General features: G+C 39.7%; 1 protein-coding gene across 1 annotated transcript; it reads right to left on the reverse strand.

Moving 5' to 3' along the window:
- Window positions 1-10,318: 10,318 nt before the first annotated feature.
- LOC114252599 (motor neuron and pancreas homeobox extra-extra) lies at window positions 10,319-54,120 on the reverse strand. Its single transcript, XM_089732945.1, has 5 exons — window positions 53,919-54,120; window positions 41,779-42,233; window positions 40,037-40,258; window positions 13,851-14,008; window positions 10,319-11,443 (listed from the first exon to the last, which is right to left on the reverse strand). Exons 2-5 carry the CDS (start codon window positions 42,221-42,223, stop codon window positions 11,117-11,119), a joined length of 1,152 nt encoding a protein of 383 aa, XP_089589071.1. The 5' UTR covers window positions 42,224-42,233; window positions 53,919-54,120; the 3' UTR covers window positions 10,319-11,116.
- Between the last annotated feature and the right edge of the window lie 5,505 nt (window positions 54,121-59,625).

Below are 59,625 nucleotides of genomic sequence, written 5' to 3' on the forward strand. Positions count from 1 at the left end.
GCGCCGCCATCAGGCTGCCGATTCGCGCCCTTTTCTGACGTTTTATTGACAGTTCTGTTATAGTATCTATTTTTTTTTATTTTTTTTACTAGAGGTCCCGCAGTAGTCGAAATTCGACTATAATTAATTGGAATTGTAAGTTTGTACACTATTATGTTTGTATTTTATACTTCTATAATCACAAATTTCGCCAAGACTACAATTTAGACAAATATTAAAAAAGATAAACAATATTTAATCTATTCTCAATTTGACAACAGACGTCAAGAACAAAAGTTTGACAATAAATAGTATGCATGCGTGTGTGCGTCAAATACGTGTGGTATGTAGTGTGTGTAATGTTTTTTTTATTGATTTAATGTATCTGTTATGCATTATTTTAAAAAAATATTAGCATTGTGCACTTCTTCTCTATATTCTCTATAAGTGTGGGATATTTCATACTCCTCTGTCCTCGCTATTTTCGTAAAAAGGGATACAAAGTTTTTGCTTCACGTATGAATATATGATTTCGTACAAAGGAATTTATATTCATTTTAACACGGTTATGTTCGAAGTGAAAGTTATTTTTCGGGAAGACTTTTTGAATATTAATGCATTCAAAGGTCTTTTGTATGTGTGTATGTAGTAGGCAAATGCGGTAGACCTTGATAGCTCTGATTGAAATCTGTATCATACTGAGTTTTTCGCCAGATATTCTTTGTTCTGCGACAAAAGCTGGAATAGCCTCTTAGGCTACCAACGAATAGGGTAGGGAAAAAACTAATTGAAATCTGATAGAATTAAATCTTGAAGCAGAATAGAGCTAGAAAGAAGATAAGCCATTCATTAATGCAGTAGTAAAAGTGCTGGTATGAAGATGAAAGCTTTTATGGATCGATACTACTGTTCGGCCTAGATCTCTGGTAAAGCGGTAATTCGCTCCGGTTTTATTGGTAACATTATCATCTAATTAAATTTTTTTATTGCCTAGATGGGTGGACGAGCCACAGGCCACCTGGTGTTAAGTGGTTACCGGAGCCCATAGACATCTACAACGTAAATGCCTGCACCTTGAGATATGAGGTCTAAGGTCTCAGTATAGTTACAACGGCTGCCCTGCCTTTCAAACCGAAACGCATTACTGCTTCACGGCAGAAATAGGCAGGGCGGTGGTACCTACCCGTGCGGACTCACAAGAGGTCCTACCACCAGTACAGAAAACTGTACTACAGATATATTTACAGAACAATAAGAGACATAGAATATCAATGGTTAACGTTTAAAAACATATTTTATAATGGGGTTAATACGTTATACAATGAGATGGGGGTGGAGGGTGGTTATCTCGGCGTCTCCGTATCGACACAAACAGCGGTTTGTTTAAACAAAAGACATCAATCACCGCCGGGACACGCCCCGGGGCCGCATCCGTAGTCAAGATTTCGGTAAAATCATTATTTAATATAAAATGTGTTATTAAAAAATGTTAACATAAATTGTCAATACCTATGTATTATAAAGAGGAAAGATTTGTTTGTTTGTTTGTATTGAATAAGCTCCGAAAATACTGAACCGATTTGAAAAATTCTTTCACTGTTTGGAAACTACACTATTCCCGAGTGACATAGGCTATAATATTTTTTGAAAAAAAATAAGGATCCTTACTAAAACTCCAATAATGTAACCCAAGGTGTAAAAAAAAATACCTAAAATATTCTTTACATCGCGTGCCCTGCGAAAACTATTGATGATAGAATAAAATAATATACTACTTTGTAGAACACATTATTATTTACAAAAAGTTTCAGCATATGTCTAACTATGTAGTTATGCCGCAATAAGTGTTCTTTTATTTAAACAAATAAAACAACAGCGTTGAAATTTTTGTTAAAGACCCGAACGGAGCCGGAGCGGGCCGCTAGTTCTTAACAAAATTGTAAATAGACATGCTTTAACAAAAACCGACTTCAAATAGAAAAAAAAAGATATTCCAAAACAAATATAATAATATACACTAAAAACAATAATCATCGAAACCGGTTGGCGTGATATTGAGTTATTGAGTTATTCATCTATTTTTCGCGCACGTACTTAATGCAAATTTAAGACTTATATGGTTTTCTCGTGGATACCATTATCAGAATTGGATTAAATTGAAATGGGACCACACGGGAAGCGTCAGCTTTCTAATAATAAAAGAATCATCAAAATTAATTTATCATCATTTACGAAAATTGCGCCGACGGATGAGTATGAAATTACCCTCACTTTAGTGAATTTAGAGAAGGAGTGCATGTAAATATTTAAAAAAAAGTATGCCTAAAAGATACATTAAATCAATAAAGAAAACATTACACACCCACATGTATTTGACACACACACACACACACACACATATACTCTTTGTTTATTGTCAAACTTTTGTTATAGCTTAAGTCTGTGGTCAAATTGAGCATAGTTATTTGTCTATAGTATAGTCTTGGCGAAATCTGTGACTATAGAAGTATAATGTCTTTGTCATGTCAATTCTTTGACAATAGAATCATAATAGTGTACAAACTTATAATTTCAATTAATTATAGTCGAATTTCGACTACCGGAGGATCACTAGTCGATATAAAATCGTGACTAGTAATACGGCACCGACGAAGAAAAACAGAAGCTACAGAGCGAGAGCACGGCCTGACTCCGTCCCGCTCTGACGTATGAGGTCGGAATGTGGAATGAGTTTTTCCACAGTAATTTATACCGACGGTCGGGCACTTCAGAAAATTTAGTACTGTGACCATGATTTGAACGGATAGTGAGATTTTTTATTGAAAAAAAATAACAAAGGCTATGTTGGTTTGTTTTGACAGGTCTACGAAGCTTATGATCTGCCTAGACCAGAGGTCAGCAAAGTGCGGCTCTTTGAATTCTTGAGTGCGGCATATGTAGGTGGACGAGCTTCAGCCCTCCTGGTGTTAAGTGGTTACTGGAGCCTATAGACATCTACAACGTAAATGCGCCACCCGCCTTGAGATATCAGTTCTAAAGTCTCAAGTATAGTTACAACGGCTGCCCCACCCTTCAAACCAAAACGCATTACTGCTTCACGGCAGAAATAGGTAGGGTGGTGGTACCTACCCGTGCGGACTCACAAGAGGTCCTACGACAAGTAATTACAAGTAATTTTTATTACACGACGTTATTCCTTCACCGTGAAGTCAATCGTGAACAATTGCTGAGTACGTATTTCATTAGAAAAATTGGTATCCGCCTGCGGGATTCGAACACCGGTGCATCGCTCAACACGTACGCACCGGACGTCTTATCCTTTAGGCCGCGACGACTTCAAATTACCCTAAAAAGCATATTCCGTTCCACAGAGATTCAAATCAAAGTTTTTCCCACAAAAAATCCCTCCAAAAATCATGGTCGCCGTACTGGAATTGGCGTTTACCCCCACTCTCGGCGTAATTCACTATTGTTAACGATCAGTTGTCGAGGAATTTCGGCACGTTCTCTTGGCTAGCCCGGGTCTGTTGCTTCCGTTCTTAGAGACTGTTTTATTACAAGTAACGTTCACCCGATGAGCGAAATTCGACCGTAGCTACTGACGATTCAAGATTTACATTCGTTTTGCGTATTACGTGGTTTTTTATATATATATATACTAGCGGCCCGCCCCGGCTTCGCTTGGGAAGTAGCGCACGCGATGTAAAGAATTTTAGGTAATTTTTATACACATTGGGTTACATTATTGGAGTTTTAATAAGGATCCCTAATTTTTTTGAAAATATAACAAATATAGCCTATGTCACCCGGGGATAGCGTAGCTTTCCAACTGTAAAAGAATTTTTTCATTCATTTCATTAGTTTCGGAGCCTATTCAATACAAACAAACAAACAAATCTTTCCTCTTTATAATATTAGTATAGAATAAGTATAGACTAGCGGCCCACTCCGGCTCCGCTCGGGTCTTTAACAAAAATTTCAACGATATTTGATGCTGTTTTATTTTTTTAAATAAAAAAAACACTTATTGCGGCATAATTATAATAGTTAGACATATGCTGTCGCGACACTTTTTGTAAATAATAATGTGTTCTACAAAGTCGTGGTACATTATTTTATTCTATCATCAATAGTTTTCGCAGGGCACGCGATGTAAAGAATATTTTAGGTAATGTTTTTACACCTTGGGCTACATTATTGGAGTTTTAATAAGGGTCCCTAATTTTTGTCAAAAAATATTGTAGCCTATGTCACCTGGGAATAATGTAGCTTCCAAACAGTGAAAGAATTTTTCAAATCGGTTCAGTAGTTTCGGAGCCTATTCAATACAAACAAACAAATCTTTCCTCTTTATAATATTCTTCTTCTTCTTCTTCTTTGTCGTTTCCTCATTACTGAGGGTCATGACCACTTTGGTCCAGTTTTTGCACCAGCTTCCTCCAATATAATATAATATAATATTAGTATAGATATAAAAATATCCATAGTTTTTTGTTACACTAAAGCCCGCTAATGTCTATATTATACAAATTTTACGACTACATAGGTGAAGTCAAATCGAAGGATGAATTTTTAATTTTTTTCCGTACCTAGTCGCTGGTAGCTTCATAGGGCCTATTCCTGCTTAACCGGTTTGGTAGAAGGCTCAATCTGGGAGAACTTGTCAGCACTGGCCCTAGCAAGAGCAGTGTTTCGCAGAATCTACCACCGGATCGGAAACGCGACCCACTGAGAAGATCCGGCGAGAAACTCAGTGGGCTGTGTCTGTGGGTTAAATTGCACGTCGAAATTTTCGTTGCGTTCTACAGTTTATTTTTATTTTTATTGCCTGGATTTGTGGACGAGCTCACAGCCCACCTGGTGTTAAGTGGTTACTGGAGCCCATAGACATCTACGACGTAAATGCGCCATACACCTTGAGATATAAGTTCTAAGGTCTCAAGTATAGTTACAACGGCTGCCCCACCCTTCGAACCGAAACGCATTACTGCTTCACGGCAGAAATAGGCGGGGCGGTGGTACCTACCCGTGCAGACTCACAAGAGGTCCTACCACCAGTAGGTGGTAGCCTACCACCAAGAGGTCCTACCAACGGTCAGTCACACGAAAGGTGACCTGTGCTTGGAGTGCCTAAAAGCTCAAAGTGGATCGAGAGGATCCAATAGGATATACTAAGGCACGGTAGCTTTTCGTGTTAGCATATAAGCCGTCATGATAAGAGAGTTATCGTGTCGCTTTCCCAAAGAAGCATTCTGATGCTGTATTCAGATAGGTATTTATTCTAATGTGAAGCAGTCGCGAAGATCTACATTCCTCACATACCACGGTGATTCGACGGCTATCGTCGTGGCCTAACGGATAAGACGTCCGGTGCATTCGTGTTGAAGCGATGCACCGGTGTTCGAATCCCGCAGGCGGGTACCAATTTTTCTAATGAAATACGTACTCAACAAATGTTCACGATTGACTTCCACGGTGAAGGAATAACATCGTGTAATAAAAATGAAACCCGCAAAATTATAATTTGCGTAATTACTGGTGGTAGGACCTCTTGTGAGTCCGCACGGGTAGGTACCACCGCCCCGCCTATTTCTGCCGTGAAGCAGTAATTGCGTTTCGGTTTGAAGGGTGGGGCAGCCGTTGTGACTATACTGAGACCTTAGAACTATATCTCAAGGTGTGTGGCGCATTTACGTTGTAGATGTCTATGGGCTCCAGTAACCACTTAACATCAGGTGGGCTGTGAGCTCGTCCACACAGCTAAGCAATAAAAAAAAAAAAAACCTGAAGAAACGGGATTGGATGATCTTTTTTTTATTTTTGGTCATGAGGAAATCGCCGGACTTACGCCCTCCACTGGGGACGGCGGGTGTTTAGTGCGGAGCACATCTCTTCCATCACTCTCCCCCTCGGGATGCCAGACTGGCGGTCGTTGGCGCCACGACCACCAGCCCGCTCGGTCGGCGATTGGATGATCTGGAGGGATTAAATGCGGATGCGGGCCGCGTGAGATTACACTACACTTATATAACTTATTAATGTTTAGGTAACCACTTATATCACTAATTGACCACTAAGTGTTGTCGGTACAGCTAATTTTTCTCTCTCATTCTCTTCTATCAGCCGTCATCTCAACACTCACTCCTCTCTCTCTCTCATATCGTCATTAACACACTCCATCCATGTCTTCTTCGGTCGACCTCTTCCCCCTCTACCTTGCACTACCATTTCCATACATCTCCTAGTCACATGCATCTTCTCTCTACGCACCACATGTCCATACCACGATAACCATCAAGTCCAATAAAAGATGAAAATCGATGTTGTGACGCATTATGTTCCCGCGCGGGTAGGTTACACCCGCCTATTTCTGCTAAGAAGCACTCATGTGTTTTGTTTGATGTATGGAACCGGCGTCTCACAATGAGGTTAAGGACCTCATATCTCAACGACTAGGGTACAGATAAAAAAATAAATAAAATGACTTTTTTTTTCTTCTTAAAATATATTTACTAATAAATTTATATAAACAAACACTAGTTTTTAATTTTTAATACATTGTTTTATTTTCTTACAGCTAAACATACTTAGATACTTTTTTATAACGAATTGTTTGGCATAAAGTATTATATACAGGGTGTAAATTTATTGTGTCAAAAGCTAAACATGACTATACGATTTAGTCACAAACGCTAAGCTAGGCGAGGAGTGGCTATTTGGCGTTTGGTTGAAGTCGTCGTGGCCTAAAGGATAAGACGTCCGGTGCATTCGTGTTGAGCGATGCACCGGTGTTCGAATCCCGCAGGCGGGTACCAATTTTTCTAATAAAATACGTACTCAACAAATGTTCACGATTGACTTCCACGGTGAAGGAATAACATCGTGTAATAAAAATCAAACCAAGCAAAATTATAATTTGCGTAATTACTGGTGATAGGACCTCTTGTGAATCCGCGCGGGTAGGTACCACCACTCTGCCTATTTCTGCCGTGAAGCAGCGATGCGTTTCGGTTTGAAGGTTGGGGCAGCCGTTGTAACTATATTTGAGACCTTATATCTCAAGGTCGGTGGCGCGTTTACGTTGTAAATGTCTTTGGGCTCTAGTAACCACTTAACACCAAGTGGGCTGTGGTACCGCAGGCTAATAGGTAGGAAACCAAAAAAACATTAAAGACTTCCGTTACATACACCAGATCGTGCATGCCGAGCTAATATTGTTTGAAATCGGCATATGAAAAGTCACACCCTGTATATGCTATATACAAACAGTTTCTTAAGATTATAAGGACTTTTTGGCGGGAACGCGAGGAGTGAAGTTGTGTGATTTGTTTTATTTTGTCTATTTAGTGTTTCTTCGGGTTTAAATGTGTAATAATGGTGGTTTATTAACTGTTTAGTATCTGTGAAAGTGCACAAATGTGGGAAAATGAAACCAAGGCCGCTGGACGTAACTTCTCGGGATCCTCCAAAAAGTCCACTGAAAAAATCTCAGTAAATGACCACCATTTTACTGAGATTATATTTCATCCCATATCTTCTTATCTCATTTAATTTCATCCCAGTTGATTAATGTCTCAAATTAATCATCTTCATTTAATTTCACTCCATATTATCATTTTTCATAAAAATAAGAATATAAATTAAAATAAGATATGACTTAAAGGTTTTAGTTACCAGGCCATGAAACCGCTAAAAAAATAATTAACATTATAATACTGTAACGTAAGATGTCTTAACACTGAGCGCGAACCGTCGATAGATCGACTCTATGTTAATACGCATAAAGTGTAAACTACTAAAAAGAATTATCGCTTTATTTTTCCTTGTAGGCAGACGAGTATACGGCCCACCTGATGGTGAGTGGTTACTGTCGCCCATGGACTTTAGCAATGCCAGGGGCAGAGCCAAGCCGCTGCCTAACGCTTATGACCAATTCCTATACACACTCGTATAGCCTTACAGACCTGACGAAATTGTCTCTAATAACATCTTTTGTCTCTCTCGGACGCGCATCAAGGTGGATATGAGCGACAAGGACATCATAGTCCGGTATGACTATTTCATATTAGCTATCACCAAAATTATAATTCAGACCTCCATTTTGAGAGACCATTTGTATTCGCTCTTGATTTCCTTATAAAATATATTGTGTATATTAAAAAAAAATACTAATGGCACTCGGGGGCTGCTGCGGTAAAGCTATTGCATAACATTTTTTATCAATGCAATTATAATTAGACAATAATAATTATATATTAAACCAATAATAAAATAAGACGACGCTATATTTATAAACATTAACAGAAGTAAAACATTAACTGTCCCCTTCACACTCATTAGCTAGACCACGCGAGAGAGAGACGGGCAGACTTTTCATGATGCGCATGCAGTGCGACGTCACGCCGCGCGCTTATTCACAAACACTACACACGCGCAACGTGGGTTTTTTTATGCACGTCATCACGGATCCTCCTGATCCATTAACGGTGCTTTTAGGCAATACAAGCACCGGTCACCGTCCTCGTTGAACCCCTCGCTTGCGACGAAGGGCCCAACGAGCGAATTAACCCACAGACACAGCCCACTGAGTTTCTCGCCGGATCTTCTCAGTGGGTCGCGCTTCCGACCCGGTGGTAGATTCTGCGAAGCACTGCTCTTGCTAGGGCGGTGTTAGCAATTCTCCGGTTTGAGCCCCGTGAGCTCACCTACACAAGGTAGGGTAAGACTGAAACCCTCTTAAATGGAATGGAGGAGTGCGGCCTGGAGCAGCCGCTGAACCTTTGGTTCAGCGACTATTTCAGGGTACGCTCTTACCGTGTGAAAGTCGGTGATGCGTTCAGCGAGGAGAAACAAGTAAACTGCGGAGTTCCCCAGGGCTCCGGATGTGGGCCCGTGTGTTACCTGATGCACGTAAATAGCCTCTGTGGAGTATTACGTCACTGCTCCGCCCACATGTTTGCCGATGACCTTTGTACTCTGAGCGCTAGTACCGACCTCGCGGAAATGTGTCGCCGGGTTCAAGAGGATGCGGATGCGGTAGTTAAATGGTCACATGATAACGGCATTTTATTAAACGCTGACAAAACAGAGATGATAATTATTCACTCCCCGTATTTACGTTCTATTGATAATCCGCCTCCTCTGATTGCCCACAGCTTTGATTGCTTCCACAATAAGAAAATTAACTGCACGTGTAATCCTATCGAAAAAGTTAATTGTGTAAAATACCTAGGAGTAAAAATAGATACCTCTTTTTCCTGGGATTCCCACATAGAATACGTATGTGGAAAATTAAGAATATTACTAGAAAAGTTTTATTATTTAACTATTAAAGTTCCATTGTCAATACTAAAATGTTTATATTTTGCACTAGTGGATTCCATAATAAGTTACGCTCTTGATTGCTATGGATTAACATTTAAAACATACATAGATAAAATAGAATCATTGCAAACAAGATTTTTAAAATTACTCGTAAATAAAAAGACAAAGAATCAATGTAAAGGAGATTACTCTAAACTATATAAAATATGTAAAATTTTACCGGCTAGCCTGAAACATAAATATCTTCTACTTGTAAACAATCATAGTAAACAGGATCGTTTAACTAACTTGGTGCAACATAAAACTGGCACAAGGTCAATGTCCAAAGGAAAATTTTAAATACCCATGGTACAAAATTACTATGGAGATAGAACGTTAAAAAAACGTGTTCCATACTTACTCAATAGTTTACCCGAGGACATAAGACGTGAGCCTATACTTGCTAAATTTAAAAGCTTATTAAAAAAACATTTGTTAAATACGTTGTAACCATTTACGTAAATTAATTGTGTTATTATAGTATAAGCTAGTTGAATGGTTTATACGCTATGTTTGTATAAAGCGAGTTACCTGCAGTCAAACTGCGTAAGCAGTTTTGCAGGGCATGTATTGAATGTAAGTGTAACTTTTTATGAATAAATATATTACATACATACAAAAAGCTGAAATAGCCTCTCAAGGCTATCAGCATAGGTAGGAAAAAAAAAAGTGGGTTTTTGTGTTGAATGCGAGCTACATGGTAGGCGGAGTGGGGGGTGTTAGGTTTTTTTTCGTTACGGAATTTTTTGACTCGGTCACCGCGCTCAAAGCCCGCGATAAAAGCTATGCAATAGCTTAAAACGCAATACTGTTTGTGTTTGTTTTTTTAAATATAATCTACTTATAATTTATATAGGTACTTTCATTTTCATTGTTATAAACAAATGTACTTCTTATACTAATCTATACACTATTCACACTCTATACAATAATTATAAAAGACTAGACTAAATCTGTATATATAGTATATATTTTATTAGAAGACCACAAATTTTTTTGATAACCAAAACAATGTTTGTCTTTGTTTCATTGAAATTGTTTACTAATCGATTATTTGATCGCAAAACCACTGGTGGTAGGACCTCTTGTGAGTTCGCGCGGGTAGGTACCACCCGGCCTACTTCAGCCGTGAAGTAGTAATGCGTTTCGGTTTGAAGGGTGGGGCAGCCGTTGTAACTATACTGAGACTTTAGACTTTTTTTACAGGTGGGCTGTGAGCTCGTCCACCCATCTAAGCAATAAAAAAAGAATAGGTAACAAAAGAAGATAAGAAAGAAAAACTAAATTTATCCGTACACAGTGTAGATACAGCAGACATTCAATGGCAAGTATTGGCAGATCACGAAAATAAACAAAAGCCTTTTCTTTTGATTATCAAAAAAAAACAGCCGGTCATTTTTTACGACTAGTATATTTTCTGGCGGACGGACTAATAATATGACATTATTGATTACCGTGAGATTGGGAAACTTTCAGTGGCTAAAAAGTTTTAATAGTGAATGATTGTTTGCTTTTTTTTAACATACAAGCGCAAAAACATAAATATTCGCCGAAAAATATCACTTTCAAATTAAAGTAATTTGAGGTTTTAATTTTTTGTCAAATACCGTATTTTATATAAAATTTAACGGTTAGTCGAACGTCCGCCATTTTTAACACCATTACTCATAAACACGTAACAATTATGTTAAATTACGTCTCTAATTACTTAAAAAAATACTATACACAGGGAGAAACACTGTTAAACATTAACAAAAAGAAAAATCGTTTATTTTCATACCACGTACGGCCTAAACATGTCAATGCCGGGTCGGCTGCCATCTTGAGACATCACGACCAATCCGCGTCGATTCTCCAGATTCGAATTAAAATTAGCGGCCGCCATCGCCCTTTCTCGTTCCAGCGCGATAATTCTGTCCCTGTCGAGCATCGGCGGCGGTTTGACAGCTGTCAGATCAGCTGTCAATGTCTTCTCCGCGTCCGTCTGCTCTTTCGGTTTGTTTTTCTCGTCTGAATGCTGAGGGTCCTTGTTCTTAGAGTCCTGTTGGGCCTTTTTCGATCTTTTCCATTTCATCCTGCGGTTCTGAAACCAGATCTTTACCTGTGGACAAGAGTTTTATTCATTAGCTAACTATATGCTCACGTGCGTGTATATACACATATTTACTGTTGCGACAGTCGTCAACAAAAGTTATGTATTATTAATTTTGAAAAACTTAAATAAATTTAATAAACTTAAATAGATTGAAAAAAAAAAATAACCCTTTTTTAAAGAAATTTCTAAACTACGCGATTCTTCTTTTGATACTAAACAATTTCCATGTCGGGTCATGATGAATCCAATTCAAATGGGATTTCAATAGATCGCATCCTCACTCTATCAATTAGGCTTTCAACTCTAATGACTAATACTGCATGACCTAAAAAAAACCATTCTAACAAATTTGTTAAAGTTTAAAACTTTCAAGAGATAGCTGGGAGGGTAATGGGAGATTCCCCCCTTTGCCTTTTCATGAGTTCTGGTCTCATGCGAGGTTCGGTCGTGGGTTGTTGAGCGACAGGAGGTTTTACTCATTCTGACTCCGAGATGCCCCGCCCTCGATCCCCAGTAGAGGGCGGAAGGCCGGCGAATTCCTCCTAACCAAAAAAAAAGCTTAAGCGGATATTCAATCTTCAATACTTCAGGAACTCGGCATCAAGCAGCGTCTATTTGCTATAGTACAGTCTCGAATGGTGGATTTCTTCGGACACGTTTCGCGACGAGATGGCCGGCCCATAGAACGCCTCGTTGTACAGGGAAGCATTGATGGTACAAGACCGCGCGGGAGGCCACCAATGCGGTGGACCGACCAAATTAAAACTGCAGTGGGAGGTCCTCTATATGAGTGCAGTAGAATGGCCTCGAGCAGGGAGAGATGGCGGGACATCGTGAGACGCATCAAGTCTGCCCCTTCCAACACTACATGACGATCACGACCACTCTGTCAAGAGTGACACGATTGAGAAGAAGAAAGAGCATTCAAGCACGACAGTGTATGGTCAGTAGCATGTTTAGGACCACAGAGTATGGTAAGTCAGCAATAAAACCTCACGCAACGCCCTTCCTTGGACATTGGCGAACTGTTCCTAAATATAGAGTCCCGGGAATAAAGCATATCGAAGGGCGGGAGGCTAATTGGTTAGCGATATTTTTACAGCTTTTCAGGAGAACCATTTAAAGCTTGAAAGTTGAAAACAATATCATAAAGAAAAACTTCTGCAGCTATTTACATAAAGTTAATTGAATTTCAATTTAAGATATCGAATTGTTGATGTTAATCTTCTATCTTCTATAAATATAAAAATGAATTGCTGTTCGTTAGTCTCGCTAAAACTCGAGAACGGCTAGACCGATTTGCCTAATTTTGGTCTTGAATTATTTGTGGAAGTCCAAAGAAGGTTTAAAAGGTAGATAAATATGAAAATTGTCTTTCCTTTGATGTGTCCCCCGTCGGACGGATTCCTTTTGTTTGTTTTAAGTTTATTTTATACAAAAGCTTAGGTCTTTTATTTATCGATTGAGGCACTACGAAGTCTGCTGGGTCAGCTAGTTAATAAATAAAGCCGAATCTCGACTACTGGGGAACCACTAGTCTCTATAGTTTCTCGAGTAAAAATATTGACATTTTCCTTATTTGACAACACAAAATCCGGCGTGAACATAAAACCCGCAAAACACCTTAGACATCCCCATGCGACCCTCGACTTAGCTCTTAATCTGTCAACCCGAGTAAAACCCGCCCCGAGTGATAACATAACCTCCCCCGTAATCTGGCTACACATTTGTACGACGCAAATCCTGACATCTGTCAAAGTGACAGGTGACGTCAGAAGCAATTGTCAAAGGCTTGAGGTGAGTCGAATGTAAGTGGCGATTGTTGTATGTTCGTTTTATGGCTCATTTACGAGGCACTTTTTTTAATAAATTTTTTTTAGAGTTTTTTTTGTTGCTTAAATGGTCGGACCATCCGGGATTAAGTGGTTATCGGAGCCCATTGACATCTTTTTTATTATTTTTTTATTGCTTAGATGGTTGGACGAACTCACAGCCCACCTGGTGTTAAGTGGTTACTGGAGCCCATAGACATCCACAACGTAAATGCGCCACACACCTTGAGATATAAATTCTAAGGTCTCAGTATAGTTACAACGGCTGCCCCACCCTTCAAACCGAAACGCATCACTGCTTCACGGAGGAAACAGGCAGGGGGGTGGTACCTACCCGTGCGGACTCACAAGAGGTCCTACCACCAGTAATGTTATATTATAGATATATGTTATTTTATATAGTATTGTTATATTATAATATTATGTTGACTTGGCTGTTTGTTCTCCTTGTAATAAATAAATAAAGTGTTTTAAAGGTTACGACTATCTTAACTCATGTTCTGTAATTGGGATGAGCGCCACAGCAATCCCAACGCATTGCCATCACAGTCCCTGTCAACAATAAATCCCCTTTATCCTACCTGAGTCTCAGTGAGCATCAGACTGGTGGCCACCTCGAACCGCTTCGGCCTGGACAGGTACTTGTTCATCCGGAACTGCTTCTCCAGCTCCAGAAGCTGCTGGGACGTGAAGGCGGTGCGGGGACGCCGAGTCTTGCCGAGGAGTGCGTGAGGGGCACCTGGAGACAAAAGATCTAGACTTAGACTTTATTAATTGTTGGTAGTATTAAACATGTAAGGGTCTGTTCACATGTCTTTACAAAACTCACGAGAGCGCAGTTAAAGTGAACAGGCTCGGCTTAGGGACAGGGGGGACGGGGGGATGGGGGAACAGGGGGACAGGGGGAATGGGGGGTGCGTTTGCTCGAATCAAGGTACACGGCTGTAACAGTACTACCGTTCAAATATTGTAATAATTACCAATATTACAAAGCAAGCACGTGACTAATTTTTTCTTGACTATGCTGAGAGCCTTGAGATGCTATTTTAGCGTTACCCTAGCAGGGCCTAGCATATAGGTGAGCTCGTGGGGCTCAAACCTGACGATGTTGCTAACATTGGCCCTAGCAAGAGCAGTGATTCGCGGAATCTACCACCGAAACGCGACCCACTGAGAAAGTCCGGCAAGAAACTCAGTGGGTTGTGTCTGTGGGTAAATTTACGAACCGAGCCCTTCATCGCAAGCGACGGGTTCGGTAAGGACGGTGACCGGTGCTTGAGGTACCTAAAAGCACCGTTCATGGATCTGGAGGATCGGAAATGACGTGCTTAGGGCGACGTCTTACAATTCGCTGCACAGGATCCGGTAAGACTAATATCGATTCACGACTTTCACTATGAAGGAATAACAGCGTGTCAGAAATAATGAAAGCTCTGCATTGCTATTAGTGCCGCGCAATAGGTTCCGCTTTGAAGGGTAGGGAGTAGGTAGTGTGTTGTAAAAAGCTACTGAGTTTCCGATCGCATCTCTAAGCTTGGGTAGTATTTACGCCGACTCGTCTCTGAGTACTGGCGGAGGTAGGACCTCTTGTGGGTCCGCGCGGATAGGTACCACCACCCTGACTATTTCTGCCGTGAAGCAGTAATGCGTTTCGGTTTGAAGGGTGGGGCAGCCGTTGTAACTATATTTGAGACCTTAGAATTTATATCTCAAGGTGGGTGGCGCATTTACGTCGTAGATGTCTATGGGCTCCAGTAACCACTTAACATCAGGCGCACCGTGAGCACGTTCGCGTGTCTGCTACACTATCCGTTCTGTTCACGTATCAACTAAACGTATTCCAAAGTAAATCTAAAGTTTTACTTGGTAAGTGATTTGTATTCGGGTAGTGTTATTTTATTGGATACGCTCCGGATGCTGCTCTACTAAGAATATAGGATTCCGACAGGAAAAACTGGATTACTGATTACAATGCCAAACTAAAGTCAATTAATATTACTAGAGGTCTCGCAGTAGTCGAAATTCGACTATAATTAATTGGAATTGTAAGTTTGTACACTATTATGATTGTATTTTATACTTCCATAATCACAAATTTCGCCAAGGCTACACTATAAAAAATATTAAGAAAGACAAACCATATTCTATTCTCTATTTGACAACAGACGTCAAGAATAAAAGTTTGACAATAAATAGTATGCATGCGTGTGTGCGTCAAATACACGGTATGTAGTGTGTGTAATGTTTTCTTTATTGATTTAATGTATCTTTTATGCATTATTTTTAAAAAAAATTGCTTTTTGTACTTCTTCTCTATATTCTCTATAAGTGTGGAAAATTTCATACTCCTCCGTCCGCGCAATTTTCGCAAAAATGGGTAAAAAAATTTTGCTTCACGTATTAATATATAGATTACTGATTACAATGCCAATCTAAAGCCAATTAATATTAATTCTGTAGTCACGTGGTTCAGTATTCTTGAACAACAACGTGGGAAACGGAATGCTTAGAGTGAAAGAGATGAATTATGGGTAAGAAAGAGATGGACGATAAAAGTTCAAGATGGCGATCGGGCTTTATATGGGGCTGAAATAAATACATTTCTTTTATTTTTCCGTAAACTGTGTTGTTTTTTTAATTTGAGCTACTCCCACAGCAATATTGTTAGTATTTTTTTTATTGACCTCTTAGTAGATGAGCATCCGGCGTAGAGTGGTCACCGTCTGGTGCTCATGGACATCAGCAATGCCGTAAACCTCGTCCAATACATATGGTAGCGCTCGTGCGATACCGTAGAGAGGAACTCATTCCAAAGTTAGACAACACGTGGCAGAAAATACCTCCGGAAACGCACTGTGGATGATCACAGTGATTCTAGGTGCCCTTGACACGTCCTTACGGATCCATCAAATCCAATAACCTTTATATAAGACGCCTTCAGCTCTAACACTAGGAGCAGGCTTAGGGACCCCGGTAGCCGTACTCATCGAACTCGGCAAAGAGTTCAACGTGCAACCTAACCCATACATCAGCTCCCTGAGTTTCTCGCCGGATCTTCTCAGCGGGTCGCGATTCCGATCCGGTAGTAGATTCATACGCGAAGCAACTGCTCTTGAGTTGTTAGGTCTCCTTCGGAGGCGCTCGGACAGCTGTTAGCAAATTCCACCCCTTCTGGCTGAGCCTTTGCTCGCCCACCTGTCCTGGTCAATCTGGAAAAGCCTCAGGGCCACCAGTAATAATTCAAACATAAAAAAGTGGTTTATTATTTAAGGAATGATTTGTTAGATTTAATTTTTTTAACGCTTCTGTTCTGTTTGGGCATAGGTATGCGAAAGGATCGTTGTCTTATTTTAAAAAAAAAAACAGATCAGCATCAGAAATTATCGTTGAGAAAATTTTCTTATCCATAGACGGTCAATTAATTTCAGCTAAAGTTCAGTTAGGTAACCTAGGTTCCCAGATATCACAGTATGAATACCTCCACACTTATAATGACAGGCCTGCAGGTTCGCCAGACAATTCTCCTCCACGATACAGCGAAACTCACGCCTATGTGCTCACCAGACAGTTCCTAACGAGAGATCGGAAGGAAACGCCCGATAAAAACAAAAGTAGAGCATATTCTCCATCGATTCGCAAAACCGGAGACTTGATTTATCGGTATTACCAGAATAAATAACTCTTGACGTCTCCCTATAGATTTAGGAGCTTAAAGGAAACTGAGAAGGATTTGTTTTGAGACCAAGGATGGCGATTAATATTTATAAAGAATGTGCTGAGCCCTGCAGGGTATCGCAAACCCATCTTTTCTATCTTAACATATCCATTAAGCAATACTTGTAAACAAACTATACATATTTAGATTATAATATATTGTTACTAGCTGACCCGGCAAACGTTGTTTTGGCATATATAAGATTTCTAGGGAATTTCTAGTGTAGAAGAAAAAACTAAGTTATTGTAAGTGTGTAAGGATGTGGTAAATGAGTGAAAGAGGTATGTAGCGCTGTGAACGATCAGGGAATATAAAAATAACAAAACCTCATTCAACCACAATGGCACATTATAACAAAAAAAATTGTCCAACAAATAAATAAATAAATGTTAGGGGTGGACAACCCTTGTCACTTAGGGGTATGAAAAATAGATAGTAGCCGATTCTCAGACCTACTGAACATGCATATAAAATCGGTCAAACCGTTTCAGAGGAGTGCCTACCGTAACTAACATTGTGACACGAGAATTTTATATATAAGATTAGGCTTACATATTTGGTTATATTAGAGGAAGTCTGAAAGTGGCACCTGTGACAGAGAAGTTGAGAAGTGCGCGTTTGGGATGGTATGGACATGGGATGAGACGAAATGACAATGAGGTTGGTACGAGAGTGATAACTATGAATGTGGAAGGGTATAGAGGAAGAGGTAGACCTAAGAAGAAATGGATGGATTGCGTGAAAGACGATATGTGTAAGAGGGGAGCGAGCGAAGAAATAGTATATGATAGAGGAGTATGGAAGGAGAAAACATGTTGCGCCGACCCCAGGTGACTGGGAGAAGGACAGGAAAATGAGGATGATTTGATTGTATGTTCGTTTACCTGCGCGATTTTTTTTATGATAATAATTAAATGTGACTAATCTTGACTTGGCTATGAAATGCGTATGGAGGTTAGAAGTAAAGAACACCATCTCCTCCTCCTCCTCCTCCTTGCGTCGGTTTCCTCATTACTGAGGGTCGTGATCATAGCCTTGAAAAAGTTTGTTTTTTATAATGCACCGCTTTCTGTTCCTATCTGCAGCTGAGCAACACCATCTAAGCGTATTGAAAAGTGTCCGCTGAAAATAAGCCAATGAAGCTGGCGCCACTGTAGCAAGTGAAAAGATTTAAAAAATACCGCCGTAAATTATTAGAGCAGCATACAAAATTAAGATGTAAAGAAATACTTCCTAAGTGAATAGTAGTAAAAATGAATAGATGAGATTTTAAGGCAGAAATAGGCAGGGTGGTGGTACCTACCCGCGTCGTCTCACAAGAGATTCTACCACCAGTAAATCAGCGAAACAGTCACAGATGAGCGAAGATCGCCACCCGACCGACCCAATAAATCTAGCCAGTTAAAATAACTATTACTTCTATTTGCAAAGTGCAACATGTTAATCTCTTGTAACTTTTATTATTTATGGGCACCAGACTCCATGTTGGGACGACATTTGTTACTTACGCACCCCGTAATGCGTCCGCGGATTAATCCCATTACAAATTGCGAGGGTACACCATGAAATTAGATCGAAAAAAATATACATAATTTTATTTCCGATAGTAATTAATTAATAATCGTAAGTGATTTTCATTAGGAGGAGTTTTGATTGCCAAGTTGAAGAAGAATTTTTGTTGAAGAAGATATTTGTGATGATTCAAGGGAATGTTAATAGGTCTCGCCAGCCAACGCCAAATGAGCCGTCAGCTAGTTCGCTTATATCCGTAATAAATACATAAAAGTTTTATTAAATCCTAAGCAATAATTTTTTTTTAATAAAAAATCGTAAAAATAGTCTGACTCTATAATCATGAATATTTACAGTTAAATAAGGTATGCTTTAACAAAAACCGACTTCAAATAGAAAAAAAAAGATATTCCAAAACAAATTAACTAATATACGCTAAAAGCAATAATCATCGAAATCGGTTGGCGTGATATTGAGTTATTCATTTATTTGTCGCGCACGTACTTAATGCAAATTTAAGACTTATATGGTTTTCTCGTGGATACCATTATCAGAATTGGACTAAATTGTAATGGGACCACACGGAAGCGTTAGCTTTCTAATAAAAAAAGAATCATCAAGATCGATTCACCCAATCAAAAGTAATTAGGTAACAAACATAAAAAAAAACTTACGATCGAATCGAGAACCTCCTCCTTTTTTGAAGTCTGTTAATTAAAGATAGATGACTTATTTTCATGAGCTTAGCGATTCATGGTGATCATTAAATTAACTGCCTTCATCATTCATATTTCCACTGCTGAACTATAGAGTTTTCTTTTAGAACTACAGATATATTTAAGTTCATAGGAACATCACAAAGTAATTTCACAAATTATTACATAACATCCTCAATAATTTAAATAGGTACTTATGAAAACAGATACCTTTGCTTCAAAAAAAAAACGCTTAATTTCATTCACCAATCTGTCAGCAATAAAACTATGGCTAATAGATTCTCATAATGAATAGGTAATGTCATCCCCTAAAAGTTTCGTCGCCACCCCACGATTTCTGCCAAATTGCTCACATCCAAATCGTATGTCGTCACTTAAAGAGCAGTTCGAAAACGTTATAGTTTATAACGTGCTTTATCTTTATGATCTTTCGGACTATATTCGTTTGAAAACGTATTAAGAGCGACACAAGTTCGCGTTATCGCCAATTTATTTTTATTGTTCGTTAATTTGTTTGTTTTCGTGTTCGTGAAAGCGTAAGTTTTAATTTATTTTAATCTTTATTTACCGGGGAACGGTTATTAGGTACTTTGATCTTGTTCGTATCGATTTTCTATGATATCTATAGATCAAGTGCGAGTGCAAGTGGATAGTTGTAGTAGTAGTAGTAGTAGTTGGTAGGAATGACTGGAATGTTACTAGAAAACATTATTCACGGTTAATGCGTAATCTGGGGCAAGTTTTCAACTATTTATCACTGGTGGTAGGACATCTTGTGAGTCAGAACGGGTCAAAGCAGTAATGCGTTTCGGTTTGAAGGGTGGGGCAGCCGTTGTAACTATACTTGAGACCTTAGAACTTATATCTCAAGGTGGGTGGCGCATTTACGTTGTAGATGTCTATGGGCTCCAGTAACCACTTAACACCTTTTTTTTCAGACTCGTTTCTGAACTATGATGAGAATGATAGACGAGGATTTCCCACAGACACAGCCCACTGAGTTTCTCTGAGAGACGACCCCTCCAGGAACTGGAAAGACCTCAAGGCCACCAGTAAACGTTCCTGCCTTCACAAAAAAAACCGAGCTAATAATAGCGTCTTAAAAACAGCCAACATACAATAAATACAAAGGAGATATCGACCTCACGTATCACGGCTGGCGGCTGCGTCCAAGCAATTCCATTCCTAACCTAAACACCGCGAGCTCGTACCGATAAAACAAAAACACATCCCCAAAACGAAGCCGATCTTGATAACATTAGCCCGAAATAAGCCGTTTAGTAACGAACAGCATCAACGCGACTTATCAAAGGACCCGCCGGCTTCGCTTATCAAATAAAAATGATAATTAACAATTAGTTTAACAACGTTTCGCTGCGACATTTGGCGTTTGTTTGCACAACCGATAATGGCGGCGCGCACATCTGTCAATCTACGCGCGAAATGTCATTTTGACGTTTATATTTGTTAATGCTTTCTGTGTAGGTGCTAAGTAAGGGGCCGAGTTATTTTGTTTTGTTTTTCATTACAACACTTTCGCTTTTGTCACTGGTATTAGTCAATTGTTTTTTTTTTCTTCCTTTGCTTAGAGCTTTGTGAGGCTATTTCGGCTTCTCTTTGACGTGTAGGTGAGATCAAAGGGCTCTAACCTGATAATGTTGCTAACACTAGCCCTAACAAGAGCAGTGCTTCGCAGAATCTACCAACGGATCGAAAACGTGACCCACTGAGAAGATCCGGCGAGAAACTCAGTGGGCTACCGTCAATTGTAATGATGCGAAGAATTCTCCTTACATTGACTGTCCATTCCTAGAAAAAAGTAGATAAAAATCGCTAGATCTGCTGTCGTTTCTTGACCTAAATTAATTTCTTTGTTTCTTTTGATATATATCTCGTATCGAATTCATTACCGAAATGGTCATGTGATTTGTGGATCCCATGAAAATTACTACGGGAATGCTATCTATCTTTAGTCATAAGATCTATGTTTCACTTGTCAATTATTATCCTACCTTCAATGTCTTTTTTGTGTAGATCCTCGTTTTGTCCCTACCTATTTGCTGGTAGCCTAAGAGGCTATTTTAGCTACGCCCGGACGGATAGGTGAGCTCATGGGCTCAACCTGAGAGAATTTGCTAACACTAGCCTTATCAAGAGCAGTGCTTCGCAGAATCTACCAACGGATCGGAAACGCGACCCACTGAAAAGATCTGGCGAGAATAATATTTTTTAGTATTTGCATGCGTGGACAAGCTCACAGCTCACCTGGGCTCTGTCATAGACATCTACAAAGTAAATGCGCTACCCACCTTGAGACATAAGTTCTAAGGTCTCAGTATAGTTACATACTGGCCCCACCCTTCAAACCGTATTACTGCTTCACGGCAGAAATAGGCAAGGTGGTGGTACCTACCCGTGTTGACTCACAAGAGGTCCTACCACCAGTAAAGTAACTCAGTGGGCTCAGCAGAGTCGTGTCGCTCGATACCATTACTAGTCAGGCCACGCTTCGTTGTTCAGTGTGCTTAGTGCTAGTTTTTTGACGTACTCGATAGCGTAAAAGTTAGCTCATATTTGTATGGAATGGGATCGTTTGCCTACGTTTGCCGCTAGGGGCGCTGTTCCAACTTCATAAAAACCATTTCGAGAAGGCGGCACGACATGAGAATTCTCTTGTCGTGGCCGCTGGAAACTACATACCCGATCCTATAGACCGAATGGTAAACAGTCGACGTCGCCCAAAGCACGTCATTACGGATCCTCCTGATCTATTAACGGTGCTTTTAGGCACCACAAGCACCGGTCACCGTCCTCGTCGAACCCGTTGCTTGCGACGAAGGGCTCGACGAGCGAATTAACCCCTAGATACAGCCCACTGAGTTTCTCGCCGGATCTTCTCAGTGGGTCGCGTTTCCGATCCGGTGGTGGATTCTGCGAAGCACTGCTCTTGCTAGGGTCAGTGTTAGCAACTCTCCGGCTTGAACCCCGTGAGCTCACCTACACACGTTAGGGTGAAGCTGAAATAGCCTCTCAAGGCTATCAGCATAGGTAGGTAAAAAAAAAAAATGCATACAAAATTGAGTTAACTTTTACGCTATCGAGAACGTTAAAGAACTCGCACTCAGCACACTGGACACATTCGCCGTACCATTCACACGATCGCTAAGTACCGCTATTATAAATAAATAAATATAATTTAGGAACGTTCGACATGTATTAATTAGACTGTAAATATCCTGTCCGCGAAGTGAGGCCCTGGTCACGTAAACCAAACACCGCGCTCGCCGGCCCAGCGGGCACCGGACCCTTGAGCACGATTTGTTTGTTCAGAACTCGTGTTGACTTTTTCATAATTTTAAAACGTTTAAATAAAAAAAATATAAAAAATAAAATAAAAAAATAATATCTTGTTTTGTAGACGGTAGTTGACTGCATTTATGTATGTGTACGTAGTAAAAACCAAAACAATTCGTTCGCTTGTAATGTTAGGCGTAGATGGCCCATTGACGAAAATAATCTCGTTTTAGCTTTTTACCGAAGCATTTTATGAACGAATAATCTAATTTTAGTTAGTTAATTTAGTTAATTTAGAAAATCTATATATTAATACGTGAAGCAAAAACTTTGTATCCCTTTTTACGAAAATTGCGCGGACGGAGGAGTATGAAATTTTCTACACTTATACAGAATATAGAGAAGAAGTGCACAATGCTAATATTTTTTTAAAATAATGCATAAAAGATACATTGAATCAATAAAGAAAACTTTAAACACACTACATACCGTGTATTTGACGCACACACGCATGCATACTATTTATTGTCAAACTTTTGTTCTTGACGTCTGTTGTCAAATTGAGAATAGATTAAATATTGTTTGTCTTTCTTAATATTTTTTATAGTGTAGTCTTGGCGAAATTTGTGATTATTGAAGTATAAAATACAATCATAATAGTGTACAAACTTACAATTCCAATTAATTATAGGCGAATAGCGACTACTGCGGGACCTCTAGTTTAATATACATAATTAGTATTTAATGACAAGAGTAGTTAATGACAGTGTAATAAAAAGTATATAATATTATTATCCGCAACACGCTTCGTCAGATTATAGAGACAGAGGCTTCGTCAAAAAGTGCAATACTTACTTTCAGCTATACGCGTCGTCATATGTGGTCGTACGTCAATGTTCTATTAAAAGGATTGCTTTTCGACATAATTTAAATATAAGGCAGAACCACACCACGCTGATTCACAATACGCACTGAAAGTAGCTTTTTTTTGGCTACCTACTTCTAGTAACCTCGACGGGTTAATGCCAGCTTCCATTCCCGATCCTGCGGACAGAATGGAAAGCAGTCGACGTCGCCCAAAACACGTCATTTCGGATCCTCCCGATCCACTAACGGTGCTTTTAGGTACCTCAAGCACCGGTCATCGTTCTCGTCGAACCCGTCGCTTGCGAGGGCTCGACGAGTAAATTAACCCATAGGCACAGCCCACTGAGTTTCTCGCCTGATCCTCTCAGTATGTCGCGTTTCCGATCCGCTGGTAAAATCTGCGAAGCACGGCTCTTGCTAGGATTCGTGTTAGCAAGGTCGTCAGGTTTGAGCCCCGTGAGCTCACCTAGTAGTTAAGGTATAACCTCTCAAGGCTATCAGATTAGGTAGAAAAAAAAGCTAGCTTCACCGGACGTGTAGGCGAGCCCACGGGGCTCAGCCTAGTGAATTAGCCTTAAGTAAAAGCAGTGCTTCGTGGAATCTACCAAAGGATCGGAATCGCGACCCACTGAGAAGATCCTTCGAGAAACTCAGTCGCTCTGGCAGTCGTTTAGAACTATTTTTATAGATTTCATGTTTTTTTTTCTCATTTCAGTTGGGTAATCGGCTATTTGCGACGCCGTTGTTGCCAGCGTCAAATTTTTTAATATTAACTGAAAATGTTGCGTTAATTAATTATTGTAACAGCAACAATTGGAATGAATACTATGTTAAAATAAAAAAACACGTGTGGCACTAGGGGACTGTCGCGGTAAAGCTATTGCATAGCATTTTTTATCAACTTATGCATTATAAACATGCTTATAAACATTAACAAAAATAAAACATTAACTGTCCCCTTCACACTCACAAGCTAGACCGCGCGAGAGAGAGACGGGCAAACTTTTCATGATACGCATGCAGTGCGATGTCACGCCGCGCGCTTATTCACAAACACTTCACAAGCGCAACGTGTGAATGTGTTGAACGCGAGCTACATGGTAGGCGGAGTGGGGGGTGTTAGGTTTTATTTTCGTCACGGAATTTCTTGATTCGGTCGCCGCGCTCAAAGCCTGCGATAAAAGCTATGCAATAGCTTAAAAACTGAATTTTACACGTTTGTGATTGTTCATATTATAATATCGCATCTTTAGAATTGAACGTTTTTTTTTTTTTATTCCCCTTGTAGGCAGACGAGCATACGGCCCACCTGATGGTGAGTGGTTACCGTCGCCCATAGACTTCAGCAATGCCAGGAGCAGAGCCGAGGCGCTGCCTACCGCTTAATACTCTCCACAAGCCTCGTTTGAAGAAGGACATATCATAGCGCTCGGGAAACACCGTGGAGGGGAGCTCATTCCATAGCCGGATGGTACGTGGCAAAAAAGATCTCTGGAAATGCACTGTGGATGACCGCAGTGGCTCCAGGTAGTATGGATGAGCTCTACTCCGGTGGCGGGCGGTGCGATGGTAAAAACGAGATGCCTGTATCATCTTGAACAATTCCTCAGAGCACTCCCCATGGAACATGCGGTACAAAATACAGAGGGAACCGAAGTCCCTCCGCAGACCCAGAGATTCCAAACGATCCGTGAGAATGGGATTATCGACAATCCGAACGGCCCTCCTCTGTATGGAGTCAAATGGAAGAAGCTGGTATTTGGGAGCCCCGGCCCAGAGATGGCTGCAGTACTCCACGCGAGGCCGGACTTGTGCTTTATAAAGCAAAAGCCTTTGTCCAGGCGTGAAGTACCGCTTCGCTCTGTTGAGGATTCCCAGCATTTTGGACGCCAACTTGGCTTTGCCTTCCAAATGACTCCGAAACTGGACATCGCTCGAAATGTCGACCCCAAGTATCCCAATGCTCTCGGAAGGTTGCAGGGATACTCCTTGGAATTGCGGCGCCATGACAAAGGGGTCCTTCTTCGCAGTGAACGCGCAAACTTGTGTCTTTAACGGGTTGAATTGAACCAAGTTCAATTCACCCCATTCGGAGACTCGCCCCAGAGAGTTCTCCACTTCAGACACAAGTTTTGATCGTCTCTCTTGTACCACGCTCCGAGAGAGACTCTGATGGCCGATATATCGCGCATCCCCCGTGCTGTCATCCGCATAGCAATGCATGCCATCAATAGACAGCATGTCATTGATATACAGGATGAAAAGCCTTGCCGAGCCTTGTGGAACGCCAGCGTTAATGGTCATGGTATCAGAACAGTCACCGTCTACAACGACCGTGATGCTCCGCCCATCCAAAAAGCTAGCGATCCACTTGCAGAGACCCTCGGATTAGTTGTTCGCGTTCCCGCCAAAAAAGGAAGATAAAAAAGTTTTAGATTTTTAAAATGTTGCCAGCACAATCAGAGTTGGTAAGTGCCAGGTTTCGGGAAAGTGTTCTTTTTTGTACGTAATTTTACGTAAAATTACCTCAGCCGTTTTTACTTATAGCTGTTGTCAGTTCAAACATGAACACATTTTATATCATTCAGTACTCGAGAGTTTATCTCGTATACCTGTTTCTAGTACCTTTAATTTATAATAAATTATTTAATCGAATAGAAAAACGACAATTAAGAAAGTGTGACTAAAAATGGTAGGTATGCAAAAGACTGTGAAGGTTATGTACAAAATGCACAGCTTTTGTAGGACATGTCATAACGCTTGGGCAATACCATAGAGGGGAGCTCATTCCAAAGCCGGATGGTAAATTTTGAGTTAGACCTAAAGTTTTTTTTTTTGTTGTTGCTTAGACGCTTGGATGAGCTCACAGCCCACCTGGTGTTAAGTGGTTACTGAAGCCCATAGACATCTACAACGTAAATGCGCCACACACCTTGAGATATAAGTTCTAAGGTCTCAGTATAGTCACAACGGCTGCCCCCCTTTCAAACCGAAACGCATTACTGCTTCACGGCAGAAATAGGCAGGGTGGTGGTACCTACACGTGCGGACTCACAGTCCTACCACCAGTAAACGGTATAACGGTAGGTTTGCAAAAAACTGTGAAGGTTATGTACAAAATGACACAGCTTTTGTACCTGTGTCATAGCGACGCGGCCTCAGGCAAGAGAGGGGATAGGGGCGAGGCGGGGCGGTAATCTAATTACGCTGATTGCCTCTGTCTTGGCGCCGGCGAACCGTGAAGTCGCTTTTGTGTCGGCTCTGCGGATATCATCACGGCCTGTCACTGTGAGGGGGGCGCGCAGGGAGATCCGTAAATGAATTGACCCGGTCGAAACGTCAGTAGGTACTGTTTACATTATCTATCTATATATACTAGTGGTCCCACAGTAGTCGAAATTCGACTATAATTAATTGAAATTATAAGTTTGTATACCGTCATGATTCTATCGTCAAAGACTATTATACTTCTATAATCACAGATGTCGCCAAGACTACACTTTATACAAATATTAATAAAGACAAACAATATTTAATCTATTCTCAATTTGACGACAGACTATAAGCAATAAGAAAAGTTTGACAATGGTCAAATAGTATGCATGCGTGTGTGTGTTTGTCAAAGACAGGGTAGTGTGTGTAATGTATTTTTATTTAATGTATTTTTTATGCATAATTTAAAAAATATTAACATTTTGCGCTCCTTCTCTATATTCTCTATAAGTGTGGGAAATTTCATACTCCTCCGTCCGCGCAATTTTCGTAAAAAGGGATACAAAGTTTTTGCTTCACGTATTAATATATAGATTAATGTAACCTCTATACGATTTATGGCGTAAATCTTAAAAGAGGTTAACATGTTATAAAGATGACATAAATGGAATTTTGAATATTGAAACATTAGAAGAAGGAACATTAAAAATATTTTAAACATTTTTGAATATTAAAAATATAAAAAACATAAAAAAGTGGTGAAGCAATAGCTTTAAATGTTGTTTCTCTTTAAACAGCAACTCAGTTTGTGCCTCTATGTCTCAATGTTTGCCTATGTTAGCTATAGTTTTACTGGACTAAACTTTATTTTGATGTACCTAAATAAAATAATACATTGTAAAACTTATAGGATATATACTTCCCACACTTATAGAGAATATAGAGAAGGAGTGCAGAAACTGATATTTTTTTATTTATTAAAAAAAATACATTAGATCATTAATAGATAAAAGTTACACACACTACCGTTTAATTTACACACACGCGCATATATTGTACTCTTTTGTTTATTACTTAAAGTCTGTGATCAAATTGAGAATAGATTAATATTGTTTGTCTTTAATATTATTTGTCTATAGTGTAGTCTTGGCGAAATCTGTGATTATAGAACAATGATGATTATAGAAATGTGACAATAAAACCATAATAATTTACAACCTTATCATTTCAATTAATTATGGTCGTATTTCGACTACTTGGCGAGCACTAGTAATTTAGTTAAACCTCTATATTGATCGATATTTTTTTTTTAAATATTTGCGTAGATAAGGAGAAGTCCCATTGGTATGAGAGAGACAGAGTATTCTTTATTGTACACAAAAAAAAAACAATACGAAACATTAAACACAAGTAAAGAAGTACAATTGGCGGTCTTATCGCTAAAAGCGATCACTTCCAGACAACCATCAGGTGGACAAGACTCATTTGGAAACGGATTACACGCGGTCAAGGTACCAATCAATTGATTTATATACACACACAAACACATTGGTATTTCGTGTTTTATTCCGGCCCCAACTGTTGTACTTTATGCCTGTTATTAAAAGGGTCATGGGAAGAATGAAAATTGCGCGTTCATCTAAATTTTAAACTTTAAATTGCTCTCCTAAAAGTTGCAAAAATGTCGCCTTTCACCTCGCGATATCAATTTTCGTTTATTATTTAATAAATTGCGTAAACATTTAGTCATTTTTTTTTTGTTTTGGCGCAATAAATTATTTTCTCTCTCTCACTTGCCAATTGTAGTCGCCACATTAGACACACTCATGGATACATTAGACGCACTTGGGCTAAGTGTTCGCGGATCAATGTTACCAACAAACAAACAAAAATCGCTGCTCTCTTTTTTTTAAATGTCCGAGCATTAAAATCGCCACCAATAAATCAATGTACACCACGGAATGACCTTGGGAGACGACTGATATGCAGCATCATCCAATTCAGGTTATTTACACCAACATAGGCGGCCGAAGGCGAGCTTGGAGTTTGCATTTTATGTTCCTTTACCGTTGTCACAAAAGTTCTCGGGTTGCTCCATCCCGAAAATTCGCGAGAATGCGAAATGCGAATCCCGAAAACAACATCACCTAACGCCAAATCTAATGTTAAGGTATTAGGTATTACGTACGTATGCAGTTTCAAACCGCGCATGCGTTACCAAGACTCCGCCCCTAGATTACAGCCTAAACGCACTGCTTTCTAGCTTACAACGAAGGAGATAAGGAATGACGTCTTGTGAGTCCGCACGGGTAGGTACCACCACCCTGCATTTTTTTTTCTTTTTGTTTTCAACCTATGCTGATAGCCTTGAGAGGCTATTTCAGCTTCGCCCTAACTTGCAGGTGAGCTCACGGGGCTCAAACCGGGTATGTTGCTAACACTGGCCCTAGCAAGAGCAGTGCTTCGCAGAACCTACCACCGGATCGGAAACGCGACGCACTGGGAAGATCGGGCGAGAAACTCAGTGACGGTTCGACGAGAACGATGACCGGTGCTTGAGGTACCTAAAACCGTTAGTGAATCGAGAGGATCCGAATTGACGTGGGACGGCGACGTCGACTGTTTTCCATTCTGTCCGCAGGATCGGGAATGTAGTTACCGGCGGCCAGAATGAGAGGGTTCTCGTGTCGTGCCGCTTTATCGAAATAGCGCATTGATGCCAACTGTAGATACATACTTACTAATGGACTCTAGGTCCAGGTTATTTCTGCCGTGAAGCAGTAATGCGTTTTGGTTTGAAGGGCGGGGCAGCCGTTGTAACTATACTGAGACTTTAGAACTTATATCTCAAGGTGGGTGGCGCATTTACGTTGTAGATGTCTATGGGCTCCAGTTACCACATAACACCAGGTACGCTGTCAGCTCGATCAACCATCTAACCAATAAAAAAAAAGTACATATATAGATAATAAACACCCAGGCGAAGAGCAAACGGATTTGTTAATTACATGAATGTTTTTCCGATGCGAGAATCGAACCCAAGACCCTCGACGCAATATTCATGGCCTCTGCATAAATGATTTATTATTATTACTAGCTTTTGCCCGCGACTTCGTTGCGTGGAATAGTTTAGCGGTAGGCAGCGGCTTGGCTCTGCTCCTGGCATTGCTGAGGTCCATGGGCGACGGTAACCACTCACCATCAGGTGGGCCGTATGCACGTCTGCCTACAAAGGCAATAAAAAAAAAAAATCACAAATAAGGCTTTATTTTAGAACAAATTTGGTTAGCATTAAAAACGTTATAGTGAGCCAACCTTAACAGATATACATGCTGTTGCGGACTTTTTTAGATCTTTTAAAGGGGGAACAATTCTGTCATACATTATTTTAGCGAAATTTTAACCGTTTCTGCAGCGCACGCAGCGGAAGATCTCAAAACGAAAAAAAACCCCGATTTTGAAACATTCTTTATTGGTGCTCCGCCTGTATTGGTCTTAGCGTGATGTTATATAGCCTATAGCCTTCCTCGATAAATGGGCTATCTAAAACTGAAAGAATTATCAAATCAAGAAATTTCAAATCGGACCAGTAGTTCCTGAGATTAGCGCGTTCAAACAAACAAACTCTTCAGCTTTATAATATTAGTATAGATTTATTTATTTATTACAATTCATGTACCTACAATTTACATTAGCGGACTTAATGCCCAAGGCATTCTCTACCAGTCAACCAAACATAGTGGAAAGTAAATAGTAAAATTATTAGTATTAACTATTCTCATTTTATACTATATATATACATTTATTTTAAATAAACAAACAGTTGATTTATTTAATTAAAGACAATGTTTTGAATGAACTTATCGAATTAACAGATAGATACTTAAATTTTTACTGGTGGCAGGACCTCTTGTGAGTCCGCGCGGGTAAGTACCACAACCCTGCCTCTTTCTGCAGCAGTAATGCGTTTCGGTTTGAAGGGCGGGGCAGCCGTTGTAACTATGCTGAGACCTTAGAACTTATATCTCAAGGTGGGTGGCGCATTTACGTTGTAGATGTCCATGGGCTCCAGTAACCACTTTACGCCAGGTGGGCTGTGAGCTCGTCCACCCATATAAGCAATAAAAAAATAATATTATTAATTAATAGAAGGTAGTTTTTTTTTTTAATTTTCAGGGCAGTTAATTTTTTTCCGGGGGGCGACTACGAGTAAAGCCGCGCAAAAGAACATGCCGTTTCCGCAATGTCGATAAATCTGTTGTAGGTCGTTTAGCAAGACCAATATAAATAGATTCTTTGCTGAAAATCAACTGCAGTGTCCGCCGGTCGCCGCCGGAGTAGGGACGCGAATGCTATCGATAACTGCTTTATCGATAATCTCAAATAGGAATAATAGATAAAAAAAATTAGAGAAAATAAGTTCTTTTCTAACGAGATAAAAAGATAGCATGGTCAATGTAGGGATAATTCTAAAATTACAGGACTAAATCTTAATACTATTTAAATAGGAACATACGAGTCTTTCTTGTCGACTCTCCTCGTCCATTACTTGCATTTAAATTTATATTTAACTAGTCGTACTCGCCCGCTTCGCTGGGCATTTAAAATGAACATTATTATTTATTGTCATTATTATTAGGGAGTCCAACACTCATATAAATATCAGCCTATGCATTAATTACATGGATACCAAATTTCAAGTCAATTGGATTCATGGTTCAGTAGTTATAACGGAATATCCGTAAAAACCAATGTAGATTTATATATTAGTATAGATTGGAGTTATATAATTGAAATATTTTAATTACGCCGTACAAAGAGAGAAGAGTGTCGACATGCTAGCTGGCCTGTAAACACAGCCCACTGAGTTTCTCGCCGGATCTTTTCAGTAGGTCGCGATTCCGATCCGGTGGTAGATTCTACGAAGCACTGCTCTTGCTAGGGCTACTGTTAGTAAACTCTCTCAGGTTGAGCCCGTGAGCTCACCTACCCGTGTTTCACGTAGCTGGAATAGCCTCTTAGGCTACCAGGGAAGTGAATAGGTAGGGAAAAAAAGAATAAGATGCTAAACACATTCACATGAATACGAATATGTAGTACACAGTTTTTCAAATCAGTTTGTGGAAGGACTGTCGAATCTTATACCTTTAAACGAACAATTCTTGTATATTAATATACCTATACATACCTATATAATCTGAATCTCGGAAACGGCTCCAACGATTTTCATAAAATTTAGTATACAGGGGATTTCGGGGGCGATAAATCGATCTAGCTACGATTTATTTTCAGAAAATGTTGTTTTGTTCGTGTCTTCAATAATCAACTCTTCCCGACATCTATTGGCGAATAATAATACTATCAAAACTAACCGCCTTAAAGACACAACAAATGGTGTTATCAAAAATAATCATCATCAGTCATCTAGTAAAAAAATATGCAAAAAGAATACAGATATTTCGCTTCTAATGCCGATTCGAAGTCATCGTGGCCTAAAAGATAAGACGTCCGGTGCATTCGTGTTGAGCGATACACCGTAGCTCGAATCCCAGGCGGGTACCATATTTTCTAATGAAATACGTACTTAACAAATGTTCACGATTGACTTTCACGGTGAAGGAATAACATCGTGTAATAAAAATCAAACCCACACTATTATAATTTGTGTAATTACTGGTGGTAGGACGTCTTGTGAGTCCGCGCGGGTAGGTAACACCGCCCTGCCTGTTTCTGCCAAACCAAACAAAAATGTTTGCAAAGAGTATACAGATGTTTTGTTTTAAATGCCGGAAATTAATTAGACATTATATTTATTTTGGAAATTCTCATAGTTTTTAAACTAGATACAGTTTTTTTATCTTCGGAGCTCTACCTACAAGAAAAAAATATATTAGGAACTCTTATAACGCGACATAAATCCGGAAAAGTCTTAAGCGAAGGCTTGCCGTCTTAACATCGAAGAGTTTAAATGTTTATTCATATGCAGCTAGCGTTTGTTCTATAACGTGTTCTATGTCAACGCCCGAACGACGGGAATCGTTTGGCAATCGAACATTTTAATCACTTTTCAATGGACTAGAGGTCCCGCAGTAGTCGAAATTCGACTATAATTAATTGGAATTGTAAGTTTGTACACTATTATGATTGTATTTTATACTTCTATAATCACAAATTTCGCCAAAACTACACTATAAAAAAATATTAATAAAGACAAACAGTATTTAATCTATTCTCAATTTGACAACAGACGTCAAGAACAAAATTTTGACAATAAATAGTATGCATGCGTGTGTGCGTCAAATACATGGTATGTAGTGTGTGTAATGTTTTATTTATTGATTTAATGTATCTTTTATGCATTATTTAAAAAAAATATTAGGATTGTGCACTTCTTCTCTATATTCTCTATAAGTGTGGAAAATTTCATACACCTCCGTCCGCGCAATTTTCGTAAAAAGGGATACAAAGTTTTTGCTTCACGTATTAATATATAGATGTCTCGAAAATTATTTGTCAAAATATTTGTTTGGTTTTTGCTGACAAGAGGCGACTGAATGTTTTTTTTTAGAATTAATGTACAACGCTGCTATATACATGGTCTACATACACATGGTTTGTTTTACCCGTTGAGTTTCTCTGGAAAGGTAAAGGTGTCATACCACACAGCCTAATCTTTTATATTTATATATCTTTAACATATATAATATTTATATGAAAAATGATAATATGAAGTGAAACGGAATGAAATGAGATGAGATGAGATGAAATGATATGGGATGAAATAACCGGTAACCACTTAACACCAGGTGGGCCGTGAGCTCGTCCAAAAATATATAATCTCAGTAAAATTGTAGTCATTTACTGAAACTTTTTCAGTGGACTTTTTGGAGAATCCCGAGAAGCTACGTCCAGCGACTTTGTTTTATTTTCCGACATTTGTGCACTTTCACAGATACTGAACAGTTAATAAGCCACCGTTATTACACATTTAGATCTGAAGAAACACTAAATAGACAAAATAAAACAAATCACACAACTTCACTCCTCGCGTTCCCGCCAAAAAATCTCACAGATGATTGTTCTAAATATCTATATCGTTTTGTTTTTTTTGGTTCGTTTTATTATTTTATATCGATACAAATAGAATGGTTCTCAACCCTATTCGGCCGCACGTGGATCTAATTTGTTAAGGGCCCGGCAGTCCCTTTGTTTGTGCGTACAAATTGCTCCCTGATAATTGGCTTAAAGCTCCCGAGGGATGTGGCGCCTCTATCGGCGGGGAGTGGCACTAATCTTGATGAACGTTTTTTTTGTTTGAAACTCTCTTATTTAGCTTAAGAATTTTATTATTTAAAAAAAGATAAGTTCTATAGTTAAATGGTCATCAAAGCGCTTTGAAATTATCACAAGAATGCCGTTTTCCAGATCGAGACCCGAGGTAATAGATTGTTCCATCACGTCCTTACGGATCCATCAGATCTAATAACCATTGTATTAGACGCCTTCCCCTCCAACAGTAGGAGTAGAGGCCCCGGTAAGCGTACTCGTCGAACTCGACAAAGAGTTCTACGTGCAACCTAACCTAAACATCAGCTCGCTGAGTTTCTCGCCGGATCTTCTCAGCGGGTCACGATTCTGATCCGGTACTAGATTCATTCGCGAAGCAGCTACTCTTGAGCTGTTAGGTCTCGCTTGTTGTAGCTGTTAGCAAAGCACACCCCTCCTGGCTGAGCCTTTGCTCGCCCACCTGCCCTTGTGAAACTGGAAAGGCTTCTGGGCCCTCAATTATAAAAAAAAGATTGTTCCTTATAATAACTACCCTCGTCTTTCGAACTATAACCGACCACTGCTTTACCCCAGAATTATATAGCGTGGTGGTAGACTGGCACAACACCTCAACACCAGGGCGCTAAATTAGAAAGGTTTCCAGGCTTGATTTTTAAATTCATTGTATTAGACACCGGCATTAATTAGTATATTCATGCCAACTACGCATTTCATTGTCTGGCATCATCGGCATTCGAACGCGGGTCCAATGGCACAGCTCGGGACAAGTACATCACCCATCCTATCGGACCATCCTAATTCACTCTCTCTTCTTAGGCGCTCCAAGCACCGGTCACCGTTCTAGTTGAATGCGGTTTGCAATCCAGCACTCGGACACAACCCACTGAGTTTCTGGATCTTCTCAATGGGTCGCTATTCCGATTTGGTAGTAGATTCAGCCTAGTACTGCTCTAGCTAGGGCTAGTGTTGGCAAGTCCTCTCAGGTTGGGCCAATGAGCTCACCTACCGGTCCGCGTGTATTTGGCATAGCCTCTTAGGCTACCAACGATTAGGTAGACAAAAATAGCGGCCTAAAATAAATTGGCACACGACTTCACTAAACTTTCATAATCAAATTTTAGCTGCGAGTGTATTTTTTCAATTAAGCCCTAATGAGTGCCGTGTGATTTAATTTGTAATTACACATTTAATTACGATCTTAATTATGAAGGATTTCGGGAGTTCGCAAATTGAGTTTTCCGCCCAGACGGATGTGATCATTACTCTAGTTTGTTAAACTTTAGCTTGAAAGAATACTAGCGCTCGGTACCGTCAGAAAAACAAGCTAATGAGATTGAGATAGACAAATATTTTTAATTTATAAACTAATATTAAAGAATTGAAGAGTAAGCCGAAATAAAAGAAGTTACATTTGGAAAATCACGCTCAGGAAATTGAGCCAAATAATAAAATTATTGTTTTGGCAACAGTCGTTGACGCGTGCGCAAATTTTCAAGTTAATCCGGCTTCTTGAAGTTACATAGATATATAAATACGGGACGAGCTAAATAAAAAGACAGTACCAAAATTAAAAATGATTTATGTAAACCGCCTTTGTAAATATCGGTTATCATCACACTATATAAAGTTGTCAATATGTCCTTTTTAATGTCCATCATTTGAACAATAAAAACGGATCTATGTGTGTGTCTTACCTATATGTTTAATTGTCGAATTATTAAAAAATTCGTTCACAATCTTCGTGGACTGAGCTAAACCATGGAGCCAAATGAGTTTCTCGCCGGATCTTCTCAATGGGTCGCGTTTCTGATCCGGTGGTAGATTCAGTGAAGCACTGCTCTTGCTAGGGCCAGTGTTAGCAAATTCCCTCAGGTATTTTTCAGGGGCTGAGGCAAGCCACTGCCTACGGCTAAAAGCCCGTGAGCTCACCTACCCCCGTCCGCTCATGTTTTTTTTTTCCCTATAGTGTGAACATGAACCTTTTGTCTATAGTGTAGCCTTGGCGTAATTTGTAATTATAGAAGTACCTACAATAATCTTTGACAATAGAACCTTAATAATGTTCAAACTTATATATTATACATGATTTCAATCAATTATACTCGAATTTCGACTATTAATTGTACATAAGGTATCTAAAACAGTCTTTAAAAGTGTAACAGCCGTTTTACATTACAACTTACAGACTTCCATAGCACGTGTCAAGGTTTATTTTCGCTTAGCTAAAAAATATATACAAAATATACAAAAATCTTTGGCTTCAAAACACGTACCCCTGGTAACGTAAGAATGACCAAAAGTGCCATAAGGTTATCCAATTCGGTACAATGTCGTTTTTTATTGGGATGCTGCGTCATTAGTTAGTATTAAATATTATGGTGGGGTGAGGGAAAGGGACAAAAATAAGTTTAATGTAATTACGAACGATTTGTTAATATGTATATATATTTATGTATTGATAAAGTTTAAGTGTTAGTTTGCTGAGTGAAAATTTTTGTAACTGTGAGTTGAGCGATACTATATTTTTTTTGTTAATTGCTTAGATGTGTGGACGAGCTCACAGCCCACCTGGTGCTAAGTGGTTACTGGAGCCCATAGATATCAGTATAGTTACAACGGCTGCCCTGCCCTTCAAACCGAAACGCATTACTGCTTCACGGCAGAAATAGGCGGGGTAGTGGTACCTACCCATGCGAACTCCAATACGCCCTACCACCACTAATTACGCAAATTATAATTTTGCAGGTTTGATTTTTATTACACGATGTTATTCCTTCGCCGTGGAAGTCAATCGTGAACATTTGTTAAGTACGTGTATTTCATTAGAAAAATTGGTACCCCGCCTGCGGGATTCGAACACCGGTGCATCGCTACATACGAATGCACCGGACTTCTTATCCTTTAGGCCACGCCGACTTCTCTAGCTCGACCGGCTGAGTTTCTCGCCGGATCTTCACAGTGGGTCGCGTTTTCGATCCGGTGGTAGATTCTGCGAAGCCCTGCTCTTGCTAGGACTAGTGTTGGCAAACTCTCTCAAGTTGAGTCCGGGAGTTCACCTACCGGTGTTAGCTGCAATACCTCCTTACGCTACCAGTGATTAGGTAGGGTAGGTGAAAAGATGTGTGGTGTCGTGGGACACCGGATAGGAACGAAGTTTCTTATTATAAAAATATTAATTTTAAGTTCAACTCGAGGTATAAAGAAAATAAAACTGGAGGTTTCCCAACAACCCACGGTCATTCGGTAACGTGCGAACTTATTGTGGTACACTTCATTCACGGTTGTTTGCATAAGAGTTAGTGTATTGCGCAAACGAACGCTCTGAGATCGTGGTCAATGAATGATAAAAAAAATGTTATTTTTTGTACGTTATTACAAAGTTAATTCGTACACTGTGTGCATTACTAATAAAAATCTTACGTTACGGACGTTTTTTCCCGGTTAGGGTACGACTTCGCATCGTCCGAAGGAACTTCGTTCCAAAAAGTACTTCAGTCCACCATACTTTTTTTTTATGATTGAAGGATTACTGTTAGTCCGGAGGCCTTTCCAGTTTCACCAGGAAAGGTGGGCGAGCATAGGCTCAGCCAGGAGGGGTGGGATTTGCTAACAGCTACCCGAGCGCCTCCGAAGGAGTCCTAACAGCTCAAGAGCAGCTGCGACGTGTGACCACCATACTTTACGACAATTACGCTAGTTCCAAAGTTACTTATCACTAGTCGTGCCGCGTAGATTAGATCTTGAAAGAACTTAAACGATTCACTGAAAATCTAAAGACTACGCTGTTTATAAGAAAAACAACAAGTTAAATAATACATCAAATTTAATCTTATCGTGTGTGTGTGTTTTTTGTGTGTTCTAAATGTCGGGTATAGAACGTTTGTGGCAGAGAATTAGATTGAAATGTCAGACAGAATCATACTTATATCTGCTGTTTGTCTAATAGAAAATAATATTATCGGCTAATTCAGTTTTTTTTTTGCTTAGATCGGTGGACGAGCTCACGGCCCACCCGGTTTTAAGCGGTTATCGGAGCCCATAGACATCTACGACGTAAATGCTGCTACCTACCTTGAGGCATGAGTTTTGAGGTCACCGTTTTACAGTACAACGGCTGCCCCACGCTTCAAACCGAAACGCATTACTGCTTCACGGCAGAAATAGGCAGGGTTGTGGTACATACCCGTGCGAAGACACGAGACAATATCTCACTCGCACGGGGCTTAGTTTAAGGAACGCCATTAATTCATAAACAAATCCAATTTAAATAGGAGAAAATAGTTATAAATTTCGATAGACATTATCGCTGTCACGATCATCGATCATCGTATCGACACGGCAATTTTCCCTCGATATTCATGGACAGTGTTAATAACGCCGCGGACTCGTGAAGGGTTGGTTTGCACGAGGTGTGCATCAGGCGACAAACATCGGTAGAGGGAAACAAAATCGCTTCATACATAAGCTGTTTCGGAGCAGTCAAACTATCGGTGGGTTGATAGATAAACAAAAAAATCGTGACCATTTAGCGTAGCAGTCGTAATATCACTTTACTGGCGGTAGAACCTCACGTGAGTCCGTACGGGTAGGTACCACCATCCTGCCTATTTCTGCCGTGAAGCAATAATGCGTTTCGGTTTGAAGGGTTGGGCAGCTGTTGTAATTAGGTATACTTGAGATCTTAGAACTTAGATCTCAAGGTGGGTGGCGCATTTACGTTGTCTATGGGCTCCAGTAACTACTTGGCACCAGGTGGGCTGTAAGCTCGTCCACCCGTCTAAGCAATAAAAAAATAAATTATTCACAGTAATCAATATAAAAAAAATTAACACTCTTAGTTCGGTATGTATCTATATCTTAAATACGTGAAGCAAAAACTTTGTATCCCTTTTTACGAAAATTGCGCGGACGGAGGAGTATGAAATTTCCCACACTTATAGAGAATATAGAGAAGGAGCGCAGAATATTAGTATTTTGTTAAATTATGCATAAAAAATACATTGAATCAATAAAAAAAACATTATACAAAATAACACATACTATTTGTATACTGTTAAACTTTTCTTATTGCATTATAGTCTACGGTCAAATTGAGAATAGATTAAATTTTAATAATGTTTGTCTATATTAATATTTGTCTAAAGTGTAGTCTTGGCGAAATCTGTGATCATTGAAGTATAATAGTCTTTGACAATAGAATTTTTCTAATGAATTTTTTCTAATGAAATACGTACTCAACAAATGTTCACGATTGACTTCCACGGTGAAGGAATAACATCGTGTAATAAAAGTGAAACCCGCAAAATTATAATTTGCGTAATTACTGGTGGTAGGACCTGTCGTGAGTCCGCGCGGGTAGGTAACACCGCCCCGCCTATTTCTGCCGTGAAGCAGTAATGCGTTTCGGTTTTGAAGGGTGGGGCAGCCGTTGTAACTATACTGAGACCTTACAACTTATATCTCAAGGTGGGTGGCGCATTTACGTTGTAGATGTCTATGGGCTCCAGTAACCACTTAACACCAGGTGGGCTGTGAGCTCGTCCACACATCTAAGCAAAAAAATAATAAAAAAATAATAATCATAATAGTGTATAAACTTCGACTAACGGGGGCCCACTAGTATAGATAAATAGATAATGGAAGAGCTAACAAAAACGCGCTAATGAAGTCTCTAAATTATTTTCATATACTATAAAATAAATATATACTATAATATTATAATAATAATAGCTCGCGATAATCGGACGTATTCTGCTAATTCCGACCACGCGTATCCCGCAATGTTTGTTACGGTCAAAAATCCTTATAGCTGCGGTAGGCAGCGGCTTGGCTCTGCCCCTGGCATTGCTGAAGTCCATGGGCGACGGTGACCACACACCATCGGGTGGGCCGTATGCTCGTCTGCCTACAAGGGCAATAAAAAAAAAGGCACCCGCATGAGTCTAACTAACACTGCACGACATTCTTATAGAGCCTGTGGCGGGTAGCCATCAAACAACGCAAGATATTTGACAGATGCCTGAATCTCGCTTCCGACATTTTCAAGATAAGCTTGCATATATACAAGTTCCGAACAATAACATTCGGACCGTCGGTCTACCGAGCAATATCACCCGCTCGGTGGAAGATCTTCCCTTTGTCGTATACTTATAAGCCCACTTACCTCCCAATTCCGGTATCCTGTGATAAAACATTCCAGTTCTTGCGAGCCACTCGAGTTGCATGTGGTGTAGGACTCTGTCCCCAGGGTGGTGGAAGGCGGACGGCATTGGCGCCCCGGGAGGTAGACCCCCGGGCTGGAGCTGTGGGTAGTTGAAAAGGGCTGCAGATTGTGCCGCCATCAGCGCCGGATTCTGTGGTATTAGTCCCGGCTTTGGGATTATTCCTGTAAGATTAGGTGCTGTTAAGTAAAGTCGATGGAGAAACTTACTTCTTTTTTTATTGCTTAGATGGATGGACGAGCTCACAGCCCACCTGGTGTTAAGTGGTTACTGGAGCACATAGATATATACAACGTAAATGCGCCACCCACCTCGAGATATAAGTTCTAAGGTCTCAGTATAGTTTCAACGGCTGTCCCACCCTTCAAACCGAAGCGTATTACTGCTTCACGGCAGAAATAGGCAGGGTGGTGGTACCTACCCGTGCGGACTCCCAAGAGGTCCTACCACCAGTGATTACACAAATTATAATTTTGCAGGTTTGATTTTTATTACACGATTATTATTATTACTTTCCACCTAAGCAGTGACTACTGACACCTGACACTGGAATTGTTTTAGTAAACTGTAGTCATTGAATTGATCGATATACTAAACTGGACTAATCATTCGCGACTATGCCATTCCAAACGTTTCTCTTCGGAGGTTTTTAAACACGAGAAATATTGCATTGTTTTTGGTGTTTATGGAGTTAATTTTAAGTTGAGAGGTTCCAGGATGACGTCTTAACCTCAAGACAAGCCGTCAATACGTTACAGTCGAACATATCAACGTCTTCCTGCTTATCTCCGCCACTGAATCGTCATCGGTTCGTATCTACGTGCATCAGTGACAAACAAAGTAATCTATATTCAATCATAGAAAAGATATCAGCAGAATTTTTGGTTTATATACGCCCAGATTATTTCTCAAATATGTGAATGATACCAAAAAAAAAAAACTTCACTTAACACATTGACCAGTTTAGCTTAGATCTCAATCAATACATCCAGATTCTATAGATCCACTAGATTGTTTAACACGAGCTTTATAAATTTAAGATTGACTAGCTGTACCCGTCCGCTTCGCTGGGCATTTAAAATTAACATTATTATTTCTCACCCCCACAAAGATTCTCATCATTAACGCCCCCGCAACTGGTGTAGGGAGTCCAACACTCATATAAATATTAGCCAATTCCATTAAGTACATGTATTTTCTACATGGATACCAAGTTTCAAGTCAATCGGATGCATGGTTCAGTAGTTATAACGGAACATCCGTAAAAACCACTGTAGATTTATATATCTTATACCTTTAAACGAGCAATTCTTGTATATTAATATATATGTATATAATCTGAATCTCGGAAACGGCTCCAAAGATTTTCATAAAATTTAGTGTACAGGGGATTTCGGGGGCGATAAATCGATCTTGCTATGATTTATTTTCAGAAAATGTTGTTTTATTCGTGTTTTCAATAATCAAGTCTTCCCGACATCTATTGGCGAATAATAATACTATTATTATTAATTGAGGGCAACTAACCGCTTTAAAGACACAATAAGATGGCGTTATAAAAAAAAAACAGAACAAAGCTCGGTCATCGTCTAGTTAGTATAGGTTAGACTGACTTGGAAGTTATATAATCTCCCTCTAAATGGTTCATTTACATTAATAGCTGAATTGGTTGCAAAGCGCTTACCTGGTCTATAGCTCTCATAGTCTTCACTGCTCCCTTCGACGCCGGGAGATATCGGGGGGCTGTACGTCTCCGATCGGTTTCCCTCATCAGACCCTGGACTGACGCTCCTGGGGCTGCTCTGTCCAGACCTTGGACTGGAATTATCGTACTTATTTATCGTGTTCTGTTCGATTTGGGCATCGTAATTTGCCTGGTAACGGTTGATGTAGTTTTTCGGGAACCCTGGATCGGCGCTTGGGGATTTAGGTTCCAATTGGCGGGAGAGTAAGGCGTCTATGCAGAACGATTTCTTGGTCTGATTGAGGACTGTCTTCTCTTCGTAGTAGCTCATGTTTTTCGGGGAGTTTGATCGGCTGGCCGGGTTGGAGTCCTGGTCTATTTCTAAGGGCTTATCGTCCTCGCTCGACTGCCGTCGGTACATCGTCGTGAGGATCTGCGAAGACATCCTTACATTCCTGCGGAAGGAGGGGTTTTGGTTATCTACTGATGATTTAAGTACAGGTAAGCCTTCAATAACACGGTATTTTCCACTTCGATAAAGCGGCACGACACGAGAACCCTCTCATCGTGGCCGCCGGTAACTACATTCCCGATCCTGCGGACAGAATGGAAAGCAGTCGACGTCGCCCAAAACACGTCATCTCGGATCCTCCCGATCCACTAACGGTGCTTTTAGGTACCTCAAGCACCGGTCACCGTTCTCGTCGAACCCGTCGCTTGCGACGAAGGGCTCGACGAGTAAACTAACTCTCAGACACAGCCCACTGAGTTTCTCGCCGGATCTTCTCAGTGGGTCGCGTTTCCGATCCGGTGGTAGATTCTGCGAAGTACGGTTCTTGCTAGGGTTCGTGTTAGCATCGTCGCCAGGTTTGAGCCCCGTGAGCTCACCTACTAGCCACGGTTACGCTGGAATAGCCGCTCCAGGCTACCAGCTTAGGTAAGAAAAAAAAAAATATATACGGTATTTTACAACACGTTTCCACTATAACACGAAAAGAAAATTTCCTAAAACCCTCTTAAATATAACACGGTATCTACAACACTATAACGAAATTTTTGTTTAAAATCATTTAGAAAATTACATTACGCGCCATGAACACACAATATACGTATACGGGAATAACCGAAATTTGCAATTTTTTTATGATTTCTTTTTTTTTTGGATGGATGGACGTGCTCACAGCCCACCTGATGTTGAGTGGTTACTGGAGCCCATAGACATCTACCACGTAAATGCGCCACCCACCTTGAGATATAAGTTATAGTCTCAAGTATAGTTACAAGGGCTGCCCCACCCTTCGAACCGAAACGCATTACTGCTTCACGGCAGAAATAGGCAGAGTGTTGATGCCTATCCCTGCGGACTCACAAGACATCCTGCCACCAGTAATTACGCAAATTATAATTTTGCGGGTTTGATTTTTATTACACGATGTTATTCCTTCACCGTGGAAGTCAATCATGAATATTTGTTAAGTACTTATTTCATTAGAAAAATTCATCGATATATATCGATGGAAAAATTGGTACCCGCGTGCGGGATTCGAGCACCGGTGCATCGCTACACACGAATGCATCGGACGTCTTATCCTTTAGGCCACGATTTAACTAAATTAAGCTAAACGCGTTTTGACCGCAAAAGCTAAGAATTCTGATAGCATCTATATATTAATACGTGAAGCAAAAACTTTGTATCCCTTTTTACGAAAATTGCGCGGACGGAGGAGTATGAAATTTTACACACTTATAGAGAATATAGAGAAGAAGTGCACAATGCTAATATTTTTTTTAAATAATGCATAAAAGATACATTAAATCAATAAAGAAAACATTACACACACTACATACCATGTATTTGATGCACACACGCATGCATACTATTATTTATTGTCAAACTTTTGTTCTTGACGTCTGTGGTCAGATTGAGAATAGATTAAATATTGTTTGTCTTTATATATTTTTTTTTATAGTGTAGCCTTAAGTATAAAATACAATCATAATAGTGTACAAACTTACAATTCCAATTAATTATAGTCGAATTTCGACTACTGCGGGACCTCTAGTATACACTAAATACCTTATATCGTTCGTATATCATTGACTTCCTTGTGGTCATAGAAGCATTTACCAGATTATTAAAATCGCTTAGTATTATTTAATGAGTTTCTAAAAATATATTATAATTAATCCATTTTAATGATAATTACGCATTTCGAAACAATTATCAGACCGCATCATGTCACGACTTGAAAACTCTATTAATTATTGAATTAGTAAAAAGGAGAGACTTTTTTTTTCCTACCTAAGCTGTTAGTATTTAGAGGTTGTTTTTTTTTTTAATTTATCGATGCACAAAACAAATTACAATTTTGGGGCTTACGACAAAGGGAAGATCTTCCACCGAGCGGGTGATATTGCTCGGTAGACCGACGGTCCGAATGTTTTTTTGGAGTTTACTCCTTTAGAATCGATTTACATATATAGGCCCGGGGTATGAAAATTATGGGGACCAAAATCGTACTAGCATGTCACACGAAATGCGTTATGCGCATGTCACACGAAATGCGCGCCGGGCTGCTGCGCCGGCAGTCCGCCACAAAGCCTCGTACTGATCGCGCGTTTCTCTCATTATTGTATTTTCATATATTTGTTAGTCGTTTGTTTTGTGTCTCGTTAATTTGTTAATAATCTGTAGTGTATCGTGTTGTCGTAATATAGAACTATTTCTCGTATTGTTTCGTTTAATTTTTTATATCCAGTAAACTCCAGTCGTGCGTCGGAGCGGACACACACACTTTTTTTTTTTTTTTTTTTTTCCTACCTAAGCTGAGACCCTTGAGAGGCTATATCAGCGTAACCCTAACTTTTGTAGGTGAGCTCACGGGGCTCAAACCTGATGACGTTGCTAACACGAACCCTAGCAAGAGTCGTGCTTCGCAGAATCTACCACCGGATCGGAAACGCGACCCACTGAGAAGATCCGGCGAGAAACTCAGTGGGCTGTGTCTGAGAGTTAATTTACTCGTCGAGCCCTTCGTCGCAAGCGACGGGTTCGACGAGAACGGTGACCGGTGCTTGAAGTACCTAAAAGCACCGTTAGTGGATCGGGAGGATCCGAGATGACGTGTTTTGGGCGACGTCGACTGCTTTCCATTCTGTCCGCAGGATCGGGAATGTAGTTACCGGCGGCCACGATGAGAGGGTTCTCGTGTCGTGCCGCTTTAGATACTTACTGATGGACTCTAAGTCCAGGTCGTCATGGAGGTCGACGTTCCTGACGAACCACGGGGCTCCGACGGCTATCCTGCAAAAACGGGATTGAATGATTTGGAAGGATTTTAAGTGTATGCGGGCCGCGTGAGCGAACACTACACTTGCATAGGTCATGACGGGGCGTATGCAAGTTTTGTAGAGTGTCACCTTATTTCTAAGGGACATTTTACTTCGCCTACATATCATCGGGTAGAGACGTCCGTATGCTGTTGTTCGGAACTTGTATATATGCAAGCTTATCTTGAAAATGTCGTAAGCGAGATTCAGGCATCTGTCAATTATCTTGCGTTGTATGATGGCTACCCGCCACACAATCATTACAGTAAATTACAAATTAGCTAAATCGTATAAGTAGTACCTAAATCTAATCTGGATTGCAATCTAAGTTGTATATGCACTCAGCAAACCCGTATTGATATAGGTACATAGTTTTGGCCATTGAAAACAAAATTACGAATAAGAATTAAAAATTGCAAATAAAAATAAAATTACGAGATCCAGAATTAAAAATAAAATCGGTATCCACATAAGTAGACAACAATACAACCAACACATACAATATATTGATAACTAGCCATTGTTCAATAGGATATCCTTCACACATCTATTTTAGAGGGGCTATGCCAGCGTAACCACTCGGTTAGTGTTAGTTAGTTAGTAAGTGCTTTTAGGTACCTCAAGCACCGGTCACCGTCCTCACCGAGCCCGGTTTACCGAGTAAATTAACCCAAAGATACAGGCCACCGAGTTTCTCGCCGGATCTTCTTAGTAGGTCGCGATTCCGATCCGGTGGTAGATTCTGCGAAGCACTGCTCTTGATAGTTAGGCTAGTGTTAGCAAATTATCTCAGGTTGAGCCCGTGAGCTCCCCAAAACGTTTGGTGGAGCTAGATAACTTAAGGCTACTAGCATAGTAGGTAAAAAAAACGGCTATCCAGTGCTGCAAGAGCCTATGAGATCACTACCTGAATGCCGCTGTCCACTATGAGATATTCGGTCCAAACCTCTATATAACACAACGGCTCCCACTGCAATTAGGAACGCATCATTGCTTCGTGATAAAAATAGGCAAGACATTACCAAGCCAAACGGGTTCACAATATGCTCTAACACCAGATTCTTTTACACTATTAGTTCCTTTTAAGCTATTGAACAGTAGCTCATCATTATCATCAGCCTATCGCAGTCCACTGTTGGACATAGGCCTCTTCTGCACGCCACTAAGCACGATCCTTGGCTTCTCTCATACAGATTATGCCATCTACCTTGCATAGATCGTCACTCCATCGAGCCTAAGAGCGCCCTGCACTGTCTTTGTGAATCCGCGGTCTCCACTCAATACCACAGCTATTAGTAACTAGTAAAATTCGGTCACGTCCGACTCTTTTTTTTTCCAACCTAAGCTGATAGCCTTAAGAGGCTATTTCAGCGCAACTTTAACTAGAAGGTGAGCTTACGGGGTTCAAACCTGACGATGTTGCTAACACGAACCCTAGCAAGAGCCGTGCTTCGCAGAATCTACCGCCGGATCGGAAATGCGACTCACTGAGAAGATCCGGCGAGAAACTCAGTGGGCTGTGTCTGTGGGTTAATTCACTCGCCGAGCCCTTCGTCGTAAGCGACGGGTTCGACGAGAACAATGACCGGTGCTTGAGGTACCTAAAAGCACAGTTAGTGGATCGGGAGGATTCGAAATGACGTGTTTTGGGCGACGTCGACTGCTTTCCATTCTGTCTTCCGATGCGACCAGCGTCAATCATATGAAAAACATTGATTTCTTACTAATATGCCATATGTCGTACATTGATCGCATTCCATTACAGCCTATGTGCTATACTAAAATATAAGCTAATATATTTTGGAGTATTCTTTATTTATTGCATATATGGATTGACGAGCCCACAGCCCACCTGGTGTTCAGTGGTTACCGGAGCCCATAGACATCTACAACGTAAACGCTGCCATCTACCTTGAGATATGAGTTATAAGGTCTCAGTATAATTACAAGGGCTGCTCCGCCCTTCAAACCGAAACGCATTATTGCTTCACGGCAGAAATAGACAGGGCGGTGGTACCTACCCGCGCGGACTCACAAGACGTCCTACCACTATTAAAAAACGGAATCCGACAAATAGTTTTTGCGTGAATTAACTTTAAACATCGACCCAATCTAAGCATATCTGAGCATCGATACGTAGCGCAATTTGATTTTAATATCCTCACGCACGCGACTAATATTATTAAAAAAAGAAGATAAAGAGTTTAGCGCTTTTAATGAACCGATAATGTATTTTTTATTGACACTGCCTTATCGATATATTAATATTAAATACGGTTCGAGGTGATTAATTGAGAAATCAATTTATTGCTATTCAGTATTAAGCTCCTTATTTCGTTTGAGTTTAGGACTCAAACGAAAGGACTAAACGAGTTTAGGAAAAAGAAAAAAAAAAAAGAAAAAGAAAAAACAAGAAATAAAAAAAAAGGCTCTCTTCCATCTGCCGGGAACGTGTTATGAGCTTCTTCGGACACATCATGCGGTCTCCCAGACATGAATTAGAGAAGCTCATAATTACGGGTCGAATAGAAGGCAAGCGCGCCGTGGGCAGAACACCAGCCAGATGGTCAGATCTAGCAAGAGAAGCACTTGGTGGTAGTCTGTACCATGCAGTCCATGCCACCCATGATCGAGCGCATTGGAAGTACATCGCATGTGGTCGCGATCCTCAGTAGTGAGGGAACGATATAGAAGATTAGGACTAGTTTTCCGATTGACGGAAAAAGTTAATTTAATCTTAGTTACTGCCGGCACGACACGTTTTGAGGACCAAAGCGATGAACACAATTACCGGTTGTGGAGTCGTGCAGCCAATCCGACCTCAATGTCTCAAGGTAGGCGACTGCATCCACGTTCTCGTTAGCGTAAAAGTTAACTCAAAGTATGGAGTTGGGAAGTTTGCCTACGTTTGCCGCTAGGGGCGCTGTTCCAACTGCATACAAATTTGAGTTAACTTTTACGCTATGGTGAACGTTAAAATACGCACTAAGCACATTGATGCATACGGGTTCCGGATATTGCATGACATATGAATAGTGGTTTGGTATAATACTTAAAATTATTATATTTAAATAGCTACGCCCGCCGTTTTGCTCGCAACAAATCGCAATTATTATATTAAAACGTAAAAATCATATATTGGCTTCGAAAGTTAAATACGTAAGGTAATTTTAGCTGAAAATACAATTTAATGAATAAAATCTTCGAGCATCCTGCCCATTTTATCGGGTTGAGACCACAGCCTCATTTCTCAATAGGGGCTGGCATCGTTCGGGGCTAGTAAATTGTTATTGTTACTAATAAACAATGACGTCACTGTACAACTCGTTAGCTCTCATTACCGACACTCCTACCTATTCTAGTAACCTCGTTTACCTAGATTCACCGAATTAGTTGGTGAGCTGACGGGGCTCAAACCTGACGTTGTTGCTAACACGAACCCTAGCAAGAGGCAGTGCTTCGCGGAATCTACTACCGGACCAGAAACGCGACCCACTGAGAAGATCACGCGAGAAACTCAGTGGGCTGTGTCTTTGGGCTAATTTACTCGTCGAGCCCTTTGTCGCAAGCGACGGGTTCGACGAGAACGATGACCAGTGCTTGAGGTACCTAAAAGCACCACGACACTCGCGTTTCTGGAGAACGCTATGTCTTTTATATCTGTTAAAAATCTTCACACACGAACTCTACAGGCCTATCGTAAGCTAAGAAAGATAGATCTAAATATGTGATTCCGAGCAGGGACCAAAAAAAAATGTATCGGGCACCTAAATAATTTAAACTATTATTGATTATTATTTTTGTATTTTTTTTACATTTTTTTTCTGACGTTTCTAATTTATTTACGGTTTTCTAAAAGGCTTTGATTAAACTGTAAATGTGGTTTTTGATGAACAAAAAAAAACATGCATCAAACAGTTTGCTAATGTATGCAAGTCGTTACGGCCTAAAAGATAAGACGCCCGGTGCATTCGTATCGAGCGATGCGGTTGGGCCGGTGCTCGAATCCCGCGGGCGGGTACTAATTTTTTTTTAATATGTACTCTTTCTCTGTAATTACTGCTTATAGAGCATATCATCGCACGGGTAACTACTGACATCCTACCTTTTTTCATTGCTGAGCATTTAAGCGTATCGTTTGGAAATTGAGGTTAACAATTAAGTTCAAAATTCAAAAATTCAAAATTCAAAATCATTTATTTCAACTTGGATGTCATCAAAAACACACTTGTTGAATGTCAAAATGTAAAAGAAAATGTTAACTCTACCACCGGTTCCAAAAAAAGCCACAGTCCTGAGAAGAACCGGCGAAACAAACTCAGCGGGCTTTTTTTTTTTTTTTTGTATTTTCTCAACTATTTTCTTTTTTTTTTTAAACAAGAAAACATATTTACAGTATACAAAAAAACAAGTCAAAAAAATACAATTCAAATAAATAATAATAATAATGAAAAATGAAAAGGCCAGGAGCGAACGCCTCATTCCCACGTGGTGCCATCTAGTAAAAAATCCTTAACTTTATAATATGCCTTGTTGCACAAACGTTCCTTGACAGTTTTCTTAAATCTATGAACAGGTAGTAGTTGAACGTTTTGTGGGATCTTGTTGAAAAGCTGTACACCCAGCCCCCTGAAAGAGTTGCTTATTTTCTTAATTCGAGCCGCCGGCAACGCAAGCCTATGTTTGTTCCTAGTGTTCACATTATGCAAATCGCAGACTCTGGGGAATTCTACAATGTTTTTACGCACGTACAATAAATTTTCAAAAATGTATTGGGACGCTAAAGTTAGAATTTTGATTTCCTTAAACTTGTCCCTCAAGGATTCCCTCGGGTGCATATTATAAATAGCACGAATAGCCCTCTTCTGCAGGATGAAAATCGTTTCGACATCGGCAGCATTGCCCCATAGCAAAATGCCATAGGACATAACACTATGAAAATAACTGAAATAAACTAGACGTGCCGTATCTTCATCAGTATACGTTCGTATTTTTTTTACCGCAAACGCTGCAGAACTAAGTCTATTCGCTAACTTGCATATGTGAGGACCCCACTGCAGCCTGGAATCAACTGTTATACCAAGAAAAACTGTCGAATCAACAAGCTCCAGTGTCTCTCCACATACAATGATATTAGTGTCTACTTGTCTAACATTAGGTGTGGTAAATTTTATACATTTTGTTTTTTTGTTATTTAATAACAGATTATTAACACTAAACCAATGTACCACGCGCGAGATAGCATCATTCACATCGTCATAATCTTCCAATTGTCGTTTAATTTTAAACAATAAGGATGTATCATCAGCGAATAATACGACCTCGTGACGGGTTTCAATAAACTTTGGTAAATCATTGATATACACAAGAAATAAGAAGGGACCCAATATGGAACCCTGAGGAACACCCATATTAAGTAAGACACCGGAAGATCTCTTTCCTTTAACGTCTACCTTTTGGATTCTTCCGGATAAATAAGATTTAATAAGTTCTAATGAAACGCCCCTAATACCATAATGGTGTAATTTCCTCAACAATGTATTATGCTCAACACAATCAAAAGCTTTAGATAAGTCGCAGAATACCCCAAGGGCATTATGCGATTCCTCCCAAGCCTGAAAAATATTTTTAATAAGATCTACACCTGCATCAATAGTCGAACGGCCTCTAGTGAATCCATATTGTTTGTTATGAAGCAGGTTATTGGAATAGAAATGGTTTAAAAGCTGTTCCAAAATAATTTTTTCAAAAATTTTACTCAAAGTTGGTAGTACTGAAATGGGTCTAAAGTTAGTGGGGTCAAAAGTACTACCAGATTTAAACAGAGGAATTATTTTACTATATTTCATTAGATCAGGAAACACACCACTATCAATACAGTCATTAAATATTGTAGCAAGGTAAGGTGCGATTATATCAATAATGGATTTTATAACCTTAGTTGATATTCCCCATAAATCGCCAGTTCTTTTAATATTAATGAGCTTGAAATTATCAATTATGTCCTTTATAGCAATATTTGTGAACTTAAAGTTAACACTGCATTTATCAACATGATCTTGCAGTAATGATTCGGCGACGGTAGGAGATGAAATTAAAGATTTTGTAGTAGAAGCTGGGATATCAGCAAAGTAGCGCTCAAAAGCACTGGCCACTTCTTGATGAGAAGTTATTATTTTATCATTGATTTTCAAAATTGATTCAGCATTGCTGTTTCTGACATTCCCAGTCTCCCTATTAATGATATTCCAAGTCATTTTAATTTTGTCAGGTGCATTTTTTATAAGATTGCCTAAGTGCAATGACTTGGCCAATGTACAGACTTTTTTAAACAGCTTGGAATATTTACAGACATACTCATGAAATGACTTATTATGATTATATGATTTTTCATGATAAAGGTCATATAATCTCTGCCTACTTTTGTGAATTCCAACAGTCGCCCATTCATTGAATGATCTTTTATTATGTAAGATCAGAGTTTTAGAAGTAAAGATGGCACTAAATTCATCATTAAGGCAATTAAATAAATCCATGTAGTGAACATTAGGATCTTCACTATAACAAACATTCGCAATTTTTGCCAAAACTTTACCTCTAAACTTCTCCATACGTCTAATATTAATAGGAACAAACTGTAGGTTTCTTGAACTATTAACATCTGTAACAGATTTAATTTTAAAAGATATGAATTGTCCACTGTGGTCTGAACTTAAATGATTAATAATATATTTATGCAAAGGTTTTACGTTTGGGAAAATATTATCTATACAGGTTGCCGATGTGCTAGTTTTTCTTAAAAGTTTAGACATCGCCCTTATAATTCAAAGTGGATGGCATTCACGTTAATATAACACGTGAATCACCCTGCCTATTTCTGCCGTGAAGCAGTAATGCGTTTCGGTTTGAAGGGTGGGGCCGCCGTTGTAACTATACTGAGACCTTAGAACTTATATAACAAGGGGGTGGCGCATTTACGTTGTAGATGTATATGGGCTCCAGTAACCACTTAACACCAGGTGGACTGTGAGCTCGTCCACCCATCAAAGCAATAGAAAAAACAAAATGTGTGCAATTCACACGTGGTAGAAGTGAAACCTTCCAAAATTAAAATACAATTATCCTAAACGTCTTAAGTATATTATTATGTAAAATTTTGTCATTAGTAAATAATTGTAAGGTAGCGCCCTCTGTGAATTGATATTTTAATTTCACGTATAATCCTAAATTAAAATTCACTACAAGAGCTTTCATACACACGTTAGTATTAAAAAATCTCACAGATGGCGCCGTATTAAATAGTATGTATATTTCTGTCTCACTCTTTGCTGGCTTCATCCTACACATTTTTGTATTTGTGTCTCTTACCTGTCGTTTTTTCCGTTGCATCCGGTTTGAAATCACAACGATTCTAAAGAAGTTTTCACTTCAAAAAAACTTAGTAATGTTGGAAGCCTTACCCTTCAAAGCGAATCACAGGACTGTTTCGCGACATATAACAATATACCTTAACACCAGTAATTAAGCTACATAATTGCGGGTAACGCCTTTTGTTCTAGACTCAGTAATGCTGGAAGCTTTTGAACTTGCGGTCAAATTTCCATTCGCACCTCATCAACCTGTGATCTTCTTATTTGTTTAAATGGCTGGACGAGTTCACACGGCCGACTTGTGTTTAAGTGGTTACTGAGCCCAGGGACGTCAACATGTTACGTAAATACCCACTTTGAGACTTTTTTTAGTTATTCTGTTCTACCTATGCTGATAGCTTTGAGAGGCTGTTATCTGGTCGGAGAATAGCGACATTTTTGCAACTTTACAGGAGTGCCATTTAATTTTTTATTTAAAGTAAAATTTAGAAGAACTGACACGACAAAATAACTTTTTCAGTCATTTAAATTTGGTAAACATAATTGTCTATACTATAATATTATAAAGAGGAAAGATTTGTTTGTTTGTTTGTTTCGAATAGGCTCCGAATCTACTGGACCGATTTGAAAAATTCTTTTTCAATTAGAAGCCGACATTGTCCCTGATGAACATAGGCTACTTTTTTTGTTTTTTTTGTTTCATGTGTGTTTTAATGTTTCCGAAGCGAAGCGAGGGCGGGTCGCTAGTATTGTTAATAAAACGGACCTTTAATTACAGAGATAGATGTCGCGTATTAAGCGAAGTGTAGCTTAAATCAAATAGCCTATTCCTATCTATGCTGATAGCCTTCAAGAGGCTATTTCAGCTTCTCCTTGACGTGTAGGCGAGCTCACGGGGCTCAAACCGGAGTGTTGCTAACACTGGTCCTAGCAAGAGCAGTGCTTCGCAGAATCTACCACCGGATCGGAAACGCGACCCACTGAGAAGATCCGGCGAGAAACTCAGTGGGCTGTGTCTGTGAGACTTTGAGACATGAGTTCTAAGGTCTCAGTTTTATAATACAATGGCTGCCCCCAGCCTTCAAACCGAAACGCATTACTGCTTCACGGCAGAAATGGACAGGGTGGTGGTGTCGAGCCGTCAAGGGCTTACCAGGAAAATTCTTTTGAAAAACCTTGCCTTAGAAGCGAAATCCAAGATTAGTTCGCTCTAGGCTAGACAGGGTTACGGTAGCAATCCGTCAAGTCTACACATGACATACCAATGCCCAAAATTAAAACTTGTAAAATAATAAATACATAAAGCAAATATTTAAAAAAAAACAAAAGATTTTCTACATATCCATCGGAGTTGTATTGAAAAAAAAAACAAGCCATATTTTTAGGTTATGAAAAATATTCAGTATGTATCTACATATTTTATTGAATATCAAAACTAACCTCTTGCACGAGGAATACACTGTTGAATTCAACTAAAAAAAAACAAAACAATTCACACCGGACACACACACCACAATATACTTCGGGACATAAAACTAACGAGTAATAACAATAGGGAAACTAAAATTTTAGCACGACCAAAACTTATTAATTCAAACTACACGGTCAAAAAAGTTCGCCTCCCGCGCCGAGTTCCCGCCTTAACGACAGTTAGGTAACAACTGAATTATTAAAGCCGAACTATCACCAATTATCTGCCCATATTGTTCCCTTGTATGGAACAAAATGACTGGGCGGTAACTCCGCTCTCGTACAGACCTCTCGCGCTCAACGAAAACAACGAAGCGACGTGTCAGAATAAACTGGTTATCGACTTTCGAGGTCCAGCGTAATATGAACCGTGCGGGAGTCGATGTCAGTTTCGATGACGGGTCTCTTTGTATTGGAAAATCTCTTCGTCCCACCTCTAAAGGAATCTGGCTAACATATTCTCTATCCCTTTCTCTCTAAAGCAAATTTCCATGCGATATTGTGGCATTTTCTTAAATAAGCCACTTAGTAGAGTTTCATGTTTGTTAACGAGTGCTTTTAGCGAAGCTCAATTATTTTTGGTTTAATGACTGCTTTTCAGAGAGAAAGAGAGAGAGAAACAGCGTATTGTATTTTATAAATATATGTAATTAAAGTTGAAGTTTAAGCTCCATTTAAGAATCAGTATTTTTTTTATTTTATGTAACTGCATGAATCAAAACTGTGTTATTGGTTTTTTTTAAATGCAATTTTACAGATCTCGATTAGTATCACCATCGGACTATGTTAATGTCGATGTTAATCCTTCAGATGTGAGATCGAACTTCGTTGGTCACGTCTCAATCAATATTTACGTATCTACAGAAGGATTAAATATTTATTTATTTATCGTATGGCATTCGTTTACACTGCGTGGTTATAATTTAAATTTACAGTTTGTGAAATAATCGATAGCTTCTTCTGTTAAATTGTTAATATTGAAAGCCTTTCTTTTTGGCGATCCTAAATTTACACTTATATTATAAGGTAAATAAGTCTACACGTAACATTTTATCGTCATCAACAAATTATTAAATATGGCGTTTATTCAAAATTTTTTTTCACTTATCAACCAAAACAAGTAATGTAATTTTTTTTTCGAAATGTTATTTATGAAGGTAACTTTGAATCTCCTAAAGATAAAGTGTAATAGGTACTTAAAAGCCATTAAATTATATAAAAAAAAACTTTTTTTTGCCGCGAAAATAATCCTGAAAATTATTAAAAAAATTGGAACATTTACATACATATTTGAAATTGTAAAGAGAAGCAATATGATTATACGTCACAACTATACTTTTTTGTTGGACGTTCTCTTTTTAAAATTTCCCGCGAATTTAATAATTAATATTTCTCTTACCATAGAGTTTCAACGCCGCAATCCTCCATGTTTGTATATTAAAATTTTTTTCTCGTTCATTTTAAATGTTTTTTTTTTGCGATATGCTTGATTTAGTTTTGATTTTAATTTCAAGTTAAAGCTTTTGTTACTTGTACGTTTGTTTGTTTTTGCGTATCTCAATACTTTTTGGTTTAATACATTATGATTTGTTAACTATATTAATTAATCTTTACGCTGTTTGTTCGTACTAAATAATTAAAATTGTTTTTTTTTTTAATATATTCCATTCATCGCTAAACTTTAAATCATTAAAATTTCCTACGGTAATTTTAGTTGTAAATACAATATACAAACTTTTCTTCGATGACTACCTACTTTATTGTTTTCCACAAATCTAAGCACTTCTATTTATTATTATATTAAAGTCGACTCTGTTGTTCTCCTAAAAGTATGAAGTGGTTTTTTATTTTTTTATTTTTTTATTCCTGCATTTAAAATTTTTAATGTACAAAAAAGTATTGGTATAACGGGAATACATCATAGTGACTGTAATTATATAGCGGACTAGTGTCGCACATCTCTATCGCACGCCGCAACAATTGTATTTTGCGTTTCATTCGTGCATTGTATTTGAGGCACGCCCCCTGAAAGACAATGGCAGTGAATTTTAAAAACTATATTCTACTCTTTCTATCTCTGTTATACGTTAAAGTCTTCATTGTGTCTAAGTATATTAAAAAATTTTTTTTTTTTTAATGTTTCTTTTTTTAGAGACGACGCGTACTCAACTACTGACCCATAGACTATACAAAGTTTTTTTGTTTTTAATTTCGCCTCACCAACTTGAGACGAAGGTTCTAACACGAGTTGGGTAGTAAAAGACTTCGCTACAGAGATAGGCAGGTTCGCGGTGCCTATCCAGGCGTGATTTTTAATACCCTAATATAACAATTAAGGTAATTAGGCGTCTCAAAGACCGCGTTAATATCGTTCAAGAAACACTTTTGAAGTCGTCGTGGCCTAAAAGATAAGACGTCCGGTGCATTCGTGTTGAAGCGATGCACCGGTGTTCGAATCCCGCAGGCGGGTACCAATTTTTCTAATGAAATACGTACTTAACAAATGTTCACGATTGACTTCCACAGTGAAGGAATAACATCGTGTAATAATAGTGATACCCGCAAAATTATAATTTGCGTAATTACTGGTGGTAGGTCTTGTGAGTCCGCGCGGGTAGGTACCACCGCCCTGCCTATTTCTGCCGTGAAGCAGTAATGCGTTTCGGTTTGAAGGGTGGGGCAGCCGTTGTAACTATACTGAGACCTTACAACTTATATCTCAAGGTGGATGGCGCATTTACGTTGTAGATGTCAATGGGCTCCAGTAACCACTTAACACCAGGTGGGCTGTGAGCTCGTCCACACCTCTAAGCAATAAAAATAAATAAAAACATACTATTTCCCTGAATGAACGTAAATCATATTCTTCTCACGACGATATCGGAGCCCGGGAATTCGACATAGGTATAACGCGATAAAAAAAATCTACGCGATTTTCCAACAAATCAAGCATTGGAACACGTTATTAAAAAGTAAATAATTCATACTTAACTTGACGTTATCAATGACAGCTGTCAAGATTATTGGCCGGCTTGACGTTTAGTGCAGGAGGCGGACCTGTGGGCTTCTAGCGGTAGCTTTTGGGTTGATTTAATATGAAAACAAAGACATTTTTTCCCCTACTTATTCTCTGATAGCCTAAGAGGATATTTCAGCTACGCCCGGACGGGTAGGTGAGCTCACGGGCTCAACCTGAGAGAATTGGTTGTAGGACCTCTTGTGAGTCCGCGCGGGTAGGTACCACAGCCCTGCCTATTTCTGCCATGAAGCAGTAATGCGTTCCGGTTTGAAGGGCGGGGCAGCCGTTGTAACTATACTTGAGACCTTAGAACTTATATCTCGTTGTACATGTCTATGGGTTCCAGTAACCACTATTCTTGCATTACCACCCTCCACCACCACCTCCTTCCCCTAACCAACTATTCGATATTATCTAGTGGTACCTATAGCTAGCTCCTAGCCTATCTGTCATCGATCAACCGCCAAATCATCTGTAAATTACCGAATGATTCATCGAGACGAGATGACATCGATACGTCTTATCGATATTATTTCAACACTAGCTGTTAAGAGTCTTAGCTCAAATTATCTGTCAATGGAAGATTTTCGACGAGATAAGGGAATGTGTGTTAAAAATATATAAAAAGAAAAACAAAATACAATAAGAAAAAAGCAGCACAAAATCCAAGCTATTTTAATCTGGCACTGGTGAAATTTATTGAGTCAATTTTTTATATGGGTGGACGAGCTCACAGCCCGCCTGGTGTTCAGTGGTTACCGGAGCCCATAGACATCTACAACGTAAATGCGCCACCCACCTTGGGATACAAGTTCTAAGGTCTCAGTATAGTTACAACGGCTGCCCCACCCTTCAAACCGAAACGCATCACGGCAGAAATAGGCGGGGTGTAGGACCTAACCGTGCGGACTCACAAGAGGTCCTACCTTTTTTTTATCTACTTATGCTGTAGCGTGTGTAGGTGAGCTCACGGGGCTCAAACTGGAGAGTTGCTAACACTGACCCTAGCAAGAGCAGTGCTTCGCAGAATCTACCACCGGATCGGAAACGCGACCCACTGAGAAGATCCGGCGAGAAACTCGGTGGGCTGTGTCTGAGAGTTAATTTACTCGTCGAGCCCTTCGTCGCAAGCGACGGGTTCGACGAGAACGGTGACCGGTGCTTGAAGTACCTAAAAGCACCGTTAATAGATCAAGAGGATCCGTAATGACGTGCTTTGGGCGACGTCGACGGCTTACCATTCGGTCTACAGGATCGGGTATGTAGTTTCCAGCGGCCACGACAAGAGGGTCCTCGTGTCGTGCCGCCTTCTCGAAGTGGCCACTACCCGTCACTATGATTCTCTTCAGGTTGTCGGAGGGCTTTTTTGCTATATAACCAAAATACTGGAGCGTCTTAACCCTCAGACAAAGTCCACTGAGTTTCTCGCCGGATCTTTTCAGTGGGTCGCGTTTCCGATCCGGTGGTAGATTCTGTGAAGCACTGCTCTTGCTAGGGCCAGTGTTAGCAACACTCCCGGTTTGAGCCCCGTGAGCTCACCTATACGTCAAGGAGAAGCTGAAATAGCCTCTCAGAGGAAAAAAAAACTGGAGCATTATATTCGGCATTTTTATTTTTTTATTGCCTTTGTAGGCAGACGAGCATACGGCCCACCTGATGGTAAGTGGTTACCGTCCGGCGCCATGACAAAAGGGTCCTTCTTCGCAGTGAACGCGCAAACCTGTGTCTTCAATGGGTTGAACTGAACTGAATTCAGTTTACCCCACTTGGAGACACGCCCCAGAGAGTTCTCCACTTCAGACACAAGTTTTAATTGCCTCTCGTGTACAACGCTTCGAGAGAGACTCTGATGGCCGATATATCGCGCATCCCCCGTGCCGTCATCCGCATAGCAATGCATGCCATCAATAGATAGCATGTCATTGATATGCAGTATGAAAAGCGTGGGGGAGGGCACCGAACCTTGTGGAACGCCAGCGTTGATGGTCATGGTATCGGAGCAGCAGCCGTCGACGACAACTGCGATGCTCCGTCCATCCAAAAAGCTAGCGATCCACTTGCAGAGTCCCTCAGGGATCCGTATGCTGGAAGCTTCGATAGAAGTGCCCTATGCCAGACCCTGTCGAAGGCCTTCGCGATGTCAAGGCTCACAGCGAGAGCCTCGCCCTTGCTTTCCAAGACTTCAGCCCATTTATGTGTGATTTCGGTGGATACAGCAGATAAGTAGTTACAAAAAAAAAAGTTAAAGCAAATACATAATATATTTTGAATTTATTAATATCTGAGTAATGTAAATATGAAATGCTAAACACGTTTCCCACAGTGCGGCCGTTTATCTGTATAATATGTTTGTGTAACGTGTTTGTTTGTTTGTTTTGCCAAATAGACCGATAGCCGCGGCTTCACACGGCCTCCGAGGCGGACATTAGTTTGTGTTCGTTCTCTATAGTAATCGATTTTTAACCGGTCACAAAAATAAATAACACCGGCCGACAAATGAAAATTTTTTGAAAGTTGTTTGTATTTGAGCCATAAATATCACCAATTTATACTATTTTAAACACAAAAACACCTACATATTTGCCCTATCACATCAGATTTTTTTATAAGAAGGAAAAAGCATTTTTTTCAAAATTTAACGAAAAAATCAATAATCAT

The sequence above is a fragment of the Bombyx mandarina genome, chromosome 02 (genome assembly GCF_030267445.1).
Source record: "Bombyx mandarina strain Sakado chromosome 02, ASM3026744v2".
Lineage (NCBI taxonomy): Eukaryota > Metazoa > Arthropoda > Insecta > Lepidoptera > Bombycidae > Bombyx > Bombyx mandarina.

Bases quoted from the DNA above. Each gene is read 5' to 3' on its own strand.
- LOC114252599 (XM_089732945.1), bottom strand. From the start codon at position 42,223: ATGTCTTCGCAGATCCTCACGACGATGTACCGACGGCAGTCGAGCGAG. The intron at 40,259-41,778 runs GTAAGCGCTTTG...CTAATCTTACAG, and splicing joins CTATGAGAGCTATAGACCAG to GAATAATCCCAAAGCCGGGA. The intron at 14,009-40,036 runs GTAAGTGGGCTT...TTTTGTCTCCAG, and splicing joins CAGGATACCGGAATTGGGAG to GTGCCCCTCACGCACTCCTC.